The sequence below is a fragment of the Thunnus maccoyii genome, chromosome 14 (assembly GCF_910596095.1).
Source record: "Thunnus maccoyii chromosome 14, fThuMac1.1, whole genome shotgun sequence".
Classification (NCBI taxonomy): Eukaryota; Metazoa; Chordata; class Actinopteri; order Scombriformes; family Scombridae; genus Thunnus; species Thunnus maccoyii.
In genome coordinates this window covers 26,340,629-26,412,231 of record NC_056546.1, presented here as the reverse complement: position 1 = coordinate 26,412,231, position 71,603 = coordinate 26,340,629, and the positions used below count along the sequence as shown (strand labels likewise).

The following is a 71,603-nucleotide window of genomic DNA, read 5'->3' as shown; positions in this document are numbered from 1 at the left end:
TCAAGTTTGGATCAACATAAACACGTCACAGATAAGCTTATTCAAGCTACCTAAGCGGCCTACATTCTCATCTGCACACACTCACATACACACACACACACACACATGTTCAAGCGTCACACATCCCACCCCCAGAGGCAACACACACAAACACACACCTTGCAGGGAGAGCTATTACTGAGAGACGCCCACACACCAACACACACACCAGGCTTTCACATCTGCCTACTTTCTCTTCCTCCATCTCTCAATTTCTATCTTTCGCTCTCATGTCGAGGCCATCCCCGCCTACAATTTGTCGCCACGGTGACGCTCGGCAACGTCACCTCAGGGTGGAAAAAAATGTGTGTCTGTGTCTGTGTGTGAGACAGAGTCTGCACAACATAGAGACAACAGTTGAGACTCCCTACATGACTGACCATGATGGCTCCTGACGTGTATGAAAGTGGTGGGACAGGACAGAATCTCAAGTTAAATCTCTTTGCTTTTACTCAAATCCTTCATAATGTGTTTCTCCCTTATTTAATGCTGTTTCAAAATGTGAACACCAACAGTACAATATCAAAATGTGTTTTTTACTCTTCCAAACATACTCCATGGTGATAATATGTGCATATTCTTCACAGAAACACTTAAGCATACAACAAAAAACTTCAGTGCAGTTACACATGAGATGTTGGGAAACTCCTCATCCTTACTGAACGTGAAGATTGACGTGTGCAGTGCAAACAGCTAGCTAGGCATTTTTCCTGCTCTGTCTCTGCATGTACGGCTGGCACCAGCCATTTTTCCTCTCGAGGTTCAAGTTCAAGTGAAGTCACAGGTCATTAGTGTTTCTGCTTAGTCAGAAGTCATCAAAATTGTGACTTGAGTCAGACTTCAGTCCATTACTGTGTAGTTAACAAGCAGGGGAAAAAGCAAAACAAATGCTAACAGGTTATCCCCACATCTACTTGTGCATCTCTGAAGACAAGCAATGTGTATCTATGTGAAGGTTCAAGCTTTGTTCACAAGCTGAACAAAAACTGAAGTTTAAAAATAACAAGTTGCATTTTTATGGTGAGTAATATAAACTCTTTGCTGACCAGGAGAAGTGGCTTCCTGAGGTCTATGAAGACAATCTAAAGAGTTTAGAAGTACTGTATGTAAAAGAGTATGTAAATTTTTGACATAGCATTACTGGAGTATACAGCATTTACCAAATGAGGAGTTCCCTTTATGTTTCAAAGAAAAGGGTCCTCTAGTTGTGCTCAGATAAGTTTTAACATTTAACATTTCTGAATACAGTGATTATCTTTATTTGTTCTAACTTTAAGACCGAAATAAAGATCAGTCATCACAAAATAAGCACTTCATTTTTATGAAGCACTGCCCATAATCTGAAATCTGATATACAGTATATAATATGACATTTCTGTCTGGACAGCTGCCAAACAATTTCATGAGTAAATCAAATTATTATGTCAAGACATAGCAGGTGCTTGCTTTCTTAGAACATAAATAATTTAATACAGTGTAATTTTAAATGTGTTTCTTTAACATTTTTCCCAGAGGCAAGTATGGGTGAAACCACATGGCTTACAGTATCTATATGCATGAATGCTCATTGAGTGGAGGAGTTTGGGTGTCTTGAACAACAACAATGACACTGTGAGGATTAACCCTATATTCTGGGGGAGCAAATGGTCTCTCTATAACCATAAAATTATGCTGCTGCTGCATCTTCTATTCCAGATTTCTGTTTGGTCATCAGGTTTGCCTGCTGTAGGTGGAAAAGACAGACACACAATGGAGAAACTGAAGGAGGGAGAAATGAAGACTTGCTCGTGTATGAAAGCGGAACTGTCAGAGTAAATACCGATGGAACATACTATGTTGGTCTACATGTGTGCGTGAGTGTTTGTGGAGTATGTTATTGTGTGAGACAGATGCTGGACAGGTGCAGGAAAGTGGGTTGTGAGTAAGAGAGCAGGTAGTGGTGATGAGCAAATGTGTGTGGGCTGAGAGTCATCGGGCAGCCTGGCTGCAGCTGCATGGGACGAGACCATTGGCTATGGTGGTAAAGGGGGCAGCGACGGCTGGGGGGTCGGCAGTGGGCGGGGGGGTGGTTAGTGTGAATGTGGGAGCAGAATATGAGAGTGAGAAAGAAGGGGAGGCAGGTGCCAAGCTTCACCACAAACAGCCTCTCCACTGCATGACTCACAATTAACCAAGTTGACACGCAAATTTCAGTTTGTGTGTCTTACTGAGGTTGATGGAATGACTTCAGAACCATTACTTCATATATATATATATATACCTTTACTGTACTATAAAACTACTGAGTGTAGAATTTTAACATTTTAGATTTCCACACCATCAGTTTTCGCACATAGGGAATTGCTTTAGGGTACAAAAATTGAAGAGGAGGAGTTTGGGTACAAATAGTACAGAAGTATTCTAGCAATGGCAACTGATACAAAGAGTAAAGGACCCCTGGAAAAACTACAACCAGCAACAAACAGGACAAGTGGTGATATCTTCGTTGCGCCTGAAAGCATTTAATTTTATGGAACGGTTTTTATGGAACTTGCTACCTCCACTGATACAACTCTCCATCATTATCTTATATACTGACGTAACACAATTAATTTACAAATGATAATGTGAATTTAAAGAATAATTTACATACATTTTTTGAAGTAGCTTTGGGCTGCTTACTCAGAAAGATTGTACATTACTTGTTACTACTGTAGTAATACTATTACTAACTTATTACTCAATAATAATGGTACTTTTGGTTGTACTCGCAAAACAGTGGTAGTCCAAATGAAACTCAATAGTTCTTCATTATAATATTCCTCCACAGCACTGACCAACTAGCCCCCAGCACTGCCTTTAAGGTGATGACCCACAACATCAGAATAGAAATAATATGTTTGTATGGGATCAAACGAGGGTCAATAAGATTTGGAGCTTGTGGAAGTTGAGAAATCCTTACAAATTCTGTAGTTGTAAATCACCCTTTGTAAGAAAGTTTCAGCCTAAAAGTCTTTACTCAGATGTTCATGAAAGCACTTCTTTTTTTCTCAATGTCTTCTTGTGGCCTCACAGTTGATAAAACTACACATCCTCTCCACACCTTCACAGACTTGAATTTGTCACGCAGTCTTTGAGTCTGTTCACAGTTTTACAAAGGGCCATCTACAGCCACAAGCTTTGAATTTTTTTTAAACATCATTCCGGAAGCTTTTTGATCCTTATTTAAGCCCATCTCTCTCTCACTCAGTAATATAAAAGTTATGAAATCACTATTGACTGTTTCTGCCCCTCCTGAAATGAACAAACATTTACCACCACATGGTAAGATTTGGTAGGAATAGTAATAAAAACATTACCACGTCACACACTCCACGCACACAGTAGGCAGTTCTGTGTCATCACTGGTACAGGCGAGGTCAGACTACATGTTTAGGTTTTTACTAATAGGCAGTGATCTCATCATGGCTGTAATCTCATTAAATATAAGATATTCAACCTACAAGTACACCGATGTAGCTCAGGAGGTCAGGGGATTTGTGTAAAAGTGGTTATGTGCAAGTGTGTTGGGGTGAGGGGAGGGGGGAGGGAGAGCGGGGGGGAACTTATCTCCCCCGACACAGGAAGCAGCTGAGTTTCACAGCAGAAGTGAGCTGAAGAGAGGGGAAGGTTTGAGCTATGTGAAAAAGCGGCCCATCACATGTGGCAATAAAACACTACGCTTGTAGTGTAACATGTACCTGCAACCTGACCAGCAATCACTCAGCTCTTATATCTGTACCTTCCACTTAGCATTAGAGGACTATTTTATGTGCATCGTCATGATGAGACTCTCTTTGGTTGTTTGTAATGTTAGTCTTTAATGCTAGACATTAAAGATTATTCCACTGCTGCGCTCAGTTTAAGTCAACAAGAGTAAAAGCTAAGCACACAAAAAAGAAAGTATAGGTTCTCACACAAACTGTCTTCATCCAACTTTAATTCCGCTCTCTCAACAACTTTCCTATTGGTAGATGGAAGTATGTTAAACACGGTGGCCCATTTCCACTCATGCTGGGTGATGATGATGATGTTTGATTACCAGAATGACTCTACTTGGAAAAAATATTAACAAGATTTCTTTTATGATCTCATCCATGTTGGAGGTCAAAGCTTGGGTTATCTGCTCAACTCCTCCCTGCACTCCCTTTCTAAATAAAGATGCAGAAAGCACGCCTTTTTAAAGAGGAACAGCATTAAGATAAGGAATTCTGACCCATTATTCGCACACTCGTTTCATCTATTAAATTCTATCTGTACTTGTAACAGTAAAGAAAACCTCTCCTTTAAGGAATGATGGTAAATGGTGTAACAGACATGTCCAATGGGATCATTTTGTGCTCATTTATGTGCAAGAAATCTAAGATTTTCTCTTAGTCCCTGAAATAAAACAGCAACAACATTAAGTGTTATTTTTCTAGCTAGTTTCTGGCCTTGGAAGAGAGTTAATAAAAATATACACAAAGACCACAGGGATCCTACATTGCAAAATCTTTGCACACTCTGATATGACAGCAAAGACGGTAACTGCAACTTGTACAGACTTAAATTAGTTCCTTAACTCTCTTTTATATAGAGCAGTTAAAGAATAGAGATGTGGTTATATATGATAAAGGTCAGTAGTCAGAGCAAGAGACTAAAAATGTCAGCCAGACTTAGAGGTTGATATCACACAGGAGCCATTTATAACAGCTTCACATTTCTTGTCAGTCTTTGAGACTCTGTACTTTACTAGTACTTTATGCTAGACGTTGTGGCTTTAAAGGGAGTTTTAAAAGGACAGACAATAACCCTGATGATGCCATTGGTGTTATCTCGGATTGGGACACGGGCATTTACAAGGCAGGGAAGGTCAACGAAAGATGCAACTGAATTGCATTATGGGTAATGTAGGATCCAGCATTTTTAGAGCTTGACCCATACTGGGGACTAAAAGTCAGGATATCTTGGCCTCTGTTGCTCCCATTTTGACTGTTCTTTTTCAAAATCTGTCTCATGTGAGTCTCCCAACTTAATGAAAGAAAGATGCAAAATGGCTGCAGTGCCCCTTTAAAGTATCTGGCATGAACACTTTTGCAATTACAGAAAGTGATGAATCAAAACACATGAGTGGAATTACAAATATGTGAAATATGTGTGGTTCACAGGAGACTCTTTGGTTAATGAGATTAATTCAAACAGTCTCAGTCACCGTTTATTGCCACTCAGACCTGCCAACATGCAAATTTGCCAAGTGGAGATTTAGAAGTGTGAAATATATTTTTTCATATCTATAACTGTAGATCAGAGATTAGAGATCAGCATCAAACATGTTGTATGTTTGAAAAGCAAAACATATACTATATGTGTTTGAATTAAACCTGGTAATAAGCCTTCCATTCCTTCTATAGTTTTACAGACCTGTAAAGTACCAAACCCTACTTTTATCATCATCTCTGAGAGCTGGGGAACCCCCCTTGGTCCACCCTCCCCCTTTTAATGAATCCTGCATTCCCAGCTCTCACGTGGCATCCTGCACTGTGCTGAATTGAGCAACTGTGACCAAGAATGGGGAAGTAGCTCAACGCCTGTTTGTACACGAGAACCGCTGTCTGTCTGCACAGGAGGACCGCAGAATGAAAAAGAAAGCGCATAGAGGAAATGGCATTACTGTAGATAGTGCGGCTTCAAGAGAGCGGATTTCTGTCTTCATGTTAGGAAAATCTTCTCGACTGCCTGAGAACTGGGTCAACCAGCGTATGAAAACAGTTCTTTTGAATTGTTTTGAACCTGTTTAACAGTAATAGCAGCAGGAAAAGCAGCAGCAGCAATAACAACAGACACAGTACCTGCTACAGTAACACTGACAATAAACAACTGCAACTGTACCAATAACAGGAGAATTCAGATTTTTAGGTACTTTACCTAAATATGCAAAAAGAAATGTCAGTATATCCATGTTTTTTTTAAATTAGTTTGCTGTCTGACTAAACTGTGGGGCCCTCACAGATACAAATGTTACATATGCCAGTATGGAACAATTCCTGTTACATTTCTGACATAATTAAAAAATGTGCCTTTGCCAATACAACATTTTTGTTGCACTTGTACTCTTATTTACAGTTATTATTTAATAATAAGTTAAATCAATAAGTAAAAGGAAAGTCATAAGGTTAGCGAACTGTCTCTGTAGTGTCAGTTACAAAGTAATATGTGTGAAAAGTTTGCTAACATTAGCTCACATTAGCAACCACAAGCTCCTGTTCACACCAGACCAAGTGCGACTGTGACATTAAAAACCCTGAGCAACGCTGTGCTTTATTGCTTATGAATTTAACTTCATTTTTAAGAATAAGATTTTGTTATTTCTTTTTTCAAAAGTTAAGGCTGGAATTATTCTGCATTTTTTTAGCCATGATAGCAAGCCGTGTGGCTCTAAGGAGAGCAATGTAGGTCAGTAAGTTGGTCAGTCCACCACTTTGGTCCTGACTGAAATATCTCAACAACTATTAGCAACTGCTGCTCAAACAGGAGTAAACAGTTTATTGGGGACTATTTTCATGTGTGGATTAATACATATTTGCTGCTCTTGTAAGCATTAACAACAGCAGGACGGTGTAAGCAAGACTGACTACAAACTACAGTGGCTTTGCTTACTGTAATGGAGGAACATGTCACCTGCAGTCAGTGTGATGTGTACTCCCCATTAGATGAAATCAGAAACAGACAAAATAAGGAACTTTGGAGCCAGAGCACTTACCGTTGAAGGGGTTGATGCCTCTGGTAATCCTCTGTAAGATTGCTTCCTTCACCTCCCTCCTCCTCACACACTGGATACCCAGATTCTGGAAACTGTGGGAATAATAATGGAACAATGACATGAGAAACTAGCACTATTGCAACAAGCTGTTACTATCAAAACACACAAGGTCACACTACATACTGAGTTGTGTGTGAAAGTAATAAAGTAATGATGCAATCAATCTCAGCCATCTGGTTTTACTTGTAAAACACGGAATATCTAAATGTATCTCAATTTACTACATCTAGGTCCATGAGGGAATTGCAAATTATAAACACCAAAAGATACTGACTCATTCACACTCTCACACACACATGCTCGAGTACACTCTCTCTCTCTAACACACAGCAAATATGGGTGATGTCACTTGGGGAATTCCCATATTGCCAGTCTCATTACAGACATGGTTTGACAAATATGCCTTGTGTGAGTGTGTGTGTGTTTATGTGAGAGATTTGCTTTGAGTTTCTTCTTCTGTATCTGAGAGGTCACCAATTTACACTCGATGCCTTCCGAAACCGCCAAGTGAAACGAGAAATACTGTTAATAGAGAGCAAATTGATTATGTTGTGGCGTCTACATGTACGACAGAGAGAGTTTGTGTTTATTTATTTCGATGATGAAATGCTGATTAAGACCGAGACCGTGGTGGTAATTAGTCTGACAGTGAAGTCAATGAATGCTATTGGAGAGGAGCGTTGTTGGACAGAGGTGACTGTGGGAGGTGAACTCACGCGATCACTCTGCGGTCCGGCCCAAACTCTGCCTCATAGTATCCGTCTTTGCAGTCCTTCCCCACCAGGTCATGCGGATGTGGTCGGTAAGGCTCGTTCTTCGTCACCAAATAAACACGCACCTTCCCCTTGCCGCAGTAATTCAGGATCTGAGGATGGAGAAGAGGAGGTTGTTTTAATTAATAGGTTTTAAAAGTATATATATATACAGATACACATACATGGAAACTTGGAAACAGAGGAGGCTGCATTTCTATACCCAAATGTACGCTGTAAGTGTTTCTCTGTACATATGGATACATAAATCTTTGCAGTTTTAGAGGCTGAAGTTAAACTGACTGACCTGCAGACTGGGGTAGGTCCTGTTGTTGTCAGAGCTCTTCTCGCCGGGGATGCTGCCGGCAGAGCGACCCTCACACTTGTACCTGAAGCGCATTCCTCTCTGTTTGGGCTGCTCAAAGATCTGGATCTCTGGCTCGGCCACTAGAGGGGACAGACGATGAGAACAGTCAATGAACATACTTGGAGGAAAAACAAAACATAATTCACTGCTTTTTGTTGCTCCTGAGTGGTGCTGTCACTAACAAAACTATCAAATCTACTTTCATCAACAAAAATTCAAGGCAGGTAGAGTCAGCTCAAAGCATGAGTACTTCCCCTGAGTTTTTATTACATATGACTGCTAAACAGGTTTTGATTATTTTTGTTTGAGTTAGTTCTTTGCTGGAATTACAAAAGTTCAGGATCAACAGGACGAACAGGATCAATAAGTCTAGCTTATTGTCACGTTTCTGACATTTACTGTATGTAAACAGTGATTTGCAGGTCACAAGACGTCTAAATGTTTTGGTTAAAACTGGGCAAAAAAGGCCTTTTGAGGGCATTTTGACACATAACAACAGGAAAACTCAGGTGTAACTAATGAAGAGCATCATAAATGTTATTAGTAACACCTGTTCTTTTCCTACTGTGAAAAGTCAAGATGTCTGCTGTGAAAAATTAATATTAATTGTTTGGCCTACAAAATGAAAATGGAAATGGCAAATTCACAATTTCCTAATGCCCAGATTTTAGAGCTGATGTTTAATTTTTTTCTCTGTATTTTGCAGATATGCCCAAAGGTTTGTTTAAAAGGGATATTTACATCCTAAATATGTGTTAAGCCTGAAGTGAAAAACCTAATGCTGGCTTCAGAATCCCACTGTCAACTATCTATGCTCCATGGAAAACATGACTTATTATATTATTTGATTACAGAAAGATGAGGCTGAAAAGGAAAGAGACTGATAACTGCTCTTTTTTTAACCATGTTTCTTCATTTCTCCTTTTTGTTTTCTATAGTAAGCAGAACTTGGGCAGATGGTGCCTTAATCTGTGTACTGAACTGTGCCAATGTAAATGTCTGTTTAATTGATGACCTCATCCTAGTCCTGTTATTCTACTAAATTTGAATGTTAAAAAATATAAAGGTAATCTTCACAATTCTTAGAAAAATCGCAAAAGATTTCTCAGTTGATTGATCAAGTGAAGCTAAGGCAAACCTCACATACTCATCTAATAGTTCTGTTTCTGACATCCACTATATGGTCCAATAATCCAATTATATTTCAGAGTATAGTTAAGCTTCTAGTTGAAATTGTTTGCTAACACACTGTTGAAACTACAGTTAAATGTAACCTAGACATCTAAAAATATTTTATTTAACCAAATTCTGCCTGGTTGGATCTCTAGATGTCTTTTTAACTGCAAATCACCAATTTAGTTCAGTCAAGCCTCAGCTATGCTGCATCCAAAACAAAGCATGAAATGAGTTTTATCAGTCAAACTTTGATCCTTAAGCATGAAAAAAAAACCTGCCCCACATGATGCCTGTGTGAGAGGAACTAAAACGGATCCGGGAAGTGTCACTGTTTTTGGTTTATAGTCTTTCAATGATTTAACAACACAAATATGTCGTTTTGTGGATATGACAGCCGAGCGACAGGCGCTCTGACCAAACTGTGGGACCTTCACACACATACAAATCTTATATAGGCCAGTATGGATCAAGTCCTGTTACATTTCTGACATAATCAAGAAATGTGTCTTTGCCAAAAAGCAGCTCAGCCATGTTCTGCCCTCTCTCATTTCTCTTTTTCACTCTTTTGCAGCTGCTCTACAACAGCAGCAAAAATGCTCCAAACCCAGAACTGAGATATGATGTAGCGCACACACACACAGACAATTTTATCACAATATAAATATCACCACAAACTATAAAGATGATGATTGGCCCTCGCAGACACTCACAGCACAGGTCATAAAAAGCAACGGAACTTGCTTACCAATAAAACAAAAATGAGGAAGTGAAAAGACACTTCAATACATTGAGTGATTTTTTGTATGTTTTTGGCACTTATACGCTTTGACTTGTGGAGACAAGCAGCTTATTTTCACACAAGCGATATCAAAATGTACTTACTTAGGTGTGGATCGTCCCCTAGCATGGAGGGCATAAGAACTGAGGAGGAAAATGTTGACATATAGGAACAAATTAGGCAATTATAAACACGAATAAGACACAAAATCCAACTAAATAGTATTGATAAAATTAAAAAAAATGATAATGTAGCACTTGAAGTGGTTTGCAGTGTTTAGCAAAATCATTCACTTCTACTAAAGCTGCGCTGTAAATCCTGACTCTGACTCCAATATCAGTCAATCATTGCAACAAGGAGGAAGTTTACTTAACTCATACAAATAGTGCCACATAGTATCATTTCACTTAGCAGTTAAACATTACTGTTGCTATTCTACATTTAAGCTTAACATATTCACATGAATCAAAAAGTTAGTGAGTTATTACATGTTTTTAAACATCACATGCATGATTACTGCTATTTATTTCATTCTATCTCAATCTCTCATTCTGCAGTTCAGCATTGTTATTATACAGTAAACAAAGGTGTTGCTACTCACCGTCCATGGTGCACACTCACACACGCACACTCCCACTCTCAGACTTATCAGAGGTTATTGTCTCTTGGAGAACCCCGAGCTGAATGAAGTGACAGTGGACAGGAAAAGTAATATTTGTCAAAAGAGGTCTAGCCGGGAATTCCCCTCTGTCACCGCCCCCCTCCATCTGAACTGACCAATCAGAAGCCACCTGAGTCACAGCATCGAGCATAAAGGGGAAGGAGAATTAGAGATTAGACAGAATGTGGGGAAATATGGGAACTCAGTGCAGTGCTTTAAGAGTTTGGTAGAGGAAGGTGGTAGAGGAAGGCACATGACAGCAGCTTGCAGCTTGGAAAAAGACATTAGAAAGGTTAAAGGCATAAAAAAGAGTCAAGCATCCTGTGGTGTACTGGATCTATATTCAACTGTAAGCAGTGCTGCAGACCTACTGCATGTCACCACATGCATCAGGTAGCACCTCACTCACTGTAAAGCATGGAGGCACCATCATACATACCTGATGTCGTCCAACACCGATGGTTAACATGATTTTATATATAAAGCATTTTTAAGTTAGCGGTCCACAATGAGCAAAAAGAAACTATGGAACCAACTTTGTTTTTTTAATCAAGACTTTGGGAAACCCAATGCTTTCACCTATGAGCCTCATACATTTGAGTCACAAAGCTAATTATCCGTTTTTATGGAAAATGTATACCTGGTGATCTTTAACAGCCCAGAAGGTTGTTTAAATGAATAATTTGACACTTTGGAAAATAAATGTGTTTGGTTTCTTGACAAGAGTTAGATATGAAGATTGATACCACTCTTAAATAGTATAAGTAAGATAAATATGTAGCCGGAGTTAGTGGTGCCATACCATTGGTCCGACAGCCCATTATTTCCGAAACCCCAATAGTTTGGAAAACTTCCCATTGGACCAAAAGCCCATTAGTCCAACAGACTGTTATCCCGAAAACAAAAGCCCAATGCTGCGAAGACCTGTTGCTCTGAAAATACACATTCCCCCTAGAGTTTTCTGCCCCTAATATCTTAGTGTATTTTGACATGCAAACGCGAAGATACCACCAAAATGCTTGCTTTTTAGTGCATTTAGTGCATACTAACCCTAACCCAAAAGATGATAATTGGAAGCCTAATTGGAATGCCTAACCATAAATAATAGCAGTGCGTCCATCACCCATCGATTCAGCACCATGGACAGGGCTGGCAGTCACGGAGCTCCAACAATTCCAGAGTGTGTATTTTTGGAGCAATGGGTCTTTGGAGCAGTGGGTGTTTGTTTTCGGGATAACAGGCCGATGGACTAATGGGCTTTCCATCCAGTGGGACATTTTTCAAACTATTGAGGTTTTGGAATAATAGGTCTTCGGACCAATGGGCAGCAGTTCTCGGGCTAGTGACCAGTTAGCTTAGCTTAGCAGCAGTTTTTTCCGGGCAACCAGTGAAGACTCCAGGAAGTTACTGCCATTGTATTTTCAAATAAAAAGCACATACCATGGAAATCAGTGAGCTTTAGAGGTGCTGGTAGGTGAATTTTGTTACCTTGTGACAGAACCAAGCTAGCTGTTTCCCCCTGTTTCCAGTCTTCAGGCTAAGCTCAAAGACTCTAATCTAAAAAATATTCTCTTTGCTGCATGATTAAAATACTTTTTCTTATCCAAATAAAGATGATAGTGTGAACCAAAATTTACAAAAAAAATCATATCACTTACATTTTAGCTACCTGGACAGGAAACAGTCACAACTTGAGAAATGGGTTTCGTTTTTTCATCCAGATAGTTAGAAGAGTGTTTAAGGATTCTGTAAATACCTTCAGATCACTGTTGAGTGTTTCAGAGATTGGTATTTATTTTTCATAAAACAGCTAGCTCTGTGACTCAAATGTAATGTTAATACAGGAGAGACAAAAACTGGGGCTAGCTTGGACATGGATCAAATCAAGTCGAACCAGCAGTGGATGTGTCTATGCAAAGACGCTAAAACAAGGTTGATGTGGTCTTCACTTCTCATGCATGATGCAGCCAATACACATAATTCATAAGGACAACAAACTACAAATAAAACATGAAGGAAATCAAGGAATGGCCTGCGTCTGCTCATTCCAGTATAAATGTAAACCTGTTTTTAATTCAGATTGTATTGGCTGCATTACAGATTGTATGTCATGGGATGACAAATTTAGGCAGATTTATTTAAAGGATCAGTGTGAAGGATTTAGTGGCATCTAGTGGTGAGGTTGCAGATTGCAACCAACTGAATAGCCCTCCCCTTCCAAGCGTGTAGGAGAACCTACGGTGGCAGCGAAACTCACAAAAAACACGACAGGCCCTCTCTAGAGCCAGTGTTTTGTTTGTCCATTCTGGGCTACTGTAGAAACATGGCGGTGCAACATGGCATCCTTATTAGAAGAGGTCCCGCTCCCTATTTGGACATAAAGGACTCATTGTAAGGTAACAAAAACACAATAATTCTTATTTTCACGTGATTATACCCTAATTTAAACATACTTAAGAATATTATATTCCATTTATGCCAAGTCAGTTCCACTAAATGCCATTAAATCTGACACACTGGTCCTTTAATGGTTAGGTTGGATTTTGATGTTTCGTGATAGAAGTGGCTCTCCTATCGACTGTCCTGCCAGTGTGGCTCCCATGACAGAAATAGTGAAGACCACTGGCCTACTTGATGTCGATTTATCTATGAATTTGTTAGTTGGCTAATGTGGAGATTTTTGACTGGGGCAAAAAAAGAAAAAAAACAAACAAATGAGCAGAAGAGGAAGGCTGAGGATAAAAATGAAAACGTAGGAGGGGAGCAGAAGGAAATCAAGACATTTAATGCCAAATGGCAATAATTTCAATGAGGACACTATCAAAGAGATTTATTATGCTATATCTTATTTTTTTCTAATACTTATGTTTAAATTGATCGTGTGGCTTTCAATCTGGTTTATTTCAAGAAAAACATTTTGGCTGGTAACTTTAAAATCTAGTAGCAATATTGGCTGGTGATCAAAAAAGTTATTTTCAAGCCCTGATTACAAACACAGGCTGCATGGCTGTAGGCCATGTTATACAGACCATAACTCAAGATGTTTACAAGTTCTATCAGGTGAGACTCTTGATACCTGTAATGACAAGACCAGTCTCAAAGCAACCATGAACTCAAGGAGTGCATAAAAAGGAAATTCTCATTTTGACAAAGGTTAATTCTTTACTTTGTTTAGCCACCTTCGCTTTTCCAATCTCACCACAAGGTCCATTTAGTAGCTGTTCTGGAGCTTTCAATTGTATCACACCGTCTTCATCAGCAGATGAGAGTGTGTTCAGTTGTCATGGAATTGTAGATGTTCAAATTTCCATTTTTTAAGCACTTCATGGACTTCTCCTCCTTGTTGGCTTAAAGTCAATGTAAAGGAAAATGAGAGATTTTTAAAACAAATTGTACATGTTAGAAAATAATTGCTGAAAATTTGAAGAGACTAAATTATGTAGTACTGAATTGTGGAGTTAGAGCGTTTAACTGTTTTTCACCATTTCTGTGTTCAGGATTTTTTGGGCAGGCCTGAAATGGTGGCTCTTTGATGTAGAGAGGTTACTAGCATGACCCCTCCTTCACTATATAAACACTAGAGCGCATGTACTCTTAGTTACGGGTAGCTTTAAAAATTTTCATCAGAGACAATTGTGATTCATTTCGGATAATCCACTGTTACTGGTGAATGGGGCCATTTTCTCAAGGAGGGGTCTCAAGGAGTCATTTCAAACCCAGCTGAAGCATCTGTTGACGGTCTGAGTCGCCAGCAGCTTCGGCTTGTAAAACATTCAGCGATGTAAAACACACAACAAAAAACACCACAAGACACCTGTGTAGTTTTTAGGGGTTTAATGGGTGTACGGATTCATTTAAAGGAAGTGATAAACACATACAAAAATACCCTTTCAATACATTTTAGAAACAAACATCTAAATGACCTCTTTTTGTTAAATGTTTCCGAACAGCAAAACATGGGTTGTCTGAAACAGAGTGGTGCAGATTTCATTCAAAAAAGACCTACCTGCTATGAATGCTATTAAAAAAAAGATCACATGGTACAAATATGCAAATATAAATAAAGTGATAAGAAAACCCCCAATAATGAAGAATATGCCTTTTTGAAAAAACTGTTCTCTGTACATTTCGTTGGGGAAACTGATGCTGGAAAAAGAGCCTGTGTCCCTGCGTCCTAACTCTCGCCTTGTTAGTTACACAATGCAGCAGCACATGTTGTATATACTGTATATATCCTCTGTGCTGAAATCCACCACAAAGATGCCCAGCTTCTGACCATAAAGATGGAGGGTTGGGGCCCAAGGCAGGAAAAAAAGTTGTCTCCTGACCCCCCACCTGTGGCCCCAGGAGATGCTTTTTAAGAACCTCCACAGGAGGCGCATAACACCCATATCTAAGGGAATTCCGTCTCTCTCCGACACATAAACAACCATCTATGCATGCACGCTCACACACAGTCAACCACATACACATGCATACACACACAAACCAGCACAACTTGTCAAAAAAGCTTCGAACCATTTTTTTTTTTTTTTTTTCACAAAGCACCACAAACTCTTTCATGGACATGAAACGCGCTCACAAGCAGGACCTGGCTTCAAGCTTCACTAGCCAACAGACCACGGTGAACTGGTGGGGGTGGGGGGGTCAAGCAGTAATCTGAAGAAATTACTTTTTCTTTGTTTAGCCCTCCTGATGGCTGGGTTGTTGACCACATGAGGATAACTTTACATGTTAAACACAGGTACGTACAGTACACGAGAGTCAAGACTGACATTTGAGCACTCTAAACTGTCCTGCACTCATTTGATTCTTTTTTGTGTCTACCACAACTATCTGACATCTAAAGCTTGAACAAACCATGAAAAGTAGGCAGATAATGAATAACTCAACCTTTTCTTTTAATCCAAGACAATATGGTTTTTCCATTGTTTCATACTGATCTTTCCGAGAGCTAAACAATGACTGAGAAGCTTCAGACCCATTTCGTCACTTTCAGAAAACGCCTGACAGTTTCTTGTTGTCGTTAGGATGATTTTCTTGCTCTTACCGGCACCTGAGAAGCACTGCTGTCGCTGGGCGTCTACTACCGTTTCTGTTAAACAAGGATCTGGATAATATGATCACCTACATACACACTGCAAGTCCGATACTAACCTGGAATCCTCTTTGGGTAGTCGTGGTGGTCTAAAGAGTCGTGGTTGTGATTTCCGTCATATCCAAGCAAACCCTCAATAAATCCTCCCTGCAACTGTATCCAAACTTATACGGTGTTTACAAAAAATATTCAGGGCTGGAGACAAATTTTTTTTGGACAAGCAGTAGAGAAAAACAAAAAATTACAATTTTTTAAACTTTTTTTTCACGTTTTTAGATAAAACTACAATAGAATGATCAAAAGACTTAACAGTGATCTTTTGCTTTTTTTAAGACAAAAAAGTTATGTACATCAACATTTACTGTACAGGTTCCTGTTTGGGAGAAAAGAAAAGAAAAAAGAAAAGAAAAGAAAAAAAAAAACATCAGCATACACCGGAAGTGTGTGTAGCAAGCATCGATAAATGTTCTGGGCTGTTTTAAAACATGTTAACTCGGAAAAAAAAAAGAGGAAAATGAAAAGAACAACAGCTCATTTTCCGTCTGTACTGTGTACATATTTAAACACTGAGGGAGAAGACGAGTAAAAAAACTGCCGCTTTAGTTCCCATGTCGGATATCTCCGTAACTGTTGTGTTAAATGCTCTCTGGCTGTGAGTTTGACCGAAGGTGCTGACAACATCTGGTTTGACCAAATCACCTATCCACTGGCAAATCTGTTATCACTGGAGATTTGAGGTGAGGTGTCCATCCTGCTGCTTCACACTTAGGATTGTCCAACCTGAACGCACTCCCCCTCTCCCCGTGTGAAGTCAACTTCTCGGTGTTAGACTTAACAACAAAGCCCCACCTCTGTGTTTTTATGCATTCATCCAGTCTATAGTTGTGTGTTCAAGCTATGTGGATTCTGGCCTTTTCTGTTTCTTTCAGCCTCTTGGCCTGTTCCTCCAGAGATGGAGAGTGGGGTCTCTTGGAGGGCGCTCCGTTCAGTGGGTCGGCTCCTCGGCTCACTAATGTAGGTATGGAGCTGCCGACGGGGGGCACAGTGGGTTTGGATGCAGTATTTTCTACAGAGAGAGACAAAGAGACAAAAACACTTGATTAAGATTTTATTTTAATTATTTGAAGTTTAGTTTTAGTCAACAAAAACCAAAGACGTTGTAGTCTTTGTCATGCATTTTTAAGTCTTCTAAGCGTTCTAAGGCTACAGCTCTCACCAACTTTGTACTGTACAGTCACCATGGTCACAGGTGCAAACGTAATCCTACTAAAAAAAAATTGACAAAGAATGACAAAACAGTGTTATATACCTCATATATGTGTATATATATATATATGTGTGTATATATATATATATATATGCATGCGCTCACGCTGTTTTATCATTCTTTGTCAATTTTTTTTTAGTAGGATTACGTTTGCAATTAGTCCATAAATATGTACTGATTACTAATCAGGAGCTACAATAGCTGTGTTTCCATCTAATGTCAAGCCAACTTTAAACTTTTGATGTCGCAAAAAAGGGAGAAAAAAGAAAAAAAAAAAAAAGAAAATGCGAATCAGGCACGTTTCCATCAGCTGGTTTGGAGAGAATAAACTAGGCTACGGGAAGCCTTGTCTCATCAGGAGTTGGCAGTATAGGTTATGCATGGCTGTAATAAAGAGAGAGGAAGAAGCAGAGGTTGCAAACCAGAAACAAAACCAGTCACCATGGCCATCTACAACAGAAAAATGGAGAGAATTTGTTTCAAATTGGGCAAGTTGTAATTGTTCTTTCATGTCAGCTAGTATTGGCAGCGGAAACAGCTAGTCCGTCATGTGAGTTAAATGTCCGCTACGTCAGAGCTTTTTCGGCAAAGACGTTTCCACCTTCCATTAAGCGCATTAACTCTTTCAAAAAAGGAAAAAAAACACCTCAAGCGAGTGTAAAAATGATTTCACTATTACTTTTGTGTGAAACTGATGAAGTTTTTCTGAATTCCTGTTTCCATCAACATTTTCTAATGTGATACTTGCAGGTCAGAGAAAAATACTTTGTTTTAGGTCATTTGTCCATTTGTTCATCTTTCAAAATATTGTTACGTCATTAATCAAGCCTATTTTGACATGATGAGAACCTTGATGACTTCAGTTTTGAGAACTAGAATGGAAAAAACAAGACACTCACTTGACCCAATGACAGGAATGGACATGCCTTTTTCTTCACTGGTGGGAGGAGCGTCAGTTGTGAGGGTGCCCTCAAACACTGGGGGCTTGGGAGGTGTGATGCTGCACGACATTGAAACAGACAAGCCATGATGAACAATAATTGCAACGGTAATACAATCAAATAACACCAACAGTTTCAACTAAGCCCTAACGGTGCTGGAAAAACAGCTGAAGCTCACTTGTGGCGGTTCAGGGCCAGTTTAATGGAATTTTTCACAACGCGACAGCTGTTGCTGGCTGGGAGAGGCGAGGAGGCGTCTGGCAGCTCCATGCTGGGAAGTCTCTGAGGTGGGAAAAGGTGACATTTCACAATCCGGTCATTTAACATTTGCTTCAAAGAAACCCATGTCCAGCAGGCAAGGTATGAAATGACCTAATGTTAATGAAAAACCAGAATAAGTTACCTGTGTTCTTGAGGTATCGATGGTTGGAATGGGCTTAGCCTTTGATCCAGAAAGAGTCTAATTAAAGATGAGAGAGACAGAATGTGAAACAGCTGATTTGTTTTGTTAATCTTTACACAAATCTGTCAGACAGAGTTAACACCTACAATGTTGGGTCCTTCTCCATGCATATGGGAGTCAGAAGATGGTGGATATGGCTCTTTGAAAGTAGAGTCATCATTGGACACCACCTGCAGCAAAAACAAAGCAAAGTGTCACAAAACAGTCAAATTCCATTAAGTTTAAATCTAACGCCAAATGTATTAAACACACATAACTCCTGCTGTGACTGGAGAACAGCCTGTCTACCTCTGTGTCTTTGTGCCTCTTGGCCAGGTCCTCTTGTGTAGGTGAGTGCGGTCTCTTGGCAGGAGCTCCATTGACGGAGTCCTCCAAGCCGTTGGGCTCCTCTCTGGGGCTGCTAGTGGTGTTGGGCTTCACATTCCCGCTCAGCACTGTGGTGACGGAGCTGCTGGCTGGTGGAGAAGGAGCCTTCGCTTTAACCGGTGGCTCTGCAGAACGCACAAGGTCTATTTATTCACAACGGCTTTTCAAATACAGATAATGTTTTGTGCAATTCGTTTTCACTTTGTTTTACTACTTCACAGATTCCTGCTATATATGATAGTGTAAAAATTAGACTCACTTGAGCCGATGACAGGGATGGACATGCCCTGGTCTGTAGCAGCAGGTGCTGCACTGGGTGCTGGGGAGCCTTCCACAAAAAGCTGCTTGGGAGGGCTGACACTGCAAAATACAGAGTAAAAACAACTTCAGTATATACACTCAGCATCATGTTGGGGATTTGAGCCTGGTCATTGTGAAGATGTGTGTATCATACTTGTCTTCTGTGTCAGACGTGGGCTTGGAGGGTTTGCTGGTTGGGGAGCTAAAGGGAGTCCCTGAGTCTGTGTCTCTGGAGCTGTCCAGGTGACTGCTGTCCAGAGAGATCCTCTTAGAGCTCCCCCCATTAGAGCTACGGTTCAACTCCGCTATGCTCTGCGCAAAAGAGGAGACATTTGGAAAAGGAGGTGAGTGAACCGAGGAAAAAAGAAAAAAACATGAGAGAAAAGACACGATTACCTTTAAATGACATGCACGGTAAAATACCTCACTCACCCTCTTCTTCTTCTGCACCAGTTCAGCAGGAAGGTACTGGTGGAGCTGTTTCTTCTTTACATGTGTTGCTTCAATCTTCATCCCATCCTTCAGCATGTTAATGTTGTTGGCTTGTCTGTACACTGCAGGAGACGTCATGCCATGTTAAGGTTTACTAGTTACTGGCATGAATGTTTGTGTATGATTGACTTTCTTCAGTACATTGATACTTTCAGATACTTCTTGCAGTCATGCAGTAACAGATTAACTATGCTGTATGGTGAGGCTTGGGCAATATTGTGCTAGTAAGTTATACTTGTGAATTTTGAAAGCTGGCACTGTATTTTTCTGTATCATCTTGAACACAAAGTGATTTTTGTTATGAATCCAGTGAACTAAAGCTGCTGAGTATATACAGCATATGTACCAAAGGGCTCGTGCCTCTGTGTACCAGAGCCTTAAGAAACATTGAACACAAACTAAACAAACCAAACATTATTAGTTATTTTTAATTAGAGAGGTTATTTTTCGTTATAGCAACAGCTACAGTTACAAAAAGGTCTTTTGTTTTAATGTGATTTAATTTCTGGTTTACTAAGAGTTAAAAAAGTTGTGATGCCAGTGATTAAGAAAACACTGATCAATTAAAAAGTTGCAAAGAGGACAACAAAAGCTGAAATATTCAGTTACCGTATAAATATCAAGTTAATATTTACTATATAGACTTAAATGCACTCACAGTATGCAGGGATGCTGGTAGATGACCAGCACTGCTGCCCATTTTATTCTATGACATGTTTGACCAGATTTAAGAAATACCAAAAGCACTCTCAGAGAACTGTAATATGTAATACGAGGACCTACCAGTGTCTGTGAAGGACTGGATGTCGTATGTCAGGTCAATATTCACACTCTCTGCATTCTCCACTTTCTTGAAGATGATCCCGATGAACCACATGGACACAAAGTCGTTCCTGTTGCAGAAACACATCAGGAACTAAATGAAAATTGCTCCTAGACCAGAGTGCTTAACATAGGTTTATGATTTTTTTGTGAGCTAGAATCTTTGACAACATGACAGAAGGCTGTTCTTATCTGTCTGTGATATTAGAGCAAGTCAGGCAGGTTGAAATGTCACATTCAAAAAGGACTCTTAAAGCTGCGTTCAAGCATGATAATTAACAGCAGCAGTGACTTCATGACTTCCTGGCTTACACTAGCAGTATTCACACATGTCAAAACCAAACTTTTCCATTCCAATTACTCAAGAAAAACAAAACTTGCTGAATGTGCTTTGTAAAAGGTTTAATGATTAGCAAGGCTTTCCACAAGGCAATGGAGTAGCCAGCCCGTGGGGAAAGTAGCCAGCTAAGGGGGTCAGGGGGCTCTCCCCCACAGAGAAAGCTTTTGGCCATAACAGGCCAAATTTGGTGGACTCTGGCACATTCTAATACCACTTTTCAATCATTTACACTGATCTTAATTATTGCATATTTTAATGAGTTTACCGAGAGTAAACATGTAGTGAATCATTGTAAAGGAGAATTAGGCTTCTTGTGTGTTTTAGCCCACACAGTCTGTAAATAGCTATTAATATTTAAAGCCACACCTATTCCTGACTGATCAGAACTTTTATAATTAAGACTCAATAGACCTTATTTATTATTTTTTATTTATTTATTCATTGACACCTTCAATGTAGGGTTTATCAAGACATGCCACAATGATAGTTAATGTATTGTGTTACCTGAAACATAAATGCACTCTTCAACCAAAATAAACAAGGTTATTTTAAGGGGGGAACATGTTTTTAATCATATGTCTTATCTAACCTATGTGTTGGTTTTAAATGAAATCAATTATAAAATATATCTATGCCAAAAATAACATGTGAATCACTTGATTCAAATCATGTGAATCTACTGACTCAACTCCTCTACTTCTAGTCACCTTCATCTTCATTTTCATCTTCACTATCATCCTGAGTGGGAGGCTGAGGCACAGCCTACATTTTCCTCATATGACACAAGCCTGTTACTTTGACAACATTGCCTGTTTTGCTGTGTGTTTGCAATGCAGCTTAGAGATGGTCCTGCTGTAAAAAGCTCAGTGTAAATAAAAGACAATTCATTAATCCCATTGTTCATTGAGACCATATGTGGCGTATATGGAAAATGCAGCACGTTTAAGTGAACTTTTTAAATGGTTTCTGCACAATCATCAAGTTGCTGCCACCGGTGTTTTCCAGTGTTTTCTGGTTTTTCTGGTGTTTTCCAGAGTAACCCATCTAATGAGGATGTCCTGTTTGTGCAATCAATGCAACTCTTCATGTGTTTTGTAATCAATTATTTTGCTAAACACTGATAATGACTCTCCACTTGGCAGGACACAACCTCTCACACTCACATTCATATAGAACATGTGGGGGCGGGACTGATACAGACATACGCACGTTTCTCCGTCATCATGCTCGCACTGTTTTGAAGTGGAGACTAGTAGTCGTAAATGTATACGCAAGTGAATCACTACTTGTTAATCAAAACTATTTGATTAGAAACAAAAATATAATTAAGTTGCCAGCTGGACTTAAATGAGTAGTTGGCTGTTTGGCCGGCAGCCAGCCCTTACTGAAAGCTCTAGATTAGTGGGATATGCTTTCTCACTCAGCTGTTTCTATGTGTGGATAAAACTGGACTTACTCATTGCGGTTCTCTTTGGACCCAGGGAAGGACTGTGGGTTGACATGAGCCAGGGTGATGTACTCATTCCTCTCCAGGTTTCCCACCAAAACACGGATCTTGGACTCCACCAGACCAATCCTGAGGGAAAACATCAGAATGCATTCACAGAAGTGTCACATATATTGTAATACAACTTATCTTCACAGTACTGCAAGACACTTTCCTGACTTCAGAGTTTTTCATTTAGTTATCTTATATCTGTTCCTTTAGAGCATAAATGCAAAAAAATAAATAAATCACTCTTTACTAACAATGAAGAATGGCAGAGGGTTGCTCTCTGGTTTCAAACTATGTGATAGCGAGGGTGGTTTTACATTATTTGACCCTGTAGACCTGCTTGAAATCCAGACCTTTGGCACTCACCATTCTAAGTGGTTTTCTTCTGTGGACGCACTGGCAGTCAGAACGATGTAATGCCTGCAGAACAAAACAAAAAATAAGCCAAGATTCAAAGTAACGAAGTCAAACAGACTCCCTGCTAAAACACTGTGCCTAAACAGCCATACAAATAAAATGTGTCCTGATTGAACGTATCCCACATACACAAATACAAAATCTATACACTGGGCCTGGCACCGTTCAAATGTAAAATAACATAGTTGGACTCAAGATGGACAGTTTATGCTACTAGCGGCTGATGTCGCCTCACACAGAGAAGAGGAGCGAGCTACAGCTCTGATAACGTCACTTCTTTCTTATCATTTTCAATCTTCAGCCCAAACTGACTATCTGATTTTGCACAGCTCTCTCTGGAGCCACAAAGGCTTTATGTATCTTTTCACATATGCAGTAGTACTCCCCAACACCCAGAAAAAACACTTTTGGTGTTCTTACATTACTGGGAAGTAACAAACTGTAACCTAGAGCTTCCCAAAGACTGAACCTTTCAGAACTTGTAAGGCACAGACGGTCGTTCTGCCTTGCTTTTCTTACAGCAGGACAGATATCATCATTGTTCTTTATTATAAAAAGTCCTTGTCGGTGTGCTCATAGAAGTAAAATGATGGTTACTGCTGTGTTGTGTTTGTAGTAGTTGAGATGTTTCGACATATTTCCTTGACCAATCGCAAGCGACAGTACTGTGAGCATCCTCCACTCCCCTGCGAGTACCTGGAACTTGATTTATTACCACCTCTGGAAGGGTTCTAACATTTATTTAGCTCCTGTAACTCGTCTCCAAAGCGATCGGAGAACAGCGGAAGCAAAAGCAGAATCCCAGACAACGGCAACAAGCTCATTTAACGGCTGGTAAGTCTAAGTTATGGAAAAACACCGATGGATGTATAAAATTGATTGATGAGTTCCCATTTAAGACCATACAACAAAGGAAAACCTTACTCAAACAAGTCTCAATATAAACAGCATTTATTGCAGGCCTACTGTATTAGAATCAATGCATCAATCTAAGTTGTGGGTTGCAATCCATGTCATGCGATTCATGTCATTTTATTGGATAATTCAGCACCGTTTTGATCATTAAAACTCCTGTGTCTGCTGTGCTATACAGTGGAACAGTTCACACTTGACACTCGTGCTCAGGCGACTAATGTAACTCCAAAAGGCAGTAGAAGCTGGCAGAGAACTCAGTTGTAGCACTTGAATAGTGTGGGAGGGACTTTCATAAACAAAATGAGTCGACCAAACTCTGCTGACCACAGTTAGGATGAGTCAAATCTGCCTAAACCAAAAAAGTGAAAACAATAAGTTGGTAGGAAACTTGCTTCATCTGGTTTTAGTTTCAACAGCACAAATACAGTTTGTGGCCTCCAAAAATGTTAATGTCACACAAACAGCTCATTTCCACACATGGATATATTATGATGCTTACTTTTAAAAATGCGTTTTGAAAACACATTTTAAAGAATTATTATCTTAATTCAAAGAGGAAATTACGACTGACGTTTCTGTCAGGATCATACAACTCTACACGCTTTATTGATCTCGCTTTGGTTTATGAAATGTTCTATCCAGCTATCCTTCTGACAAAATCAACACCTACTTGTACTTTTGGAAAAAATTGGGTGGCTCAAAGAGCTTGGACCATTCTGCTTTTCCCTGAAGAATCTCATCTGTGACGCTGAGACCTGATCACGTGAGACACAGAGGGACAAAGACATATTAAGCTAAACAATTCAATATTCAAAGTGACATTCTGGAGAACATAAACAAAAGGTAGAGGCTCGTCTTTACTTTCTACTAACTCTATTTCTATTAATATTTACCACTGTAAATATAGTTGTAAGAGGATCAGAAATGTACCGTTACAACTGCTTTTCACAACACTAAGCCTTTAAGAACTTTACAGAAAGCAGAAATATGCTTATGTATTCATTTTCTCTGAACATTCTTCATTGTGTCACTGTGCAGTTTCAGTCTTTATTACCGTATTTGAACTCCTCGCTCATGATGGTGCGTGTTGACGTGGAGACGTTGTATGTGGAGTTCTGCTGGGGATAGGCAGGTGTGATGATGGGCATCAGGTGGTATCTGTCAGATGGGTTCACCTAAACAAAATAAAAAAATAAAAAGGGACAGCAAAGGGACCATGATTGGTTGCGATGAGAACTACACTACACCCACCTAACTGCCTGAAGCAAAGCAACTTCACACCCACACGCTCAAGAGGTATCATAAAACCAACAGCATACATCCCTCCCACCCACACACCCACACCCACACACAGGGTACATCCCAGTGCCCTGAATTGTCTCCGCACTTCCCTCATTTGCATGTTTCCTCATGATATTAGTAGAAGAAACTACGTAGGAGATGCAAGGAAGGGGGACAAATAAGACATGCTTCCCTCTCAAATATCATCTCTAGTGATATGTCAGTTACTGATAAAGGCTGCACCACTGGTTCCCCTGTCAGTGGGCTGTAGCTGCTCGGTAGCGTCTTTCTACAGAGTTTGACTTTACACAGAAATTATTAAGAACTGCCCAAACAGAAAAAAAAGACAGCATTACTCAGTATTAACCCACACAATAAACCTGTATTTAAACTGTGTGGAGCCCACTTAGTTTATTTTACATCACCAACTAATCTCTATTTTTCTCCAGATGCCAGCCGTTCTTCAAGATACACTTCCTGCTTTCCCATTAAAAGAACCAAGACTATATGAGAATATACTTTAGATACTAATTACTTTTTCGAAGTGAGAATACAGCTGATATTTTGAATAGTTGATGGAAACTAATCACATTACCAGCAGGAAGTCTTTGCCTTCCAGTTATTTGTGTCTACACCGTAAATGCTTCATAGCACACAGAAATAATTAAGCAGCTAAAACATTTAGGACGTTATGTATTATATTGTATGTAAAACTATACTTTCTGCCCAACGCACACAGAGATTGTTGGCTCTGCTTCGACTGCATGGAAATGACACCAATACACAATTAAAATGTGTTTATTGCTGAAGGAACATAACATGATAGCAAATACACCAGCTAGAATATTTGAAATAATGTTTACAGATGAATTACTTTGGGTGATTTTCTGTTATGATAAACATAACGGTAAAAGAAAGAAACTAAAGAAAGAAAACAAAGCCCTGGACTAGCAAAAAAGACTGCGTGTAAAAGGTATCTTCAACACATAATTATCAATGATAACTAGCAAATAGCTACACCCAAGTTGGTGCTGTTATTTTCGACGGTATTTTTTTAAAACTTTTTTTGTCGGTTTAAACACAGTCTGCCGTATCAGGTCAGCTGCACTGTCCAATTAACACGCTAACACACTTCATTGAAGGGGTGTGTCCGTCTGATAAAAAGACGTCCACGTAGGAAGTCTTCCTTGCTCCAAGCTGCTCTGGGAAGCCCCCTCCGAGCAGAATTAAGAGTATTGGAACTCATGATGGGGGGGAGGGGGGACCCGATCGATTTCCGGGTCACACGAGGACAGAGGAGCGAGGAGACATGAAATAAGAGAAATGAAATGTACCTGTATCTGTTGAACAGCAACAAACTTTTCACAACTCAGCCCATTAGCTGTGGCCAGATAGTCTTTACTGTTCTTGCACAGCAGTCCATGTAATAAACACAAGTCAAATAATATGATAAACATGTGGTTATACTTACTCTAGGATCCCACACAGGTAAATTCAGATTACTGTCCTCAGGTTGTTTCAATAGCACAGGATTCGGCCACTCCCTGGGAGGGGGAAAAAAACGACAAATGTAGTAAACAAATTTTCAAGCTTTAAATGTTTATTTGTGTAAATGATGAGACAATTTATACTACATCACACAATGCTGTGAAATACTGCCATCAAGTGGATATTAAGAAAAATGAAGTCATAATTAAAGTGTTCGATTCTCACCATTTGGAGAAAACCAAGAAGAACTTGTGGACGAGCGTGGCAGCAACAGCGTTTGGGTAGAGCTGGCAGGTCCTGGCCACCAGCATGGCCCATGACACTCCACCCAGAAACCCCAGCATGTTGGAGTAGATGCCGCGACCTGCAGGCACAGGGTACATTACAACAAGGCAGTGTGCCGTTTGAACAACGCTGGTGTTATCTACAGGAGGTTTACTGGGTTACAGGAGGTTGGTTATGTGTAAACCAAATTGTGAAGGCATCCATGAGAGATTCATTTAAGAACACCTTAAATCTACTTACGTTTTGCCCACAGTTTGATGGCTCTCAATGTCAGTCTGAAGTTTTCTTTGTTTGGCACTAGATACAAAATTTCATCTGTCACTCGACAGCCTGTAATAAGACAAAACACAAGAATCCTCAACCGCTGTCGGACCAGTATTACACAGTATAACTCAGTTCATGTGTAAATTCCAAGGCAGAGAAGGTTTATGTTTCACATGAAGACAAACCACTGTTATACCTGCCACGACTAGCTGCACAAAATGTGATGCAATATTGGCTTATTTTACTTTTTTACTTATTAAATGTCATTCTGGAAAACAGCATCAGGCCTAAGGTCAATATAACCTTTCTACTGTATGTGTACAATCCAACAGAAGCCATGTGGTGTACCATTAAGGCTGCGGATACAACGAATGTCCAAGTTTCTCAGGATGGAGTCCCCCCTTAGGTCCAGGTTGTCTGGAATGGACTGTAAGGCCAGTCTGGCAAAAAGCAGGTCAATCTGTTCAGACACAGACAGAAGAGTCAAAAAGAAAGTAGAGTTTAAAAAAAAAAAAAAAAAAGTATAAAATACCGTCTATCTACAACATTTAATCCTAGTCAGAGTTGAATTTTCTGAACTTGGTGCTTCTCTGGATCAAATACATGAGGCCCTGAGGTTATACCTACAATACAACAACTATAATATTAGACACAATGAAAGGCATTTTTAAAATCATAAAAAGGTAGGTCAGTGCTGCTCAACTCTTGCAGGAATGGCAAATTCTTTGCAATCCACTAGCCAACATCATACAAGCTGGCAGCAGGTCAGTAACTGAGAACCTCTGATGAAGACAAAAAAAAATACCACTTTGCCCTCAGTAACTTACCTCTATTCCATCAAATTTGAATTTGATCACTGGTACAAAAGCATCCTCGACAGCCTTGAAAAAGCACCAGAAGAGACAACATCAAAAACAAATCTGGGACGAGGCAAAGTCACAAAGTGGCATTATTGTTGTATGAAGCAAACACCAAAAGAACAAAAAGTGAAAAACAAAATTAAGAACACTGAGCTTGCACACTGTAATGTGTTTCAAAACAGGTAAAGTAATGTCTCCAGCATAGCACTCACTCAGAATGTCACCTACAGTGCAATGAAAATATTTGTAGACCCTTAAGTAACAGCTAAACTAAATTTCAGTGGAACCTCATCAGATTTGTGGGTGCAGTGTGGATTCAAATTCAGAAAACTAATATAAAGTTGTTGTTTTTTTAAGTAGTAAAACTTTCAAGAAATATCACCTAATTATGAAACTTCATTTCCACATAATCAAAGTTTCACAACAAACAAAACTTAAGATGTATTGCACACTTTTAACTATGTGTACTGGTGTTAGTAAATACACACATTGGGAAATTAAGAGTTTGCTAGCAGACCTAGCAACACCACAGGCCTGTATGCTGCTCACCTCCTGAGAGTTAACACATTATTACTCTGCTTTATTAATCCTCTACCAACTCAGTAAATGTAACTATCATACAGATGTAATCCAGCAATCCACACCAGTGTTAGGCATACTCCTGCATTCCCAGTACAGTGCACCGTAGAGAGCTGAATTCTCTCCCAGGAGCAGTGATGTAAGCAGTCTGTTGCTCTTGCATCTTCTACACTGACAGCGTTGCTGCACACTTTGCAAATGTAATGCTTATTAAGATCTTTTTAAGCCCTCCATCGAGAAAATTTAATACCTTTCCGCAGCAAAACAAATGCACATTAGGGCTGAGCTTCATGTTAGAAATCAATTTGACAATTTTAGTCGGGATATTTTTCAGGATAATTTTGTATCTCCATATAACAATCATATTTAAAATCACATAAAGTGATCAAATTAATGGCAAATGCAATGAACTGTGTCTCACTGTTACACTTTACATTAGATAAAACTTTAAAAAAGAAATCATTTTAACATAAAATTAATTATTTTGATTTTGACATTGTGTGAAACAATAAGGCTGTTCTGGTCGTTCTCACACCCACAGAGTAAGACTGTAGTTAATTCTCCCCACTACGACACATACATCATACAGTATATCTACCTTTCAACCACTCTAACAGCCCATTAAAGCTATAATATGTGACTGTTCCGCTTTAAAATGGCTAAAAACGACTAGACGTATGTTATATATTTTGTGGAGTTGTGTACTTACATTATCCTACATTTACTTTATCCCAAGTTTCTAACAATTTTCAAACCCAGAGAAATACCCACTTTTAATCAAGGTAACGGTCCGTTTCATTTGGTCACCTGTCAGTGGCGTCATACTCCCTCTACCAGAGTATATGTGTACAAGATGCATACGTCAGCTTTGTGGTTGTCCGCAACAAAAGGTGTCTTCTAAAGAGTATACACTTACAAGATCATACGTCAGCGTTGTGGTTGTCTGCCACAATGACGTCTACTTAAGAATACACATCTACAAGACAATACGTCGGCGTGGTGGCTGTTTGCCACAATGGCGTCTGCCAAAGAGTATACACATAAATGACAATACGTCAGCGTTGTGGTTGTCATAAATTGACTTTTATTCAGTTTTAAGCCACATTTTTATGATAAACTTTTTTAGATCGTAGCCGTGTTTAACTATATCTTTTAACCAGATTAAATATTTTAGTCATCGGACGTCTGGATCTTAAGTTATCAGAGAAACAAGCTGAGCAAACGTCAGCAGCCCCTCCCAGACGTCCCGTGCCTGCCGAACAGCATCGGAGAAACATTGATTTTTTTACGTGAAACTGCTTTATTCAGTGTTTTACCTGTTTTAATTACCGGGTCTGTTTGTTCTGGAGAGGAGGAAACCTCTGAACAATGAACACTGTAATAATCCTAACCCGGAGAAGCTGGTTGATTAACAATGAAGACAACCACTCCCATGATACCTCGCTACTTCACAACATCATCAAACTACATCTTTTGTTATTGTTTTGATTGAGAGACCCTTAGCGGTAGAAATGACATATTGTGCGTTTATCTCCAGCTAAGACACATATGTTACAGTATATCTATTTTACATTCATGTTAACAGCCCATTAAATCTGTAAAATCCAGCTAAGCAGTCACCAAATCAAAAGTCTGCTCCTCTCCTTCATGTTGCCCGCTGCAGCTCCGCATCACAAACATTATTATGGAGATTCTAGCAACTATCAGATATAACAGAGGACTTTGCGTCTCCTCTGAACCCCCCTGGCTAACTGTCTTTAGATGAGCATCATCTGTGCTGTTTTGTGTATATCTTTAATCCTGTTACTTTGGTGAGAGCAGGTGGCCTGTGAGAAACCAATCAAAACATTTCATAAAAAAGAAAGAGCTGGACTACACTGAGTCATCACTGAAGACCAAAGCATATTAAATAAGAATCCTGTGGGGAGATATTTCTCACACAACTAGGCATCGCCTCAAAATTTAAGACCTAGCATAATTAACAATAAAGCTTTTTGGTGTGAATGATAAAAATGACCTTAAATTCTGAACATCTTATTTAGGACTTTTTTAAAAAAGGAACTGCTGGAACCCTGACTGAAAAACATTTGATTCAACACTGTGACTATTCAAGGCTTAGGAATGAAACAGGGGCTTCCTTCACTGGGAAATGACCAAACATGGTGGTTCCCTAAATGACTTGTGAGATTTTGGACACTGAAGCCTATACATGAGTTTATTTGTTGTCTTGTGTTTTAATGTCATAATGCCACAGAGACTCACCCTCAGGTCTTTGATCTCTTCGTGCTGTTTCAATTTCTCAAAGAAAGACTGGAAAAAGTCACTTCTTTCTACGTGGCGTGGAGCCACACATAAGGCATCAATATCAGCTCCTGTAATAAACAGTCACTTTGATCAGTGTAATCTGTGTGAGTCAGTAGGTTAAATGATTGTGAGGACTTCAATAAGAATCTGTCAGGTACACAGACGGTTAAAGAGTTGATGTGATAAAACATTATGCATAAACACCTTTGACTGTGAGCTCAAAAGATCATGTAGAGACACTAAAGGGAAAACTGGACTGGAGATAGACAGCGCTACGTCGAGAGTCAAAGTGCTGTTCAACTGATAAATCCAGCCGTGCGTTGGACAGTCTCAGCCCACAAAATGAAAGGTGTTTAGATATTTATGACAAATAAAACTACACATCAGGGCTGGTTTTGCTCGACACAGATGACCTCTCAATGCAGGCAAAAATGAAATAAGATTTCAAGCATTTCTTTGAAAGACACACACTAATTTTTGTGCACCTTTAACAGTGTATCAGCTTAGCTTTTATACTGTGAATAGGGCTGGGTATCGGTACTCGATACCTTTAAGGTATTGACTGAAGTAACCCAGTACCAAGAAGTATCAAAACTTCTCCAGTAAAACGATACCTGCATTTAATGTGACGTGTGTTTGGTCTTCTAGAACAGCAGCTACAACCCATAGGGTCTGTGGTGATAATACTTCAATGTACAGTTATTTAATAATTATAGCAAAAATTTGAACACTTTCAAAATGTATATGTGCAAGAATCATTCAGATGGGGAGGAGTGGTGGCATTTCACGCAACTGAATGCTTCCATTCACATTATCGAATGAAGCAGGAAAAAGAAAAAAAAGTAGTTCTACTCTATTGGTATTGATATATCACTTACAGGGTACTGGTGTTGGTACTGGTATCATAATATTTTCAAATGATACCCAGCCCTAACTAAACGATATAGTTATATTCTACAATAAATTAGACATTTTGAAATACGGAACAAACTGAATTAAAGCCACTTTTCATTTGTTTGCTCTTCTCTGCAGTTCACTTTCATATCACAACTGTGATATGAACAGGTTCCAGTTTTAATGGAACACAATGTGGCAGTTCTCACATTCATTTTAATCAGAAGTGAAACAGTGCGCAATAAACAGAGCACTGGGAATTGCTCAGGGGTTATAGAGCTGATACCAATCAACTAATAAAACAACTAAATCAGCACAATTACCAACTGTGTAGATTAGCTTAAACATCCGTACTTATTCAGATTAAAGGGAAACACTATTTAGTTTGCTGAAAAAATTTTTTAATAGCTTAGTTTAAAAGAAAAATTGTTTCACAACAAATAGCAAAAAACATAGAAATGCATTTTTCAATAATACATGTATCATTCAAATCATTTTCAGTTTTTGATCTTATTCATTGAATTTTACAGCATGTATGTACTACATGTAGACCACATTCCTACTCAAGCCCTCTGTCCATAGCAAGCGTGTTTACTGTTTTTCACACCCCAAAACTGGGCTTTTCAAAAACTCTCTCTAGCTCAGACAAATACGACAATGCTGGCCTCATGCTTTAGTGTGGAGAGAGAAAACTGTGCTTTTCAAAAACAATGACACATGCCTGCTTAGACTGGGTTGAGTGCAGTGGGGTGGTATTGTTATGGAGGCAATTTTCTTTGCCTTTAACCCTCTCTGTGATTTGTTCAGTGGAACGTCAATATAGCAGATCACGTCCTACAGGTGCTGTCATTGATATTTCATGTTGTTAGACAAGCATTAAGTAATGATTTGATTGATACTGTTACCACTATGAGTGAACACATGAATAAAAACAACAACTAGACATACCTTTTGTGTGCACTCCAAGACGGTATGAACCAAATGTAAATATCTTGCCCCCAACACAGCTTATAGCTGATGGTGGAAGGTTCTGAAGAGAGAAACATAGAAAATAAAGTCAGTATGACTTTTCTCCTCTTTATGGCATATCGGCAAGCTTTCAACTGTTTTAGTGTCTTTAATTCATTAGTCACCTTTAATGACTCCATATTGCATCATATACAATCTCTTCAATTTAGAAGGCATGACAGAACCTACCTTTAATTCACTGATCTCTGCGATCCATTCTTTAACAAAGTTATTCAACTTCCCAAGAACTGCAAGTCTGAAAAGAGACAACTTGGGTGTAAATAAATAATACATACAAAACATATTAAAAACTTCAGTTGTAAATATGTGCATTCCAGCAACAAGGCATACACATGGAGTGACACCACAATTAGTAAAATACAGTACTAGATTGCTAAGTTTCTACGAGGGAAGTGCCGATTAAAGTCTACTATACACACCTAAGTACGTTAATTTACAGGTGTTTGTGTGTAACCTGTGTACATGCACATGCTGCAATAACTGTATACCACCAAGATAGTCAATAATAGTGTAGAGGTGTATAAAATTTTCTACTGAGCAATTTCTCACCTATGGTTCAATTCCTCTTCATCTTCAAACACCCCAAAAGGCTTCATAGCATCACAGAGCTTCTTGGTGTACTGGTGGTCTATTTCTCGTGGGGGTGCAAGGCTAATGGCAGAGGTGATGCCATAGTGTTTCTGAGGCTGCTGCCCACCAGGCATGGTGCTGCGAGGGAACACGACAAGGTGCAATACATTACATGACAGCTTCCACACAATGACATTCAACCTTACTACTCTCATTTTTTGCATGTCACAGCTTCTACAACTCATTCATAAATAATGAAAAATATGTAAACTGACAGTTGGTTACTACGTTAAAGTTCCTTCCACTCAAACATTTGTTTTTCTTCTTGTTCCCACAGTTGGATGTTTGAGCTTCACTGTGCAGAATGATGCGAGCAGAGTTTTACACTAGAAGGCTGTTTTCACATTCATCTGCTGAAAGTGGAAAGTTTGTCTGTGTTGAAAAAACAATTTTAAAGGGGCCTATGAGGATGACTTGTGACATCACAAATAACTTTGAAGCCAATCCTTGTCCAATATTCAACTTAAACAAGTGTAATGAGGAAACATGAAGCCTCCAGTGCACAAACACTGAAAATGGACTTAACAGTGAAGTAGGAGACATCTTGTATCTGTTATGGATATTCCATAACTGACCAGGACAACAGAATGTCAAGCTGTACTCCTCTGTTCTCTCAAACAGAAGATAACACATGTTGTTTAATAAACCAGGAGCCTCACAGGCGAACCAAGGCCAGAATGCAGGTCATCATCAGACGCAACAAGACAAACCAAAGATACAGATTTAGGTCATAGGTTTATGATTCGGAACTGACGAACTAGTTTCTATGATTGGCTTAAAGGCTGGTTTTGGACTGTGTGGGTCAGACGAGTTTGGGGACACCGTACGAACAGGAGGTGTCCCTTGAGTCGCTCTCCCTTGCAAGGTTCTTCATTAAAGTTTTCCCAGAATCATCATACGAAGTTTGGTTTGGTCTTCTCTTCTTCAAACTGACAACTGCCAGTGCATCAGCTCCGAAAATCCACAACAGTATCCAGCAGGAAAACTTAAGAAATCAACAATGTTTACAGATGAATAGATTCTGGATTTTTAATGAGGACGAGGATGTCATTTTAAGGATGTTAGCGTTGTAATAATACCTTTTTTTGTGGAAAAAACATCAGATACACATTAATGTTCCAAGCAGAGTATTCTTATACGTCTTAATATATGTCTAGAGGGGATCTTTAAGGATAAGACATTTCTCAGCCACAGTGCTGTGTTATTGTTTGCTGTTTTCTGCTCCTCTGCTTACTGTTACCGTGAATCCATGTGTACACACAGCACTGTGCTTAACGTGCATAACCTGGTTAACACATGTATCAATAGTTCTATAGTTGTGTGCAATTCTAAATGTGACAGGCAAACACATCGACATTGCAGAAAGAAGTTAAAATGTGAAAGTATTGCGCCTCAGCTAGCTAGCGAGACGCTACAAACAGAGCCGCTAACAAACTGGCTAATTTAGCAGGTTAGCAAACGTTAGCTGCCTGGTGCGGAAGAATTGGTTTAAATAATGACTCGTTTTCCGGTCCAACCTACTTGAGAGTTGACATTTTCTCAAACAAAAACAAGTGAAATCGTGCAGTTTGTTAGGCTCGTTCACAGTGTAGCTAAGTTACCCAATAGCAAACAAGCGGACTAGCCAGCTAACGGTGGCTGCAGGCCTTGTTTGGTTGTTAGCCTATTCTTTTAGGACTCTCTCAAAACGCGAACAGAAACGTTCACAAGTGGGAAATGTGCCACATGCATGACTCACCTGGACATTTCTTTCATGACACTCTAAAAAGCTTGCTCTGTTTGTCCCGCTGTAACGTTTAACCCGTAAAAAAACTAAGAAAGTCAGCAAGTAGAGATGGTAACAGCCTCGACCTGATTACAACAATGGTCACTTTCCAGAGAGTTCAAACCTGCCACTGAACCGGAATCACTTCTTATAACGTAACGGATCCGTTCGTAACCCTGATAGCACGGTCATGTCTAATTCATTAACAAACCACACGGGGTGTTTGGATGCTATAAACTAAACACGCGTTTAATTGCTGTTAGGACCTTTTTTAAATCAAATCTACAACTGTAAAGGCGTTTGTCAGCAGCACGCTGGGTAACCACCGTCAGAAGAAGCACCGCCCCACCGAGGAAATCACGTGACCACCGGGGCCTGAAGCTGCCGCTCATTTCAGCTGCAACATACCCGCACCTGTCTCATAAGGTGGGTTTCAAGGGGAAAATGCGAGATATATACACTTTATTGAAGAGTTTGAAAATAAGGCAGCATAAAAAATAATGTATAATATGTTAATAAGCGGATACTTAGGAAATAAGGACTCAATGTATGAAAGTTAATGTTGTAAACTATGTTTGTAGCTTGTGTTGCACAGTTGTTCAATGTTCAACTGTTCAATTTGTCCATTTACAAATGAAATATTATGGTTAAGTTATTGTAACTGTTATATTTGTATAAAAAAGACTGGAAAATAATGCATGTCATAATGCATTTCAGTGTGTAAAATAAAAAACCTGCATGTCTCAAAATAAACTACTGTGTAGTGTTTATTGAGAACACCTCGCAGAAAAGTAGGATTAATGGATGAAAACATAAAATAAAGGTGTAAAATTAAAACTAAATGAATCAATTACAGATGCATCAATAGGCCTAAAAAAAAAACCCCAAAAAAACAACTAAAATGTGGAGAGGGTGATAAAGGCTAGCATTTTGAATTGACTAGTTAGTATTTCCACTGTCAATACAATTTTGTAAACACAAAAAAGCCTACTGATATTCTTGCCTTTTTCTCTCAGTGTCTAATGCTTCTGACCTTAGTATAGCCTACTTGTGGAGTTAATTCTGTCACAGAAGAACTGGAGCTTATGTGTTGGCTCCACGGTATCCAAAGTATATAATGATCATCTGTAATTCATATATTGGGAAAATACAATAATTTAATTTTCTCGTTTGTCAGAGGATAATATCAGCCAACTGTACACCCCTAGAATAAATTCACTGAAGAAACAGAATTTGTCAGCTGAACTGACAGCAGTCACAGTAAAACAGGCAGAGATTTTCATTATTTAAACAGGAATTGTTAATTATGAATAAATGTCTGTGACGTCTCTCTATCTCTCTCCTATCTACCACTCTAGTTCTCTCCTTTTGTTTGTCCTCCAGGAGTGCCAGTGTTAAGAGGTCCATCAGAATTAGTTGTCTGCAGCGGAAGAGGGAGTGGTTTAAGGAGATAAAAGGGCTGCTGTCCTTGCAAGTTCCTCTTTTGCTGAGCAGCCAGGGAGCCTTCCACATGGCCTTCACTTTAGATTAGTTTGCTTTTGTGTTATTTTCCTTTACTACAACCCACACTTCACTCATCCACACATGCTTTACACCACTGACGCCTAACATTCCCATATTTCATTATGAGTTCTTATACTTAGTTTAATAAATACCGTTTTTCACCTTTTATTAGTGTCTCATTTGTTGGAAGTCCTGAGCCAGGTTTGTAACAAAAGGGGGCTCGTCTGGGAGCAATGTAATGTTATAATGTCCCACATAATAAATGTATAAATGTATCACCAAATAAAAGCCACTGCTATGTATAAATAATGGAAGGCAGGTATTAACTCCACTGTTTGTTCTTGTTAGCAGCCACATGCTGTCAGTCACATGGTAATAAATAAAAATAGAAGTCATGTGAATATATTTTCCATCCAACACTGTTTGCAAGTTGTCTATCGTGAGCTGAGGTGAGATGTCACTTGTTCCGGTATTTACACTTCCTCCCAATTGGTAGACTTGTTGCTTCATCTGATCTTTGGTTAAACAGCTGCATCTAGTGGGCACTTTAAATAATTACATCTGCTATAATATAACCCCAAATATTGTGGTATTCTCGTTTTCATTTCTCATGTGAATACAGATTAGATTTATATTATATCGCTAAACATGACAACAAATATATACAACATACAGTATAACTATAGGCTATCTTATTATTAATGTATGTATTTAAGGGACATGTTTTAGACTAAATATGACAATTTGTTACAATTGGTCAATGTGCTCTTTTCTCAACTGTGTTTTTATAACCAAACATATCATAAAAATTAGAATTTACATAAAAATATTTATAGTAGGCTGAATAGGTTAAATAAAACAAGTTTAAAATAAGTGACCTTCTTTAAAAAACCCTCTATTACAGTACTGTTCTCAGCATTTTGTTTATCCAGTGTGCGTATGTTGTCTCACTGGAGTTGCTTTGAGCATGATGACTCTCAAGACCTACATCCTTCTGTCAGACCTCTATGAAGGCTCTCCACAAGAAATCCTAATGAGAACACGTCTGTTGCCAGCTTGGATTTATGACTTTTGCAATGGAGTCTCTTCAGGACAACACTCTGTTACTGATTGTAACTGTGGAGGCAACCTTTCACCGGTCCACAAAACAGAACTCCTCCCCACTTAGCTTACACTGACTTCTGCATTTTGGACTTTCAGCGACAGTCAGATTGTTTAAACTACTCAAAGCTGACTGGTCAGAGTGGCTTATACTGCAGCACAAAGCCTCAAGAGATTTTAATAATGAGCAACAGTCCTCTTCTGGTGAATGTGGAAAATTGGATTGCAGAAAACCAGAATGCTTTCCTGCCACCAGTGTGCAACAAGCTCATGTGAGTAGTCACTTTTACTTTCATATTAGCTACATTGTTAATATGTGGGCAATGGCAGTGCGTTTTCGGGTTGAAAATCTCTGCAAATCACAACAAGGGCGCAATTTTTTACAGTGAAATGAACAACTAATGGATTATACATGACTATATGAAGACATGCAGTGAGCACGTGATTGTCTTTCTCTCTTTTAGGCACTTTTCCCAGTTGAACATAATGTTTGTAGGCGGACCTAATACCAGGAAGGATTACCATATAGAAGAAGGGGAGGAGGTAAAAGAGAAGCACTGATTTATTCTGCATAAAGTTTCACTTCCACCACTGACATGCAAACTTGGCTTAAACTACAAAAATATGAATGACTTGAGCATAACTGAGGCTGTTATTTTATCCTTCAGTGCTTTATTTAACAGTTTTACATTTCCTACAATATCATAACTCCCCACTTCCAGTTCACCACATAATGACTGCCTGTTAAAGCTAAACTCTTCCCCCACTGACCAGGGTAAACTCCAGCACAATGTTGCAATGCTACCGCTATTTGCTTTGCCTGGGTCCCGTTGTTTCTGGCATGCTTTGCTGTCAGTTATTCTGAAGTTTAGTGTCAAAGTATAGAGGGTGGTCAGCTGACATGCAACAGTGGCAATTGAGTAACAAAAAGTTGTAGAAATTTTCTGCACTTCCCTGAATATGTTTTAATCATGTGTGATATTAAAATGATGTGTTGTTATCTGATCTAGTTGACACTATCCTATCCCTCTCTCTATTTCAAATAGCTGTTCTACCAGTTGAAGGGGGACATGTGTCTGAAGGTGATTGAAAATGGCAAACACAAGGATGTACACATCAAAGAGGGAGAGGTGAGCTGTTGTATGCTTTAATACACTCCAATACTGGTTTACCCTCTTTGACATGATTGTAGTTCTGCATAATTCATCAAAATATAACATAAAATATATTTCCATACATGCGGTGTGGCAGTACAACATGTTGAAAGATAATTCACCTGTCCCTCATCACTTTAAGGGTTAAGCATTTTTCTCATTTTTGTAAATGAGAATAAGATGCTCTGGTGCAATTTCGTCAGTAAAAATTGGATGATGAACGTTGTTACATTCACACTGTTGCTTTCTGACAGTCTGCATTTCATAACTTTTTCTCCCCATTCTTAGATGTTCCTGCTGCCAGCTCGGATCCCCCACTCCCCCCAGAGACAGGCCAACACTGTGGGACTGGTGGTGGAGAGGAGACGGCTGCTGACTGAGACTGACTGCCTCAGGTTAACTATTGTACCTCCCTCTCTTCTCTTCTCTTCTCTTCTCTTCTCTTCTCTTCTCTTCTCTTCTCTTCTCTTCTCTTCTCTTCTCTTCTCTCTCTCCTAGGCTACAGGGGCCTTGTAAAACAACTATATGCAATGCAACGTGAACAAAAAGTGTGCACAATATGCAAAATGTAACTTTTAGAAATATGTACAGTGTGACAGGAAAATCACAACAGATTTAGAGAGAAAATTGGAGATTCATGTAAACATGAATTGTGCAATACAAAGACTGCATATTCTCAGAAGTACATGTTACCCAGATAAACCACAGGATTCATGCTTTTAATCAGGGAGTGAGTACAGACATACATGTTAGAGTTGCAGGTCTTTAACAGGCTCAAAGCCAGCTTTAACATTGGAGTGTGTTGGTGCTTTCAGGTACTATGTGGACGGTACAACCAGCATCCTGTTTGAGAAATGGTTCTACTGTCAGGATCTAGGGACACAACTCGTGCCAATAATCAAAGAGTAAGACACATTCTCGCTTCATACACAGCTACATACAGTCCCCATCAGTCTTTATTTGTTTTAACACAGTTTCTTGTTGTTGGATGACTTCTTACTTGCAGGTTCATGGCATCAAAGCAGTACAGAACAGGAAAACCTGACCCAAGTGAGTTATTATGAGATTTCTTGTATTATTTAATCAAAGACCCTGTAAAGTTTCAAATAGTTTCATAATTGTCTTTGGCTGAGCAGATGAAGTCTTCAGGGAGCCTCCGTTCCAGATGAACACCTTGAATGTGATGTCGCCCTTCTGCTTTAAGGACTGGCTGAACAAACAGAAGCCATTCCTGGCCAGCGGCAGGCCCATCGATATGTTTGGAGCTCAGTTTGAGACAGAGGTATGAGGAAACATGTTATCAAATGTGTTTTCAGAGGCAGCAATACAGTTTTAAATTGTTATAATAATAATTGAAACATATATATTCTTCTGTCAAATTTCATTCCGTGACCTTAGGTTTACCTGGAAATATGAAATATGAAAACTGTGAACCCAATATACAGAGCACTGCATCATGCTGACACTTTAAACTGAAATCATTAAAGGTCTCCTCCAGACATGTTTTAAGATATATAAAAAATACTCTGCTAGGAATAATAATTTGTGTCTCATATGGTTTTTGGCTGGACCAGTCCTATAACCACGGTTGTCTGTGAGTGAGTGACTGAGTGAGTGATGAAGTTACACCATTGGTTAGTCAGCTGAGCGTTGGAGTTTCCCCATTGACTGTTGCTCTTTCGAAATGAACTGGTGCGAGATGATGAAAGTGGACAGCAGTATGACACAGAGTGACTGTGTTTCCTGCTCCGAGCTCTGACACTCTCAGCTCCGATGTTAAATGCAGCCAAACACAACAAACAAGTAAAATAAGCAACTCATGCAGGCTGTTATATCAGTCTAGTGTGGGGCGGCTGCTCTGCAGGTGCGCTTGATTTGACTGTAACTGTGGTAACCAGGTGGAGATAAGCCTCCTGAATTTGCACCCAAAATGCTGTCAAATTTCCTCTTAAATGGATCTCTTATGATCCATTTAAGAGGAAATTTGACAGCATTTTGGGAAATGAGTTAAAGTGGTTTTAATTGTAAATTTACCAAATGAAGCAGAATTATCATTAAGGACAGGAGCAGATTTGATGTGCTATAGGTAATGCTGCTTCTTATGATCCTCACAGGCGATGCTGTTTGGACCTGGGTTGACAGAGAAGTCATTACGGCAAAGTGATGTGTGGATTTGGCAACTGGTATGTCCTCTAAATGTGCTGCCTGTTCTCTAGCTCATACTGCCCCAGCAGTGCTTTTAGATGCTGCAGTCCATACATATGGATCCATGCCTGACCCTTTGTTTCCACTTAACCAAACTCTTCTTAAACATCATTTTTCTTCTTCTGCTTTTCTCTCTTTGTCTGTCAGGAGGGATCATCAAGAGTAACTATGAATGAGCAGGAGTTCACTCTTTCTGCAGGAGACAGTTTACTCATTCCTGAACAGAACCAGTAAGTCAATATTAACAATAAATGCTTCCAATCACAAAGGGTATAGCAATTTCCACCCCAAAATATCCCTGTTTGGGTGTAGTTTTAAGGGAAGTGATTTGGCAGTAAAAACTTATTTCAAGAATCTGATTTTTACCCTAAAAAATCTTAAATGTCTTCTTCTCCTGTAGGTACCAGTGGCAGAGAGATGAGGGGACTGTTGCTCTGTTTGTGGTTCAAAACCCTGAGCGGAAAAGACCCTGAACTTTCACATACTATACATACAGTATGCTGAATGTGTGGGGAGGAGGACTCCTATCTGCACAAATACAAAATCAAAGTATCAAACTCTAAACAGGACACTCACTATCTGGATCTGGTAGATTGCGTATCATTCCATACAGCAAGTATTGTAAATCATGCCCTCATTTCAGTAAAAGGATTCTGTGATGTGTTAATGATAGTGAACTTTGAGCCTATTGATAAACACCAGAACCTATTGAAACGGCAAACTGCACTTTGTAGTAGTTACTTAAGTTAATTTTGTCACTGCAATATATAATTATTATATTAGCATCTTTATTGTTGAATAAATATAAAAAAATGTGTGATGTGATCATTTATCTTGACACACTTCTTGAAAGTTAATGACCTTTAATTCTTATGATTTTCACCTCTCCTGTTTTTCCCCTGAAGTGTTTATGAGTCAGGCTCATTTATCCACAACCGACTCATATAGTCTCATGTGATTTAGTACATAGATTGTCCCTGGACGTGTACAAGTTGAATAAAAGCTTTAATCAGGTGTTTCATGGATAACTTAGTGTAGAATTATCACTTTCCTTATGTCATCAATGTCAGTTGCATCACAATCACAGCTGTACTGTAGCTGTATAATAATCCTACTTGAAACACAAGTTTCAACAAGTTTTGGGAGCAGTCAACTTGTTGTCAAATGATATTTGTTTGTAGCATGCCAAGTTCAGCTTGGTTTTCTTTTATTTCAACACCATAATTCTCAGGGCCTTTTCCAGACAAACCCATAACTGCCTGGGCAAGATTTCAGAGCCTATTTGTGAGATGCAATAGGAGGGATTTTCCACTGAAATATAAAACTGTGTCCCAGTATTGGGTACATGTTGACAAAGCATAGGGGCAGGCTTAATGTAGGTCAAATCCACTGCAAGAAACACACGGATCACTCATCATTGTCGGATATTTGCATACGTGCTTAAACTCACTAAAACCTAAAATGTAACTAGGCTACTTATTCTAGAGCTCAAGGGAGTCAATGTTTTTCCTGTTAATATTTTTACATTTTTTATACCTAAATGTTTAATTTCAAAGTGGTCTTAAATGGCTCTGATTCCTAAAATGACTCTCTTTACACTTTCAGAAGTCGGGTTCTGATAGTTCAGTTCTGCATTCAGTGACAAAACAGTTCAAGCCAATGAAAACAATCTTATATTTAAAAGAATAGTCTGTCAGTTCAGGGAAATATGTTAATTTGCTTTTTTGCTGAGAGTTATAAGGGTAAATCAATGCCACTCTCATGTCTGTGTGTTGAGTGTGGGGTTTGAAGAGGCGGTGGGCTTAGCTTAGTTTAGCAAAAAGACTGAAGAGGGAGGAAACAGCTAGTTAGCGCTGTCAAAAGTTCAAAAATACACAAAAGCAAAAGTGCACTATTAACCAGACAAACAGAAATGTTAAATGACAGTTTGTGATTTTACAGGACTCTACATGCTGGAACTATTTCTCAGGGTGCGACCTCCTGGAGGCAGAGAATCAGAGACTTTGCCAGGAAACTAGCAGACACCTCGTGAAATCATTACGCTCAGCCAAGAAATAGTCCCGCACAACCCCCACTTATAAAACCACAAATTGTTGTTTTTATACTTTGATTTTTATCCATTCTAACTGTTTCCTGTTGCTTCTATAGCTTTGTGCTAAATTAAGCTAACAGTCTCCTGGCTGTAGCTTCATATTTAACAGACAGATATGAGAGCAGTATTGATTTTCCCATCGAACTCTTAGAAAGAAAGCAAATTACTTTATTTCCCAAAATGTCAGACTATTACCATAAAGCAGTCATTCAATCAGTTACAGTACGTGAGAAAAAACACTCACAGATTCAACTACAAATTGTCAAATTTTATATGAGACAGGTCACACAGGTCATTTTTTAAAAACAAAATGTCAAAAACTCACAAAAGAATGATATTATTCCTAAAACATTGTCCATAAAATGCTTTGTGGCTGTTGTTGGAAGCACAGTATTCCACATCACAGTGATATCAGTTCAGTTTAGCAGTCTTATCCTCAGAGTGTTCCTGATCACATACTGCTCTGCTATAAAGGCAGCCACAGCCCAGGGTAGTGCATACTCCAGAGTCACCAGCCCTCCCAGGTTGTACCTAAAACCTGAGTAGTCCCAGGGACATGCCCCCAGTAGCGTTAGCCCTGCCCCCCAGCTGAACTCCCATAGGTAGATGAACACAGTGTAGGCTGTCAGACGCAGAGGGAGTGGGTGATGCTGAGCCAGCAGCCAGGCCCTCAGGCTCTCCATGAGGTAGATTGCAGTGGCATACATAGGCAGCGCCCACAGGCTGCTGTGTCCCGCCAGCCTCCTGTCTTGGGTGCTGCACCAGTCCCACACAGCAGTGAAGGCCACCTCACAGAGGCAGCCATGCAACGCGTACACATAGAGACGAGCCAGAGAGGAAAGAGGACGACTGGAGACGCTCCCATGTGGCTCTCCTGGGACATCACCTTCAACATCTGTCCCTGTCACAAAGAAGCCGAATTACTGTGTGTGTTGGCATGTGGTGAAAGTGACATGTTCTCAAAGACACACATGATGGTACACTTAAAATCATTTCCGCAAAGATTATTTGTAGTTTAGAATAAAAACATGAACATAAGGGGACTTAATTCTATTTGGACAATAGGCATTTCATGTTAAAGCTGCTTAACCTTCACTTCAAATGTAAGTTTAGTGCAGCGGTTACAATGATAAATGTCTGAAGAAATGTCTGTTGTTGCCAAATATCTGTTCTTTAATAGATGTCAAGTTAAAACATGCTCAAGTAAAAGTAAAATTACTGACAATTATTGAAATACAAAACTGTTTCAGTTACAAGTGTGGCACAATCAGTACATTTTTGTCTATTTAAAAGAAATTGTATATTATACATGTCACTGAAAAGTTATGCATGAAAAAAAAGAATGGGTGTCTCTCAGCTGGCCATAATTCATATCTCACTCAACACACACACACACACACACACACACACACACACACACACACACACACACACACACACACATTTTCTTCTGAGAATTTTATTACTTGACACTGTCAATCATAAAATTCTCCCGTCTTTAATAGATATACTAATGAATTTAGTGTTCCATGTGATATATTAAAAGTCAAATCAAGTCAATTTTATTTGAAATTGCATTACATTTGGACAACTAATATTATTTCGATTTGGAAGAGCAGATCTTTCCTCTAGATTTTCTTTTACCACATTGTAATACCTCCAGTGTGTACCATTGCCTTCGTCCATTCTCCACACAGCATAGTGTACGTGCTCTAATATGGATTAACAGGCTAATAGCCCGGCTTAGCAAGTTAAAGGCTTGGAAAATCTTCAACAGGTTTTCTCTCTGCACTAGAAAATAGTGTCATCTACGAATGCCAAATCAACTTGACTGTCTCTGTCAATTAATTATTTCTCCTCAAAATAAAATAGAATTAACAGAGGTCCCATAGTTGCATTGAATTCAACTCCATAACTTCATTGACTTCAATTGAGATTAGGATGCATTGTCAATGAATGCCACATCAAGCCTCAAAGTGCAGCTTTCAGCAGTCATTAAACATAATGTAAAAGTGCCATTAACAGTCATAATTCTCACTTAGGTCATTATTACCTTGTGTTCTCCTCGCATTTAGCTTTCTCGCCTCCATCCTTGGACAGCATATGGGTCTCTGTGCCTTTGTAATCCCTCTGCTTCCCTGTGTATGTGTGTGTGTGTGTGTGTGTGTTTGTGTGTGAATCTTGGGCTAAACATTAAGCTGCTCCATGTTATCAGAGTGAGACAGTGATGTCTCTGTCACAGGCTGAGGCTGCATAACTGTTCTGCACACAGTAAGTGTATTGATGTGTGCTTTCAGAAGGCAAATTTAGGATAGTCATCATGCACAAACTCCATTTATTGCCGTATTGAGTCATGTTTTGGGTCGGCTCGGAGGTTATCAGTGAAACACAGTAGCTGGGTGTGTCAGGGAGGCTGCTCGAAAATATACATAGATGGAAGAACTGACTGTTGTGATACTCGGTACTGTAAAACATACAAACAATACAGTACATACAGAAATACACACCTTTGACTATTTTAAACTATTTTACAACAGTAATTTTCAACTTTGGCTCCCAGCTTACCCGCATTTGTGATATATTTTGGACATTTCCAAGGTCATACTATTTCCACTACATTCGTATTAATCTACAATATTTAAATCTCCTTGTATTCTTTATTTGTTTGTCTGAACAATGTCCAGCTTTCAAGTCTCTTTTTATAATTAAAACGGATGAAGGGAATTCTTAGTGACAAAACACTAGATTGAAAATGTTCTTGATGTTATTTACAACTTCACAAATGGCACAAACATCATCATATTGCTGATTTATATACATGTACCGTATGTATGTTGAAGTCTGCTGAGGTCTGTTTATTGAGATATGTGCCTTTGTGTTTGTATAGCCTCTATGCAAAATATAAGAATTCATTTGCATATTCAAGTTTATTGTTTTTTTGGAATGGGTATACAATAAAACTCTGTCTTCTATATTAATAAATAATCTTTGTGTAAGCAGTGTTATTGTTCATTTTGTTTATTAAAGCAAATGAATGTCTTGGCTACAATAAAGAGTTTTATGATAGCATGAGGATCATTAGTAGTCATTCATCTCTATGTTTAAAAACGAGGATCTCATAAGCACATACAGCAAAGCTTAGAGACACGTGTTCAGAGAGCTGCCAACACACATGAACGCATACTGTATAAAGATGGATGCAGAGTGCTACTTGTACAGTTTCACACATGCACAGCGTAAACTGTTGCCATAAAGTGTCTCTGAGAGCAGATGTCAGTCCTGACATGGTGCCACCGCTGGGTCCTGTGTGTTTGTTTTGTGTGTACTCTAATAAAACAGTTAGATGAATGGTGGACCTCCAGATCAGAGTCCAGCGATTCTAGCAAACACACCTTCTCGGAAAGGGGACTACACCGCCGCATGAAAGTCAGTGACCATAAAGTTATCAAGCTGACAAAGGTCGGACTCTTCACACAGTAGTGAGCCGGGCTGAGTTTTGTGCATGTGTGTACAGTGTGTGTGTCACATATTGATGCATATTGAGTAACCAAGGAGAGTTTGGTTAGGGAAATTAACAGAAAAACCTTTGCTTGTTTTTGAAAGTCATTTATCAATGTTCAGTCAGTCTGGTACTCTGAATTGAATGCACCCAAATTAAATTTAAAGTAATTTAGAGAGAAGATGACTTGAAATGAGATGGAATGAGTTAGTAAATGGAAAACAACTTAAGACAAGATTAGATGAGATGAAATGATTTGCATGTCCTTACATGTTTTGTAATTTTGTGGTCTATGTATTTACTATGTTTTATGCTTAAGTCTGTGTTCTGTGTTTTACCTGGCTGCAAGATACATTTCCCCTTAGGGGCAATAAAGTTTAAAGTCCCCCTTCACTCAAAAATATATTTTTCTTCTTGTTGCTTCAGTTGGATGTTTGAGCTTCACTGTGCAGAATGATGTATGTGCAGAGTTTGAGAAGACTGTTTTCACTTTCATCTGCTGAAAGTGGAAAGTTTCTCTGTGCTCATTGAAAATGAGCACAGTGGAACAACCATCTCAGAGACACATTATTGCCCCAAGCAGAGTATTTATCTTAATACATGTCCGGAGGGGATCTTTAAGTCAGGAGTTGTCTATGTGCTCGGGATGGCACATGAACACTTCATAAATCACCTAAATGAGTTGAAATAAAGTGCAGTAGATGTGATGAAATGAGGACCAGACAGGGCAGGGCAGATGTCACATAATTTTACAAAGGTAAGGGTCAAGGTCGCAAAGGTCTTCCAAGTGCATAGGAGAACCCATGGTGGAAAAATCCTCCCTAGATCCAGTGTTTGGTTTGTCGTTTCTGGGCTACTGTAGAAACATGGCAGTGCAACATGGCGGGCTCCATGGAAGAGGACCCGCTCCCTCTGTAGATATAAGAAGCTCATTTTAAGGTAACAAAAACAAAACAATTCTTATTTTCAGCTTATTATACACTATTATACACACATAGCATACAGAAGTGGGCCAGTTCAGGCAATGATGTGGCACTGCTGGCCTTTTTTTGGCATGGAAAATGTGAGCCTTAAATGGCCTGCATGTAAAATAGCGAATATGGCCCAAATATCCAAAATCAAATGTGGGCCTTTTTTGATTTTTGAAGATGTGATGCTTTCAGGTTTGTGTATTTTGGATGTGGGCCAGTTCTGTTTTATCTGTTTTTTTCTTGGTTGAGATACGGCTTGATTGTGGCCCAGATCTGGGAAACAGGAGCTGACCGCCCAAGTGCCATCATTCCATGCGGTACGTGGACCGGATGAAAGTGCAGAAAGTGTCAGGTATGGGCCGAGCTGGGCCACAGCAATTTTGCTACCTGGGATACTTATGAATATTATATTCCATTTCTACCAAGTCTTTTCCACTACATGCCACTAAATCTTACACACAACTGTGATCTCAAATACCAGACATGCTTAACTCACCGCTACTTTTCTCTGGAACCTTCGTCAACCATCATCCTCATGTTATGACAAGCCCTCTGAGAACGCCAGCTTTTATACACAGTGTGGCCAGGAAGCCAACGCTGACTTGAGAGAAGGAGTGCAAGCAGGTTTCTTAGGGAGCCAACAAATTTAATACTACAAACGGATACAGGTGAGTCCTTAAATTTCAACTTTTTACCTCTACTGTATCACATGTTCATTTGAGTTTAAACTCTAGAAAACTTGCGATGGTCATTATCTGTGTATCTTTCATCATTAATGTGCAATATAAAGAATGCTGAGCTAGGTTTTGTAGGATATAAATGGATGGGAAAAGGTGAAATTCTTTTGGCATACGATTATACACATTAAGTCATATATTGTAACGGTTCTAAAAGAACATGTTCTGGCTGACATGTCTCTCTTATTTTTCACTTAAAAATTAAAACACTGCTTTATCATGTATAGAAAGTTTAGATTAAAAGAAAAGCTTGACATTTTGCAGATAATTCGATGAGCGGTTTGATAGCACTCTCATATTTGTCTGTCACTGACTATGCAGATCAATATCTTGTTTTATATCTCAAAATATATCTTGTTAACCTAACAAGATATATAGTGTTGACTGATGAGCTATGGAGGCACTGGTAGGTGGCCAGGCTAGCAGTTTCCCCTTGTTTCCAGTCTTTATACTAAGCTAAGCTAACTGGCTGCTGGCTGTAGCTTCATGTTTAGCGAAGAAACATGAAAGTGGTATCGATCTTCTCATCTAACTCTTATGAAAGGGAAAGGGAGTGGGAGGGGTGTTCAGTTGGTTGCAATCTGCAACCTCACTGCCAGATGCCTCTAAATCCTACACATTGGTGCTTCAACTATTTGGGCCATGAAATATTGAGGCCTATAATACTTTTCTCTGTCCTTCTCTCCTCTTCAAGTTTCTGCTGAAAGATCTGCTGAAAAAGGAGCAAAAACTTGAGAGATCAGACTGCATTTACTGGTGAAATGGCTTCTGCTGGTATCCCCGAGGTGATGAATGAAACCACTTTCTTTCACTGCAAACCCAACCAATATGGAACATCGACTGCGCTGATTTTCATGATCATTGAGATGATAGTGGGCTTGCCAGGCAACATAGCAGCCATGTGGATTTTTTATTTCCACATGAAGTTCTGGAAACCCCACACTCTCTATCTCTTTAATCTGGTTCTAGCTGACTTCCTGCTCCTCATCAGCGTGCCTTTCCGTATCGACACTCACCTGAATGGGGACAATTGGATGTTTGGACAGGTCTGGTGCCGCATCAACCTCTTCATGCTGTCTGTCAATCGCTCTGCTAGTATTGCATTCATGACAACTGTGGCACTGGATCGTTACTTTAAGGTGATCCACCCACATCATAGCATCAGCCGTATGACCTTAACTCAGGCAGGGAAGATTGCAGGCCTGATCTGGATTTTGGTGATTGCCCTTCGGATTCCGTTGTTGACCATCAACCTCCTGCACCAGCATGACAACCTTGCCCTGTGTCGCAGCTTTAGCTCTTACGAAGTACCTCCTTTGGTGATAAAGGTGCACTATGTGGCCTACATTGCAGAGTTCTTCCTGCCCTGGTTCATGTTGCTGTTCTGCTCGGTCCGGATTACCAGCTACCTGCGCCAACGGCAGATGAACCAGCAGAAGAGCATGTGGAGAGCCATCCTAGCAATAGGGGTGATCAGTTTGGTGTTTACCATCTGCTTCCTGCCAGCTATAGTCACAGGCCTGGGTGGGATTTACATCAAGACGTTCTACCCCGAGGACTGCACATCCTACACACGGATCACCCAGCTCTTTATGGTGTCTATCAGCTTCACCTACCTGAACAGCGCATTGGACCCTGTCATCTACTGTTTCTCCAGCTCCATGTATCGTGACGCCCTCAGGAGCTCCATGAGTCACCTGTGCTTCGTGAAGAAGAATGTCAGACCAACAAGCAGCGTTGCCAATAACTGCTGAAAGGTGACTGAATTATCTATAGCCCCCTTTCTTGTAAGGGTTTATCTCTAGACAACAGACAAGTCAGTGAGAGTCAGTGTTATCAAGATTATTTCATGGAGGAGTTTTGTTTTAGACTACTGAAAATAAATGCTTCAATAAAATACTATATACAGTATATTTCAATGGATGCAGACAGAAAGTCACCCAGAAAAAGATGAAATCAGTCAACCCTTGTGTGTTGTCTACTAAAGATACTACTGGACTTTGGGATGGGACTTTGTATAAGTCAGTGATGCCTCTCACCCACCTACACACTCAGTCGCTTAGCCGCACTTTTCATTTACTCACTCACTCACTCACTGATATTCACTGACCAACTCCCTCACTCAGTCATGCACTCATAGTGACTGACATTCACTCAGTCACTTTCTCAGTCATTCATTCACTACAAACTCTTATAAATACACACTTAACTTGGACAGTTACAGCTTGCATTAGAGGAGTATGTTAAAATTTTTATAATGTTTTATGTCTTTATTTGTGTACACTGTTCAGACAGTCTGCATTACTTGTTTAAGTATTTACTTTTTAAATGACTGAAATGCAGGTTTAATTACCTGAATGAGTTTGATGCATTGCTTTTTTTTATTACTTTCTATTTCTGTACACATGTTTAGCATCTTCATTTAAAATGTTAATAAAGTGAGACAGTTGTATCTTAACATTTTAAGACAAAATTCAAATGGCTATGGTTATTCACTGTTGTAAATACTGTAAGTGAGTAATATCAAGTCGCAAGGTTAGGAAAAAAATACTTTAAAAGTTTAACAAAACTGATTGTACTCCTCAATGCTAGCAGTCAATTACTTAATAGTGTGTTGTGTAGCATGTTGTACAAATTTGTACAACATGCTACTTGTTGTGCAAATTAACAGTAATGAATTGCAATCCTTTTGGCAGTATTTTACTGTAAAAGTAGAAAATAACAGTTGTATGCTGTATTTATAAAAACAGCAACAAACTGTTAATTTCAGCAACAGCAAGACACCACTAATTATAAAGTAAATTAATGGCAACCCTGCTGCCTGTTTTTTTTTTTTTTTTTTTTTTTTACCATTTTTTGACAGAAAAATCTTTAACAGTGTACATTACTACTCTGAAGGCAACCTAGTAGCCCAATGGAGACTTTATGATGCTGGACTCATTGACTGAAACGGAGTCGCACCATTGTGTGGCAACAACAGACAACACTAATGGTGGCACTGAACAAAAAAATCAGTTGTTTAAAACGGCATGAAAAACAAGTTTGTTCTCCCATAGTTCATCATTTTATTTTATTTTACATATTTGAGATGACTGGTTGATTAGTTTGGAGGAAGTGTGTCTTATCAAAGGCTTAGAGCACTAAATGCTATCTCACTGCTGAAATATTCAAACTATATGTATGTGGGAGTGACATTAACATGAGAAAATACAGTGAGAGCTGTATTCAGAGAGCTATTCAATATTTATCCTTAAAACTGTATAATATGGATGTGAGCACAAATAAAAGCAGCAAAATGTGAACATGGGTTGATCTGTTGGCACTGATTGTATCTATTTGTTTCCATACACAGTAAAAGATTTACTAGTGTAATTCTCACATGTATTTCTGATAATGAATGGATACAATTTTCACGATATGCTACAAAATATTTATCAAAGAGGAAAAACAAATGCATAGCTCTTACAATACAATACAATCTCATTAGCACTTCTGTTGTTTGGCTTTCAGAGTGTGGAGACCCTTCATTTTACATGTTATTAATTATGCCATATTTAATATGCACCTATGCACAGTGACATAACACAACTGTTTTCTTGCCATGTAATTGTTTTTCTATCCCATCTCTAAAGAAATTACTCCATAGAAGTTATTCTGTGAATTGTGGTTCTCGTTTACAACACAAAACAAATTTGCCTCAATCTTTTCTTTACATTACAGCATCTTTCTTCAATTCTTTAGCTCAAGACAAAAGCTGCATCAGGGGCCTATAGATTCCAATCCAATCAAGGAATCACAATAATTATACACAATTAATATTGATGTTAGTATTAAAGGAATAGTTAGTGTTATTAATGACAACTTATCGTGATATGCTAATCTAAAACTGTTTTTTACACATGCAACCATGCAGGTCACTTGTAGTAATCATGCATTACTATACATTCATGCACTTACAGCTGGATCATGGATGCCTACAACAGTAAGACTACAAAAAACACATTATTTGATAAACATGTATAAAAGGGAGGAAGATATTGATTAAAGGTAAGATTTTCCATGTAAATATTTACAAAAAAGTTAATAAGTAGTCAGTTAGTTAATAAATAGATAGTTTACTATCTTCTTAGTGGATATTCTGTTCAGGTCATTGCAGATCAATATAACACCATGTACACATTAACAACACAATGTAACGTACAATGCGTCCACACAGGTACAATCTGTACAGTGAAAATGTTTGAAATGGACCACAGTGTAACACAATATGGCAGTATACCAGTAAAAATAGGTTGATAAACAAGAGACAGATAGACAATGGCTGGACATTAAGCACAGAATTGTACCAGAAACACCATAATGATGTTAATTACAGAAAGAAATGAAATGCTGAACACATAAAAACAACACATGAAACACATAAACATTGTTATCATGTCCATCCCAATCTTCCTATCCCCTTTAAAATTAAGCTTACAGTGAATAGTCTAAACAGAGAACATGAATGTGGCGTCTCAGAATGTCTGTATCAAAATTCACATTATCTGCTACCATTAGAGAACAGCTGCTGTCCTCTGTAATTGTTGGGTGTTACTAAACTATTACCAATTTGTCTAAGATTATGATGAGAGTTGTTGTTGTTATTTGGTTTAGTGCATTATCAATGTACTTTTAATTAACTTAATTGAACCTGTCCCAATATCAATAAAACTACATTAGGCTGTGCTACTTGTTGGACATTTAATTGGGCTAGATATGATATTGTGCCTAAAAACACCTTTCATCTGCTGGTTATGAGGAGGAAGGCACACCAGAAAACTATGGGTAACAGTTTGCTATATTTGCCACTCTACATTTAAACAACGGTTGAATGACCGTAAAGACATTTGTTTTGTGATTTTTTTTATTGCGTGCAGGTAAACAAGAGGTTCAGTATTGCAACATTTGGGTATCACAGGTGCACATTATCATAAAATGATAGGTAATATGAGTTTTTCTTTCTCCATCACTTTATTTAAAGAAAGCATCACTTGCAATGTGTGTGACGATAATACAATAACAGAAAACAATTTGGCATCATAATGAAATAAAGATAACATAAAAGACATGACTTCACTTTGAGTTTGTCGATACCGTCAACAAGGTAACAGGACAAATGGTAAATAGTAATAATAATAACTAGATAGAAAGTAACTTATCAGAAAAGGTAGGCAATAAAATCAGATTTCTTTCAAAAGTCTTGGAGCGTAATAACTGTATGAGCACATTTCTTATTGTTTATAACTTGGATAAACTCAAAATACTTTCTAGACCTCCAGAACTTGGACTTATGGATGTGAAATTTTCCCGGTAAAATTAATAAACTGACAGTCTGGTTTTTGTTTTCATAGTATAATATTACATCCTTGGCTTCCTGCTTAATTGAATGGTTGGATTGAGTGTCAGAATAATCCTCAATTTTTTCCCCCAGAATCCTGATGTGTGCTGACATTCATAAAAAAGATGTTAGGTTGTCTTCTTCATTTTTACAAAAATCACATTTGTTATTGATATCCACAAATCTTAAGATGAATATAAGTAGTATGAATGTTTCCTCGTGTGTCTGTTGTGCATGACGTCATTGACCCATCCTCGTGACCTGAGCTCGACAGCCAGCTGGTAAGCAGCGCCGCTCTGTGCTCGGTTTCACTAGCAAGACGCAGGGTCCTGGAGGTCATGAAAAGTCCCAGCCGACACATTATTTGGCCATTAATTCAAATTTGGGTCCATAGTGACATCGTTTGTATTATTTTGTGTGCCCTAAATGGCACTGCGTGTTAGAAAGTAGCTGTCATTTCACCATTATTCGTTGAGCCTACCGTTGTGGTTTCATACTTTCATCTCAAATATAAACGTTTGTGAGTAGCTTTAGTAACAGCGTCATCAAATAAATTCAGACAGACGACACAGGAACAATTGATTAGATGTTGCTTGTTTATAAACTGAACTGCGGCTGGCTTGTAGTGAGCTCCAGTGGCGCAATCGGTTAGCGCGCGGTACTTATATGACAGTACACTGTAGAGCAATGCCGAGGTTGTGAGTTCGAGCCTCACCTGGAGCAGTCTTTTGATAGCGCTCTATCGCATATTTATGTGAATTCATTTCGTTTTGTTGAAAAAAGATATAAATCCTATTCACATCGGGATTCTCGTCGCATCTCTTTGTGACCATTGAAGCTCGTAACGAGAACAAGAACAGTGATACAGCTTTAAATGTAACGTAACTGGGAACCCTTACACATAAACCACGAGTCAACAGGAATATTACAGTTACATCATAGAACCATACCAAATACCATAAAACAGGCTACAGTAAGATCTCTTAAATTCACTTATAGACACACAAAAGTCTACACAGAGAATTTATCTAAGCATATAGGGAGGCATTAGAATATATTTGCATTATCTGATGTGATGTTTTTTATACCAACAAAGACACATTATGTCATTTATATAAATATTTTAGGACAAACTTGACAAAAACATCATGGAAATGGTGGCAACAAAGCAGGTAAGCATGATTATTTGAGTACAGACTACAAACTGAAATAGTATTCCAGCTTCGCGGTCAGCAGGGGGCAGCATCTCTCCATCTCTGCACAGACTCAGGCTTAAAAAGGGAAGTACAGTTACACTTACAGTAGGCTATAAGCTGACTTCATATTGTATCATATAATAATCATTTGTTTAAAGTGGATGTCAAATTTTACATCTTGCATGATGTGAAATTTAATTTCAAAAGTAATTTAAATTGTTATAAATTCTCAAATCATGCCCACAGCAAATCCTTAAAATCATAGATTTTCAAGTCAAGATTTTTTTTCTTTGTATTGTAAATTTTGAGGTTAAGAGTTCAATCATTCCACATCTGCTTTTCTCTGGTCTTAAACAGTTTTCCAGAGACTCAGTTTAACTCTTGGACCATTTCATTTCATTAGTGTAGCAGTATAGCATATGGTCACATTCCTCTTATAAACATCAATAACTTGGTTTAACAGTCACGGAATGAAAATATTAGTTCACATGCCAGTGATTAGATTGTGAGTCAGTGTGAGTCAAAAGTGTTAATTATGTTCAATGAATTGTCATTGACTTGGCAGTTTACTGTCCTGCCAGTAGGGGTCGTTGCTGTCCACCGTTTGAGCCCGCTGCTCTTTCCCTCCTGATGCAGATGAGAATGCTTGAATATGACTGGCTGTGTCTCCTGTTTGAATGAAAACAGTTGGTCCGGTTGTGATCTTCCCACTTCTGCACTCCCTGTAGTCTCTCTGCTCATTTTACACATGCAGCTACATTTGACATGAGCTGACTTTATTATCCAGTGGGAGCAAGGACACTGTAGGGATCACTTCACATCTGCACACATGGATGTCTGTGTATGTTGTTTGTGTGTGTTTATGAAGATGTGCCTTTAGTAGGTGCAGCTTCAGTCAAACAGAACAAGGAATTGTACTTCTGTTGCTCCTGCATATATGAAAGTTAAAGAGGTAAAACTATTTTTTCCTCTTGCCACACTGCCAAGAGGGTAGGGTATGAGTAAAGCTCTGGAGATGTGATTTTTTGTGTATGTATTTATGTTTGAATTGAAAGTTGGATAAAATAGGGCGTAGGTGTTCAACTATGATGCAAACCTCAATTCAAAACAAACACACACACGCACATTGATTTCAACAGTGTTAACCCCATGATGAATGAATCAGATGCCTATCATTGACTGTCACAAGCGCAAGAACAGGGCTAATGTAGAAAACAGGGTGTGCTGAGGGACTTGAACTTGCTCCATTATGATCACTTGAGGCCAGATGCAATGAGCATGAGATCACTAGATTACAAAAAAAGTTGGGACATGTGTGTGTGTTCGGGTTGGAAAGAGTACTGGATTACTCTTTCAAGTAAGGCATATTTAGTTTATTGAAGTGTGGGAGGGAAACTCATAAAAACTACTCAGAACATTTCCCACCTGATCCAACAAACACATGCTGTAATTTTTCTTTAATTTTCATCACAGTCCCTATCATCACTGCACTATACCTGCCTGTCCAAACATCTGCAGGAGAGTCTTTTCATTCTACCAGTGTTGTCTTTTCTCCCCCTCCTTCAATAGAGAGATGATGTATTATTGTGTGCTCACTGTAGAATAAATGTACTATGCAGTGACAGAACAATGGTGACTAAAGTATGAACTGCAATCAGTTGTCATTGTAAGGTAACTACTATGTTACAGGAAATGTGATGAAGAGAAAAATCAGATAAAAGACAGAACTTAGCAGTGCTAAAGCTACATGCTAAGTCATTTTAATTGAAGCTCGTAACTCTTGGAGCATTTACAAGAATGTTGTATGCACCTACTATCACACAAAAATGTAAGCATGCATGGAGCTGCTGTCTCTCAACATAGCTCATGCAAAAGTATCAGCATGGAATCTTCTGTCTCAGTGTAGCATAGCTAAATCTAAGAACACTACATCTATATGAATGTTTTGTGTCTATTCCTGTTACCGTCACGTGTCGAGAATTTTTCCAGGTCACTTTTTGTCTCAAGTCCAAACAATGTCTTGGTGACATTGGTGTCTCACGTAAAAAGTAACAGGACAGTGCACGGTGTACTAACAGTTTACCAGTATACACTGTGCATCTTTTTTGTTTTGTTTCCCATATGTCAGAACAACCTGTGCAGCAATATTAGATCAGAGGTTAGTATTGTTTATACAGTAAGGTTCATATCAACCATCACATTCCACTTGGGACACATTTTGTCTGTCTGAGCATGATGTGGGTCATCATGTTATTAGCTGTGCAAGCTAGCTTTGGTTTGTTATGATTTGAATATACAGCTCACCGACCTGTTTCACTCCAATGGAGAGGTTGATCAGGGTGTGTAGGCATGAGTATGAGTGGTAGTGTAATTAAAAGAGTGAAATTGTGATTGCATTGGGAATGGGAATGTAGGAGTGGCTGAGAGTGTGTGATGATGAGAAAGAAAAATACAGACAGTGTATGTGATGGAGAGACCTGAGAATAAACAGAGCTTGAAGGCACCATAACGGTGAGTGTAGGTGTTGTGGCAAGGCCTGTTCCTCTATCTCTGCCCTCATCTGGCCTGCAGCATTAATCACCTCCTCTCATTACCCAGCCATCTTCATGCACACACTTGCATGCACACACACCACTGCAAAGGACCGCAAGTGTTGTTTTTTTTTATCAAATACATGCAACAACTCTTTTGCAGGCTGCAACTGGTGACAGGTTGACCTATGTCAAACTCTAATGTTGATTTTCGGTGTTTTGAAAGTCATCCTGCAAGAGTATATTAAGATCTTTAGATCTAAACCAGCCTCCAACATGTTACAAACCATGCGGCTATGTGTCACAAGCTATAATTCACATCTGTCTTTGGTTAGGACTGAGTGTTCGCTCACTATCTAGCTGTCTGACAGCTCCCAGGCCCAGCTGTTATGTATTGTGGCCCATGGGCTCTGGTCATTACGTGTGAAGGTATAATTATTATCATTATTGTTTTTTTTTGTTTTTTTGTTCTTCCACTGCTCTCTTAAGCCTGGGGCCACTTCAGTGATGAAGCGCCTGTCAAGTTGCCAAAAGGAAGTGATGTCATTCTGCCTGGCCGCACACCAGCAAACTCTGAGGTCAAAGGTGTGTCTTGACAGAAGGGGAGATGTGTGTGTGTGTGTGTGCATGTGTGTGTGTGTGTGTGTGTGTCTGTGTGTGAGTTTTTGTGTGCGTGTTTGGGATATAACCTACGGCCAGGGAGGGTTATTGAGTTTCGATGAAGATGTGAGATAATATTTTGTTCTTAGGCAGCCAATTATGTGACTGTTCTTCATGGGATATGTGTGAATTTTGGGGTCATCTGGTGAAGAATTCCCAGATGTGCCATTTACATTTTTTTAACCTACACTTTCTCAAGGTAAGCCGTGAATGTCGCTCACACTTCATCACCATCATCTTTCATCTTTAGCAGCAATTGTTCAGGAAATCTTAGTGTGTGTGTGTGTGTGTGTGTGTGTGTGTGTGTTTGGGAGGGGGAGGAGAGTGTTGCACTGAAAGTAGCACCATGATAAAGCAACGCTATGGGCTGTGATCATGTTGCTACATAAAATGAAATTTAATCCAAGAAGTTCAGTTTGAAAGCTCATCAGACACACTGTACAGCAGTGCAAAAGCTTTATAGGTATATATACACACTTTGGTGTGTTCAGACTTTTGACTGGTTCTGTAGTTCATATGAATTAGTCTACATCAAGAGAGAAGTCCTTCCAATTTTTCTGGATTTACACTGTTTTTCTTTCATTGGTCACAGAAGGAAAGCAATAAATGTCCTATTCAAATGAATAACTGATGTTGGGCAAATTACTTGAAAAATGTAATCCCTTACATATTACATATTACTCATTAAAAAGTAATAACAATACTTAACTGACAACTCAACAGCAAAAGTAATCAGTTAATTACTTGTTACTTAACTTTCAGTTCTCAGCCATCAGCTCCATTAAAGGTGCCTCCAGAGCCTCCACACCCACGTTACATCATCCTCATTTAACTTGTGTAGAAAAGCAATACGAGACGTTGTGTTTTAACAAGCAGCCAGTCTGCAGCGGTGACTACTTGAAAAGTCTCATCCTGTCAGTCAAGCTGCATTGTTCTCACAGCTTACAACTCTAACCACATCCCCATACCTCCATCCGCCACAAGCTAGCACGTACCGGACCAGTCTGTCCAATGAAAATACAGAGACCAAACTGATATCAACCCTCCATCAAACTACCTGTAAGATGGCAAACAAGTTGTAATTACTGAATTTCAAATTGTAATCTCTTGCACTAGTTGTTACTAAAAAAAGTTGTTAAAAAAAACATATTACTGTGTTTTGTGGTGTGGTAATGCTTTTTACCATGACGCACTACAGAGAAGTTTCCAGGTTTGTGTGTGTTTACCTGTTGTTTGGTGAAGCATGGTAATACAATACAGACATGCATACAGTACATGTATGCTTGTCTGTATTAAATATTATATATGTATGTTTAAGGGGTAAATAAAGGTCACAACACTGGCTTTGTTAAGTTCTGAAAGAAAGTAAAAGTAAATGAAAGGTTGCTGGTTGCTGTAATTTGTGCTGTGCGTTCTCGCTCAGGAGTAATGAAAAGTGAGCACAGCAGCAGGTGGCAGCTGGAAACTTTTTTCATGTACTGAGCACTGTGCTCAGCCCAAAGAGCCAGATGCACTTAAGAAGTGGAGTGTCTACAAGTGCATGTGTGTCGAGGACAAGGGTGTGTAAGGCCAGTTGGCTGTCTTCCCTGCTGCACCACCTTAAGCTAATTAAACATCCCTCCAACAGCCTGGCTACTTTGCCAACTCCAATCACACACACATACGTATACACACACACAAACACAGTCTTCCTGGAAATTACAGTGGATTTAAGGGATTTGCAGTACTTCACTCTTCATTTACGGTCTCTTGGGTCAGATATGCAACTTGTTGTATGAGTCAGTGTCTGTGTGAGTGTATTGTATAGGTGCACATGAATGTACTCTTTTCCCTTGTTTTATAGCCAGGAAACTTGTACTTAAAACTTTATAACAAACTATTGCAGTTTCCCATAACTTCCAGGAAACTTGGACTTATAACCCCCTAACTACTGCAACTTCCTATATCTTCACAGCAAGTTTTAAGGCTTTCATTTGTCAAAGGAAAAAACAACATGGGGAGTATTATCATCCAGGCCAGAGATTTTGTTTAAATCCCAGCCTCCGCCCCTCTCCTCTGGCCCGGGATTCTGGCCTAGCGGGGCCTGGTGAACGACCACATCCTCCACTGCATGCATGCCCATCCAGATAGATGTCACAAATAATGGGGGGAGCACTGGGAGATTGTTTGATTTATGTGTGCGCAGGGCCTTCTGGAAGAGGAAGAGTGTGTGACCTGATGGAGGGCCAGAATCTCTAAAAGGGTCCTTCCTGAGAGTCTGAGCCAAGCAGCATTCTTGGCTGGATTGACCTGAACTCATCAGAGGGAGACAGAAAGAGAGAGGAGAGTTTTTATATGTTGTTAATACCAGTGTGTATTTATCTTGCTTTCACAGTTGTCTCCTTTACTGTTGCTGTCTTTTCCCATGAACAGTTATACAGCTTGCATGCGCAGATAAACACACATAAGTTTCACATCTCTGAATTTGATCATTGTAGTTTGAAACATCTGCTTCTTCTATAATAGACACTGAAATAAACACACCCTCGCTCAAACACATGCATGCACTAGCCTCCGGACACCATGACTTGTGTATTTGCTGCTTTGTTGCTACGACAAACACCATAATCTTCATTTTGGCATGAGCCAGGTGTGTTTCATAAATCCTCCAAATACTTAATATGGACCCAATGATTTATAATGCGTCCATTGTGTCTGTTTTGCTCACTGCGTAACAATCACAGTATGAGTCAGATATGGATTGTATAAATAACAGAATTGTGACCTTTGGAAGCCGGCTGTCTGATCCTCTGCCAGTGTGATTGTGTGCTCTACCTGCATGGCCAGCTTAACGTCACTGCGGCCGGAAAATGAGGGTCTGATTAGTGTTAGTTTTTAGTGCATCAGCGAGAATGTGTACATGTGTAGCTGCTTGTGTATTTGTGTTTGTCTAGGCAAAGACGCTTGGCGTGTGTGAGCATATTTCAACATGTTTTTTAATGAATGAATGCGTAACCTTTTCTTTCTAGTGTTTCTATTAGTGTGTTTGTGTATCAAAAATGACAGCATGTCCTGACTATTTGGTGTATAAACTTGCCTGTGTGCAGTGTTACTGTAAAAAATGTACAACTGTTGAGTGCTACAAATTAATATAAAAATGATATGACAATTGATATGAGCACGTTCTCTTAGACATACAGTATATTTGTTTTGATTTTTGATTACACTAAACAAATAAGAAGCTTTAGGAAATTATGATGGAAGTCAACATGAAAGAACTTGAAAATTTAGTATCTAGGAAACCATGTCAACTTAATGTAGCTCACATTTAGTGGTAATAGCTGCTTTACTGTGATACGGTTTCTAAAATTACTTCTTCATTATTCTGATCATTACAGTCAAAAGTGGAAATATATTTATTAGTGAACGCTATGGAGTTGTCTACTTAATATCAAAATGAGAAACTGCTGGCAAGTTATGTCTGACAGTTCAAGCTAGAGATATCAGAAACCTAAACTGATCCTGGTGTTGAGCACTGTGTCCCCTTTAGCTGCTAAGCTAATGCTAACGACAAGCTGCTGCTCTGCACTGAATGTCCGGAGATCTCTATTTAAGTGATTAAGCTGTAAAAGTTATTGTAAAGTATTTACGTGCGTTAGCTAGAATTAGCTGTCGTTCACTTAACCCTATATCATTTAGTAAACAGCAGTCTGATGGTCTTTTTGAACAGCAAAAAGCAAACTTTTTTTTTAATCAAAATGGTACAGAGTGGTGCCCTTCTCAAGTTAAGACTTACTGAATCCCTTTCATTGTTGGAGGAACATTACAGGTTGCTTATTTACACAGTGACTATGTTTACATGCACAAAATATTCCGGTTTTTGCCCTTATTCCAAAAAAGACAACATTCCTACTAAGCTGTTTACATGGATTAATGGAAATGAATACTCTGCTAATATTCCTGTTTACATGCAGAGCGTTTTCAAGGTTTCCCTCTGCTCCAGTGGGAACGGAAAACACGAGATCGCCGCAGGCAATGAAGTAAACCAGTAAGGTGAAAAACATTAGTGAGCTGCTGCCTGATATTTATAAGCGATACTGATATGATTGATACTATGAATGTATAGTTACAGGCACATCCAGTATCTAGGTTGTCCCATGATGTTTACCACACTGCTGAGTGTTTTTGAGTCATTGAGGCTGTACGTCAGGATAATAACCAATACCCTCTGTCCCGTCATGGAGAAATTGCGCTGTGTTTTTCCAGTCCGCCCCAAACAGCTCTCCACTCTCCTCTCATTGCTCTCCTCTGTCTGCCTTCCTGCTCCAGCATATGTCATTTTGCCTGCGCAGGGGTGCGTTACACAACCGGCCCATCGTGCATCTCTATCCTAGCCTTGCGAACTTTTGGCTAGTTGGTTTGTTTACAACGCACAGAGCTGACCGTAAACAGGCAAGAGGCCGTATGTTGCAAGAGGCCGTGTGTTGCAAACGGCGGTAAAAACCCCAATTGCGACACATAGTCCGAATGTGCTGTACACATGTCTAAAGAATGCTTTTAAATATCGGCATATCCCACGTGTATTAAAGGGAAAATGCTACATTCAGAATATGGCTTAATTTGAAATATCTAAACGGAATATGCTGTTTACATCAAACTCGGAATATTGTCATATTCAGAATAATAGTGTACATGGAAACGTGGTCAATGTGTCTTTACAAGCAAGAAGTGACGGATGTGATGTTACCTGATTTGTTTGCTTGCAGTGAGTGTTTTTGAGCACACAGACATGTATGCTTTCTAGGTAAAAGCCAACAATTCATTTTGTTGTTTGGCTCACTCAAAACAAATGTTATATTGCTTATAAAAGCTGAAATTGAGAAGCTAGCCAACAGTATTAATCTTGCTCTAATGATTGTATGGGTACACAGAGGTTGTAGGATATAGGATTTTATATTTTAAGAAGTTGATTGTTGCAGTGGCCTGGTGTGGCTCAAATTTTGTGCCTGTAAATGTCTATATGTGCTCAATGCAAACATATTGGCAATGGTCCATATTCCTCCTCCCTCTCTTTGTCTTATGTGTACCGCACATGCCAGTATCAACATCTCATGTAGTCAGACAGGGTACAACCGGGCCTGTGTGTGTGTGTGTGTGAGTGTACAGTATAAGTGTGTGTGTGTACGTGCATTAGTCCTGGGTGTTGTGTGGATCTGTCGGCGCCCAGCCTATCGCTCCCCGTGGGCACATGAAGGGCGGTATGGTGGCTGGGGGCAGGGAGCTGCTGACATGACCGCCCAGTTCAAAGAGATGGAGCAGAAGATGCAGGCAGAGAGCGAACAGACTGGCCTTTATATTCACCTTGGCTGAGCCTGGGAAAACTCTGCAGCCCCCCGTCCTCGCCTGTGGTTACAGGCAGGGAGGCAAGTGGACTTACAGGTGCTGCATAGTGCTGCTTAGACTCTGTGATATGCCAGAATCTGTGATCTGTCAAAAAAAACTCACAATATCCCATGTATTTCAATGAGAGCAAAGCGTTGATGGATGGCACGGATGGTAGCCTAGTGTGTGTAAAATATCAGCCAGCCTGTCAAAAAGTTGAAAAAGTGATCTTTATCTTTCCACCCCTGTTCACTTATTTTAATGTAGCCTTATTACGACTGTAAATTGAAAATAGTTTAATAGAACACAGGCAAATGTCATTTATTGTCTGACTTCATCAATCAATGAAACAGTTTTAAGTGTTTTTTTTTAAAATAACAATTTAGTAAGAGAGTAATTTAGTAAATTACTGAGAGTAATTTGCTCTTGATGATCTTTTCTGTCAATAAAAACCCAACACTTCTTCTGTGTTTACTTGTCTTGATAAACTTTGTGTAGTGAACATTTCAACAGCACTGATTCCATCAATACAACAGCCGCTCTGTTGCTTTGATGTTCTCTTCTCTATGACAAATACTGTTTTTATTCACTCATTATTTCCAGTTGCTTCCCTTTAAGCTGGTTTTCAAGTGTGGCTAACTTACTGTCAATGAAACTCACCACTTCCTGCGCTAATGTTTCACATTAAAAGCCATTAAAATCCCTCCTGTTCCTGGCAAGGTTTTAATTTGAAACATGTACAGGAAGTGTCGGGTTTTATTTATATCTAATTAATAGCGCTACAAAAACAGCAAATAGAAGAGACTCTAACAGTAAATGCAAATACAACGCCCCTCAATATTTTTTGATATTTGTGCTGTTATTTGAGACTTGGACATTATTTGAAGACAAGATCATTTCCTTCTGCCTTCCCTTAGGAGAGAAACACCATATTCGCGACCCATGTATTAGCATGCAAGAAACTGTGGAACTTACAAATTGATCTGCAGTTTTGTGAGTGAAAATCATTTGTTAAACAGGGAACTGACACCACATGCATGTGTACATGAATTTATGCTATTACAAAATGTAACGTCAAATATCTATGAAGATGTGGTAACTTGATTTGGATGGACTGAGGGAACGACAAAAGGACAAATCACTAAAATTTACATTTTCCTTCTGTTTTCATTTTGACAGGTTTGAAAATGTAAAATAAAAACTTTGCTTATTTAAAGTTATTTTTTTCTGCAAAACTCACTGTAGCAATAACTGCTGTATAAGTGCTGTTTGATAGAACAAAAAGCAAACACACTTTTTCTAACCCGTTTAAGTCCTACCCATTTTACCCCTCACCATGGTCTCTTCATCCTCATCCTTCTAGTTCCTCCTCTTCTCTCTTCTCTGGCACTTCCACTAGCATGGCGCAGCTTTATTTTCCATTGGCTCCATGCTGCAGCAGCTCACTGAAGTCATCCCACTGGTATTATTCCATTGGCTTTCTATGTAGCACCATTCTTCTCTGCCCTACATACAGCCTGGCTATCGCTTGGTGTTTATAACCTGCAGTCCATGCACTCACACCTGGCTGTAGATACTGTTATACTTGTTGCCCTGCCATCCTGCCCTGCCCTGCCTTAGAGCTACGGTACAACTATCCTCCTCCAGCTACACACAAATTACCCTCCAGGATCTTTATTTTTCCTATATTTTTAAACTCTAACATATTTTTTATGACACCTTCCAGAGGGCTGACTAAGATAACACTTGGTGCTGAAGCAGTCTTAAGTGTACATTGGCAAGGCTGGGCAGGTGTCACTCAGCAGGCCCTTTCTGTTTTATTAATAGTGTTTTATGTATTGCTGCAGATGGCAATGAATGTGGCTATTCAGCATAGGGTGCGAGGAAGGACTGGAGAGCAAAGCGAAGGAAGTTGTGTTTTGTAAGGACTGGCTAAGGTAGCTTGGTATGCTCCGCCAGTGTCTGATGTGAGCGATCCAGGGGGTGTCGGTTGTTTGTGTGTGTGTGTGAGTGTGAGTGTGAGTGTGTGAAGGGAGGGGAGAGGCTGACATCATTCCTTCCAGTACTGAGGGGGTTGTTATTGTTGCCATTCTCAGCTCACAGAGCTGGAGCTACAACAAACATTTCTATGGAACTTCATATCACAGGGGTTCTGTCATTTCCTACTGTATATGCACACACACACACACACACGAATGCACACATGCTTAGATACAGTCTCGCTGACTGACATTCACACTCATATGTACTGTAAGCATTAAAAAAGACCAACACACTTCATACACATACACACACACACACACACACACACACACACACACACACACACACACACACACACACACAAACACCAGCAGATAATTTCCAGTTTAATTAAAGAGCGTAGGGCTGACACTGCTGTATTATCACTCCTGGTGAAACCGCCAATTATGGCTCAACATCAGCTGTAAATCTGCCCATCTTAATAAGCTAAAGCTGGGCTTGGGGTGGGGGGTTACAGCTCTGTGTGTATGTATGTGTGTGTGTGTGTGTGTATGTGTGTGTGTGTGCATGGGTAGAAGTAGGCACTTGCTTGCACATGTTGCCCAGACTTGGGGCTTAAACACATTAGGCTGCATGCAAAGAACATGCTTTCAGGGGAAATTTATGAAGCCTGACAGCACGGTGCGGGCGAAGCAGTCATTTTCACTGAATGGAGTTTAAAGGTGCAATCTGGAATTTATTTGACCATCCACACTCACATGTGCGTTAAAAAGTTTTACTTTGGGAAATAGCTGATGGGAAATAAGCCTTCTTTAAAACTTTGTTAACCCATCATAACTCAATGCAAATGTTCGACATATGAAAAAAGCTTTGATGCAATTTATCACTCTTATTTTGGCTTTGTATGAAAAGCAGCACATTTGAAAGTGACGAAGCAGTGTGAGTCTAAAGTAGTGTGACAATGATTCAATTGAGGAACTAGTGGCAAATTTTGGATTTTTGAGCATAAAGATCAGGAATTGAAACTTTAAGAGGGATATTTTATTTATTGTTGCAGATAAACAAACAATATTTAGTTATTAATTATAATCCTTGAGATTTTCATTATGTTAAACCCAAATTTTGATCATATGTATAGTAATCATCTTATTAGTTATTGACATTGAATGTAACAGTCTCTAATTGGCTGTCTTTGGGTTCAAATTATGTATCCACACACAAGGAATTCACTGAAATCTACGCATGCATGACTGGCCATGGTGTAGAAAACAAAATCCAGAGCGTGTGTGTATTTCATGCAAGGCAGAAAACAACATTCAATTGTGAGTTCAGTATTAACGTGTCAGACAACACTGTTACCTGTTAGGCTGCATGTATCCGATATCACTCCCTATTTACTACTTATTTACTATATAGTGCACTATATCTACCCTGCTCCATTTTATTTGAGTGTCTGAATTCTAAGTGTATAAATATATCCACTATATAATTCCATAAAAAACCCACAATTGAACAAAAAAGTAGTGTCCATGACATGTTCACTTCTTTCTGCTAACAATCCCCAATGCACTGCATTTTACAAACATGAAAATTACTGTTGTGCTGCTCTACATCTGACAGCGATGACGCAAACTGATGATGATTAGTATGTGTCCCAAATCTCAATTTACTGCTCACTACTAAGTAAACTGTTGAGTGTCAGTTATATAGGAAGTAGTGAATGAATGAATGAATGAATGAAGGAGTGATTTCAGACACAGTGTTAGTCTTCTTAAAAAAGTAACTCACTCAGTCCACAGTGTGTTTGAGTGCACTGTATATGTATGTATGAATTATAATTTTCAAATACCAAAACATTGTCACATTTGACTTGTGGAACATAAGCAGTTAAATCTTGTAACACTTATGTTAATGATCTTGTATACTCGTTTTTCTTTCATTTGTGATTCTGTGAGGGTAGGTGTCGGTTATATCAAGTGGAATAAAAACATTTCCTGTTCCTTTCCATTTCAGTTTGTGAAAACATGGACTTTATCCCCCTGCCTTCTGTCTGGCTGTCTGTCTGTCAGTCTCACTGTGTGTGTGAGTGTGAGTGTGTGTGTGTGTGTGTGTGGGTATGACTATGACACAAACCAGACTTAAGACCAGTTGATGGGGATGGCTTGTCCAATTGGGGAAAAAAAAAGCTGTGTCCCCACTGATTTTTGGGTCAGTGGATAAGGTTAGGGAAAGAGTTAGGTTTAGGTAAGTAGTGGTTATGGTCAGGGTTAGGGTAAGTCTTCAGGAAATGAATGTAAGTCTATGTAAATACCCCAAAAGTGACTTAAGTAAACCTCTCTCTCTCTCTCTCGCTCTGTGTGTGTGTGTGTGTGTGTGTGTGTGTGTGTGTGTGTGTGTACTCAGTGCTCAGGGTGGAGATTAGGTCTGGTATTAATGGGATGTCCCTTGCTGCATGTCCCCTCTCTCCTCCCTCACATTCCAGCGTCCCAAACATACACTCTCAAATACACGGCCTTATGTGACCCCTCTCCACCCTGCCCTACTTGAACACACATACACACACAGTCACACACACATTCCCCTTAGGCAATGCTTCACCCCCTCCCTCACCCTACCCTCCCTTTGGACATCAGAGCAGGCCTCCCCAATCCCCCTTTAGCAAGCACCCAGACCTGTTAAACCAACAGACGGCCAGGTCTATTGTCCCACAGCTTGATCTGGAGTGTGTGTGTTGGTTTGGCCTGGCCAGTAGGTTAGGATAAGATTTGGACAGCGTTGGATCCCCTCTAATCCCAGAAAAGCAGAGGAAAAGCCGAGTCCAGGACCTCCGGCGCTTTCAGGATACACCCTCCTTCACCTGCGCACACACACACACACACACACACATAGTAGTGGACATAGTGGACCCCATAAAGATCAGCAATGATGTCTTCCATTACCTAAAAGCCTGGTCGCACCAGAAAGTAGAACAGAAAAATTTATTCACCCATCTTTGTAAAATATGTGCTCCTAGTTCGCTGACACATTTACTACTCACAGTCAAGCTAAGCTAATTACTAACATGGTATCCAGCTGATAACATAAGCAAGTGGTGCAAATGCATCCCCATCATTATTTAATTTGGGGGATCAAAGTTATGGTTTTGCTACTCAACTTTTTAAAAATCACCATACAGTCCCCGCAATCAGGTGATTATATATGAGAAGCCAATATCGATGATCGTTTTACTATTTTCAGCAACTGACAAAAACAAGTAATAAAAAAAATCACATATTTTTGGACACATTGAGTTGGTTCAGTCGAACCTGTCGCTGATCGTTTGCCACAGCATGCATTAGCTGTCAATCATAGTCAGTCAATCCACACTGGAGTCTGACTGTTTACAAAGGTGAGAAACATGCCATTAAGCCTAACTGCGATCATTGACTAATAGAACAAGGGAAAAGCTAGGCTAGCATATCTTAAATGAACCTGCTTGGCTCACTGACCCCAGTCAAACTTTAACTTAGCTAAAAGTAGGATTGTACTGTCGCTGAAATGCTGAACCGATTTGCACGGCAATGTTAGCTAACTTTGGCAGCCCACCCACCTAACCTACTCGCTGATCGGACTCGCTGATCGGATCGCAAGGGAGCTGAATCAGAGTCGGCTCTTTTAAGTGTAACGTGGCTATTGAGAATAGCTACCTGTAGAACCTGTGTGTAAAATAAACAGGTGGGATTGGAATTAGATAGTTGTTGTGAGGCCATTTCATTCATCCAAATTGTTTGTACTGTGTTGCAATTGTTAGACTTTGAGGATGGCCTTGTGACTATTGAGGATAGCAACCCTCACGTTTAACATTGTTTAACCAGGTTTAATTGTCCAAATCATATTGTGATGTGTTGTAAGGATATTTCATTCATATAAATTGTTTGTCCTTGTAGCCAAGTAGCCTGCATTCTTCCTCCATATTAGACTACATAATGTTTTTTTAAAATATAATTTCAAATATGAAATAGCCATTCTTCTAATAATGATTTCCTGTCCTGATCCACCCAATTATAAACTGTTCTTGATGCATTCTTGGTTTTCATAGCACCCTCAATCAAACTAATTTAGACTAGTGCAAGTGACTTAATCCATGAGGTTAGGTGGTGCAGAAATGCAGGAAATTAGTTTTAAATTACAATTTTTTTTTCCAGCGGAGGACCCCCAGACCCCCACACCAATTATGTACCTTTCCAAGTTTGCTCCCCCATTTTAAAACGTAACCAGGTGCCTATGGTTAGCACTAACAGTAACAGTAGCTTTTCAAGCTTATTTCTATTTTCTCTGTACAGGACTCTTTGCAACGCTTTGGCATTTCGTTCTCAAAAGTGTACAACATTTGATTTAATGAAGAGTTTTATTGAAGTGGAAAAAGAAGCTCTCCAAGCTAACAAGTTGACACTTAGCAAGCTCTTTAGCTTGGTTGCTAACGGAAAAATAAGTTCACACAGTTTATTTAAAACGTATTTGTATCATCAATTCCTGTCTCATAACTGTCTGCAAACCATTGTTCTTTTGTGAGGCAGGTTATCCTCTCGCAAATTTGTGCATCAAAGTTCACCAAACTCGACAACAGTTAGCATCGGTTTACTTCGCCCCTGCTGATTTTGCTGGTGTGACCAGGCTGTAATACAAATTCTTCAGATTAGATCATAAAAATTCACATGCCCCTACACCGTAGCCCTAAACTTGACCCTTACCCTAACCTAAACCAAATTCTAATCTTAACCACGAAGCCAAGTCCAATCATAAGACATACCCCAGACAGTATTAACCAAAAGTTTGAAAAGATGTGGCTAACCATTCTCAGAGGAACAGAAAGAATGCTTTCTAATACCAAGAAGAAAAATAGAAAGCAAGAGATTCACATTATTCATACTGGGAGTACAACATAAAGTCATTTTTCATTATATGTCATTCCTTCTGTCTTCATCATACCTTTCATTTCCCACACTTTCAGTATTGAATGTTCCCCCTTCAGCCTCCTTGTTACCATACATAATACATGATACGCATTCAAACGCCTGTACATTCAAAACAAGCTTTGATATCCCCCCTCCCCCCCTCTACGTCTTCTTAACCCCCAGCTCCTGAACACTCCTCTGTGACTGTTTCAGAGGAAAGAGTTAAGCCGTGGGGTGTAAGTGTAATGCACACTGCCCTTGCGAATTGACTTTAAACGGGGGAAAGAAAGTCAGAACACGGCAAACGGTTTTGATTTATGGGAGCAGAACCACATTTGATATTCATTTCCGCAGCTGAGGCCAGCTAAAAAAACAGCCCGCAAATAGACCCATACTGACAATGGCACAGTGTAGCCCTCCAGTGTGTGTGCATGTGTGTGAGAGACAGTGTGTGTCTCAGAGCCTGCGTGCGTCACTCCTATTTTAGGAATGTTTTGGGGCTCTTTCAGTCAAATTCGCCGCAGATGTTTCTGATTCGCCAAACACATATAATAAGTAATTATTGAAAACACCTTTCGGTTGCCCAGGGTTGTGTGGTGCTTCATTTTGTGTAATCGAAGCTGTGGTTTCTCAGAGAGGCGCAGGATCCAAGAGTTTATTGAAAGCCAGCAAAACAGCCCCGCAGTCAGAGTTTCCTGAAAGAAGAAGAGAGAAAAGGGAGCTTAAAGAAATATTCCCCATCCCGCCTCGGTGAGAAGACAGAAGGAGAGAAGAGAGGGAGGGAGGTCTGGAGATGGAGAGATCAAGAGGGAAGGATCAGCAGCAATCTTAGCCAGTCAGGTGGAAAGAGATGAGGAGATTTGGTGGTTAGAGATAGAGGGATGAAGAGATTGCTCATCATTAGGATGACTGACTAACTGAAACTCTGACTAAGACTATAACTGGGCATGTAAACTGAAATATTTGCCTCTGATTCAACAACAATGATCAGAAATAAAAGAAAATAAATATACATACACTATACTGTTCAGAGCCAGATTAAATGGATAGATCACACTAAGAGGACTGTGCCCCCCCTCCCCCACTTGCACATTTTGATATTTGGTAAACAAACAAAATGACTTTTAACCAGGCCTGGATTAACACAGTGTGGCGCCTGAGGGTGACCACAATTGAAGTGCCCCCTTCCTCCCACTTTACACGTATAAAAGTGAAATTTACTATGGGTATATAAAGACCATAGATTTACATGAATTTATTGCTGAAGTACAGGCTCAAAAATGTAAGATACAAACAAAAAACCTGACATCATAGATAGACATGAGCCTACAAACGCCATACTAGCCCCACACTGATCTGAATGCAACTCACATCCCAATGCAACACATCATGCTAAATATCGTTCTTTAAATCA

At 39.4% G+C, this 71,603-nt stretch overlaps 5 protein-coding genes and 1 non-coding gene across 8 annotated transcripts in view; 3 read left to right on the top strand and 3 right to left on the bottom strand.

The window, feature by feature from the left end:
* The window catches only part of rel (v-rel avian reticuloendotheliosis viral oncogene homolog), a 17,602-nt gene extending 5,835 nt beyond the window's left edge, over positions 1–11,767 (bottom strand). Inside the window, exons 1-6 of the mRNA XM_042434212.1 lie at positions 11,030–11,767; positions 10,531–10,609; positions 10,034–10,072; positions 7,916–8,055; positions 7,573–7,721; positions 6,797–6,888 (exon numbers count right to left, since the gene is read on the bottom strand). Coding sequence (XP_042290146.1) covers positions 6,797–6,888; positions 7,573–7,721; positions 7,916–8,055; positions 10,034–10,072; positions 10,531–10,537 — 427 coding nt within the window. The 5' untranslated portion in view covers positions 10,538–10,609; positions 11,030–11,767. The remainder of the gene's footprint in view (positions 1–6,796; positions 6,889–7,572; positions 7,722–7,915; positions 8,056–10,033; positions 10,073–10,530; positions 10,610–11,029) is intronic.
* Positions 11,768–14,409: 2,642 nt separating this feature from the next.
* On the bottom strand, positions 14,410–35,204 carry papolg (poly(A) polymerase gamma). Of its 2 annotated transcripts, XM_042433080.1 has the most exons (24): positions 34,859–35,204; positions 33,040–33,198; positions 32,659–32,725; positions 32,410–32,491; positions 30,526–30,635; positions 27,652–27,705; positions 27,173–27,284; positions 26,801–26,890; positions 26,501–26,639; positions 26,259–26,331; positions 24,561–24,681; positions 24,177–24,261; positions 22,541–22,594; positions 22,136–22,255; positions 20,301–20,410; positions 19,458–19,579; positions 19,180–19,337; positions 18,985–19,085; positions 18,648–18,850; positions 18,446–18,529; positions 18,300–18,356; positions 18,075–18,178; positions 17,855–17,955; positions 14,410–16,754 (listed from the first exon to the last, which is right to left on the bottom strand). In XM_042433080.1, exons 1-24 carry the CDS (start codon positions 34,873–34,875, stop codon positions 16,579–16,581), a joined length of 2,499 nt encoding a protein of 832 aa, XP_042289014.1. In that variant the 5' UTR covers positions 34,876–35,204; the 3' UTR covers positions 14,410–16,578. The 2 variants fall into 2 exon arrangements, with proteins under 2 accessions (XP_042289014.1, XP_042289015.1); XM_042433081.1 differs by lacking the exons at positions 14,410–16,754; positions 17,855–17,955; positions 18,075–18,178; ... (7 more) ...; positions 22,136–22,255; positions 22,541–22,594 and adding an exon at positions 22,616–23,855 and having other exon boundaries at positions 34,859–35,200.
* Positions 35,205–35,223: 19 nt separating this feature from the next.
* Positions 35,224–41,803, top strand: haao (3-hydroxyanthranilate 3,4-dioxygenase). Its single transcript, XM_042433082.1, has 12 exons — positions 35,224–35,311; positions 36,269–36,589; positions 37,390–37,761; positions 37,954–38,032; positions 38,536–38,619; positions 38,932–39,038; positions 39,459–39,548; positions 39,650–39,693; positions 39,780–39,925; positions 40,758–40,826; positions 40,996–41,078; positions 41,249–41,803. Exons 3-12 carry the CDS (start codon positions 37,673–37,675, stop codon positions 41,319–41,321), a joined length of 864 nt encoding a protein of 287 aa, XP_042289016.1. The 5' UTR covers positions 35,224–35,311; positions 36,269–36,589; positions 37,390–37,672; the 3' UTR covers positions 41,322–41,803.
* A 1,345-nt stretch (positions 41,804–43,148) lies between these two features.
* Positions 43,149–45,208, bottom strand: LOC121912067 (transmembrane protein 229b-like). 2 transcript variants are annotated; one of them, XM_042434128.1, is made up of 2 exons: positions 44,994–45,208; positions 43,149–43,841 (listed from the first exon to the last, which is right to left on the bottom strand). In XM_042434128.1, the coding sequence occupies exons 1-2, from the start codon at positions 45,028–45,030 to the stop codon at positions 43,357–43,359; spliced, it is 522 nt and encodes a 173-aa protein (XP_042290062.1). In that variant the 5' UTR covers positions 45,031–45,208; the 3' UTR covers positions 43,149–43,356. The 2 variants fall into 2 exon arrangements, with proteins under 2 accessions (XP_042290062.1, XP_042290063.1); XM_042434129.1 differs by having other exon boundaries at positions 43,149–43,835.
* Positions 45,209–48,908: 3,700 nt separating this feature from the next.
* Positions 48,909–49,992, top strand: hcar1-3 (hydroxycarboxylic acid receptor 1-3). Its single transcript, XM_042434266.1, has one exon. It carries the CDS (start codon positions 48,909–48,911, stop codon positions 49,899–49,901), a length of 993 nt encoding a protein of 330 aa, XP_042290200.1. The 3' UTR covers positions 49,902–49,992.
* Positions 49,993–54,153: 4,161 nt separating this feature from the next.
* trnai-uau lies at positions 54,154–54,247 on the top strand. Its single transcript has 2 exons — positions 54,154–54,191; positions 54,212–54,247. It is a non-coding gene; the product is annotated as a tRNA-Ile (tRNA).
* The last annotated feature ends 17,356 nt before the right edge of the window (positions 54,248–71,603 follow it).

What these genes read in the sequence shown, in the direction of transcription:
- papolg (XM_042433080.1), bottom strand. An exon ending in TACCTGTGTGGGATCCTAGA is followed by an intron (nt 24,682 to 26,258) that starts GTAAGTATAACC and finishes TATTTTGTTTAG; the next exon opens with GTGAACCCATCTGACAGATA. An exon ending in TCGATACCTCAAGAACACAG is followed by an intron (nt 18,179 to 18,299) that starts GTAACTTATTCT and finishes TTCCCACCTCAG; the next exon opens with AGACTTCCCAGCATGGAGCT.
- haao (XM_042433082.1), top strand. Translation starts at nt 37,673, where the DNA reads ATGAGCAACAGTCCTCTTCTGGTGAATGTGGAAAATTGGATTGCAGAA. An exon ending in CCAGTGTGCAACAAGCTCAT is followed by an intron (nt 37,762 to 37,953) that starts GTGAGTAGTCAC and finishes TCTCTCTTTTAG; the next exon opens with GCACTTTTCCCAGTTGAACA. An exon ending in ATGTGTGGATTTGGCAACTG is followed by an intron (nt 40,827 to 40,995) that starts GTATGTCCTCTA and finishes TTTGTCTGTCAG; the next exon opens with GAGGGATCATCAAGAGTAAC.
- hcar1-3 (XM_042434266.1), top strand. Translation starts at nt 48,909, where the DNA reads ATGGCTTCTGCTGGTATCCCCGAGGTGATGAATGAAACCACTTTCTTT.
- LOC121912067 (XM_042434128.1), bottom strand. Translation starts at nt 45,030, where the DNA reads ATGGAGGCGAGAAAGCTAAATGCGAGGAGAACACAAG. An exon ending in AAATGCGAGGAGAACACAAG is followed by an intron (nt 43,842 to 44,993) that starts GTAATAATGACC and finishes TCTTTGTGACAG; the next exon opens with GGACAGATGTTGAAGGTGAT.